This window comes from Aplidium turbinatum, chromosome 6 (genome assembly GCF_918807975.1).
Source record: "Aplidium turbinatum chromosome 6, kaAplTurb1.1, whole genome shotgun sequence".
NCBI classification, from domain to species: Eukaryota; Metazoa; Chordata; class Ascidiacea; order Aplousobranchia; family Polyclinidae; genus Aplidium; species Aplidium turbinatum.
Window position 1 is genome coordinate 30089237 of NC_137477.1, and position 60199 is coordinate 30149435.

The 60199-nt window shown below is 37.7% G+C and overlaps 1 protein-coding gene across 1 annotated transcript; it reads left to right on the plus strand.

The window, feature by feature from the left end:
* Positions 1 to 4388: 4388 nt before the first annotated feature.
* Positions 4389 to 57041, plus strand: LOC145772576 (A disintegrin and metalloproteinase with thrombospondin motifs 12-like). The gene is made up of 27 exons (XM_082584438.1): positions 4389 to 4558; positions 8612 to 9060; positions 15332 to 15551; positions 17292 to 17405; positions 17895 to 18130; positions 18537 to 18620; positions 19868 to 19992; positions 21678 to 21827; positions 22267 to 22410; positions 22546 to 22696; positions 23185 to 23277; positions 23747 to 23956; positions 24342 to 24453; positions 26052 to 26185; positions 26630 to 26750; positions 27216 to 27355; positions 28180 to 28293; positions 30955 to 31096; positions 31482 to 31608; positions 31975 to 32194; positions 46835 to 47172; positions 47963 to 48308; positions 48668 to 48817; positions 49119 to 49292; positions 49562 to 49708; positions 50338 to 50488; positions 56471 to 57041. The coding sequence occupies exons 2-27, from the start codon at positions 8650 to 8652 to the stop codon at positions 56620 to 56622; spliced, it is 4506 nt and encodes a 1501-aa protein (XP_082440564.1). The 5' UTR covers positions 4389 to 4558; positions 8612 to 8649; the 3' UTR covers positions 56623 to 57041.
* Positions 57042 to 60199: the final 3158 nt, after the last annotated feature.

The window sequence follows — 60199 nt, forward strand, 5'->3', positions numbered from 1 at the left end:
GATAAACTATGTCACGATGCATTCCAAAGTGAAATGTTTCAATACTTACCAACAATGATCACTTTGAATGAAACAATTTTGCAAACAGTTGTGACAAAATGTAGTGATAATAATCGTTTAGTCAAATCGTGTTGGTAGGCTATAGAACAGGTCGTTTGCCAAATGGAACTCCCGTTCTGCGTGACAAACTCAAAGTCGTGGCATAACGATACGAAAAATAGAAAAAAAATCTTTTTCAGGCCGAGTGCTATAGTCGTAAAAAAACAAAAAATCACTAAAGTGTTGACTTTTTCCTTGGGCAAAATTGAAGGTTATTGATATTTTAAAAATGCACGTTTGTGTCAAAATGATTGAAGTGTTTTTTTTCATGTTGTTAACTAGATTTGCAAAATAACGTTTTCTACATTTTTTTTCTGATTTGTTGGACATGCATTTTGTGTCAAGTTATTTATTACGCATTAGAAGATTTCTTTCTGTTCAAATTTTGAAATAGCATTTTAGATGCAGTTTGCGGTTGATGGCGTTACTGCAAAAGCCATCTTTTGTAATTGACACACATCCAAAAACAAAAGACGCATAAACTACTGCTGGCTGATAGACCACGTCACAATACATCATAATGATGTTTTTCCGAACCAAAGAACCAGAAAACCATTTTTGTCGTATATTAGATTAGACGTCTGCAGACGTTGAACCAATGACAAAAAGTGATTTGCTGATTTGAAACAAAGTGATTGCTGTTTCCAATGTGCAAACATTTTGATAAAAAGTAATCAAGTTTTGGCCACAGCTTTTTGGTCCATTTAGGCTACTATGGTCAATCAACTCACGTTGCAAATAACTTGTTTTGTGTAAAGTCTTGCTTGTGAAAAAATCGAAGTAAAAACGCAAAAATGAAGTAAGCTATATTTACAAAGTATTATATTCTTGAATGAACCATAGTTTTAAAAAATAGTTTGAACAGGTTTCATCTGATAGAAACTATAATTGATATCATCGCGAAGGATCAAATAGCTGCAAAAATCACTTCAAGCAGTTCTTTGGGGTGATTTTCATTATGCAAACCAAGGTGAACCTCAATATACATATTTTTACGCCAAACGATAAAAATCGTTCTTTCTTTTTTTCAAGGACAAGGAAAACGATCCGTATAAAATATAATTCAATTCAACATATTTCCCTTCTTTTGTCAGATTTGCATTTTGTGTAACAATGCTTTAGAAAAATTGCTGAGTATGGCATAGCGTTTGAGATGCAGTCAGAGAATACAACTCTATGGTTGATGGCGTTATTACAAAAGCCAATCTTTTGTCACGGAAATGTATTCGAAAACAAAAAGGCACAAAAGCGCTGACTGATAGATTACGTTACGATACGTTACACACAAACGAGGCATTGATTTCATATTCTTTCAACCCAACAAACAACTTTGCTCCAAATGACACAAACGTCTAAATTTATTGAGAAAAAGATGTAGGCCTACACCGTTTTGTGAAAATAAGCTTTTGAAGACCAACATTTCAATGAAAAGTTTGAAATTATTGAGTTGGTCCTAATAGTGTTTCTGCTGAGATATATCAAAACTTTTCAATCCTCGTATTAAAAAATAATTTTGTAATCTCTCAAGCAACTGCAAAATTACCATTTAGGTAAAGATTCAGTGATGATACAATATGCACAATGCTTGTCAAAGCACAGTAATTTAGCTGCGCGTGTTTTTCCACAAAAGCCAAGCAGTTTAGATAGTCTGTGTCAAGTTCTTTTCAGTATCCATCAATCTCTCGTTTTCATAAAACATTTTCACAACACCCATAAATATTCATGTGAATATAAGTGTACAGGTACATGCAAAAGTTTATTGGCGGGTCAAGAACGCACTCCTTGCTTTCCGACAAGAAATCAAGAAACTTACGACATCAGTCTGTTTGTTTTATGAGATAAACAGAGTTTTGGCAAGAATTTTCCTACTGCTTCTTGTTATAAGTTAGAAACAAAATGTATTCGCCATAGAAAACAACATAAAATTACATTTTTTTCTGTATAGCTTATCGGATGCTCTCTGATAATTTCAAAGCAACTCAGATGTAATTAAAAGATTTATCAAAGCAACTCAAAACTCGAGTTTGCAAACAAAAGGCGGAATCATTACGGTTGAATGCTTTACAACAAAGCCAACTCATGAGATATCTGCGTCGCAGTTCCACGCACGGCGGCGCTCAGTAATCCTATTAATCCGTATAATTTGAAAACAAAAGGGCTAGCTAGTAGCTAGCTAAAATATCAGAGTATGTTATGAAAATCATGCCATATCTCTAAAACTATAGACAATAGCAACGTCATTTAAAGCGGAAAAAATACTTGAATAGTTTTTAGGAAAAGTCAAGAAATTTTAAAGCTGTGGATCGCGTAGTTCTTTAATGATATTGCTTTGAAAAGTACCAAGTCCCCACCGACCCCCCCCCCCACAGGAAATAGGGTTAAAATAGATCTCCCCAGTTTCAGCTGGAATGTTAGGTTGATGTTGTTGTCTCGGTGCTCTCCGGGGCATTCGGATTTCTTCGCCAAAAACTGAGCAAGCCTTGCCAAAAAGTTGGTGAAAAAGCCTATTATCGCCCCTTAGGTCTTGCAACACAGTTACGTAGCTTCTAACATTCACCATTGCAGAATTCAACATAGCCTAGCCTATGTGTAGGTCCTTGCAGGAGCTTATTTGTGGTGCTGCAATACCATTAGACGAGCCGCCACTGTATGCAGTGTATACTAGTGATTGCTTGCTTAATTAAATATTTTTAACTTACTGTAATCAAGATTAAACTAGAAGTTGATTTGGAAACTCAGAATCTTATTGGCAAATTGCATCGCAAAAAGTAGGCTAGCCTATACCCCCCCCCCCTCGCGCTAGGATGAATCATCCAAGCAATTATGTCTTCTGCTACAACTTTTTTTGCAAAATTTGTAACTTATATATATATATATATATATTTTTTTTTACCTGATCATTAGGGGGGGGGGGGCCATCGCCCCTTATCCTCCCCCCTAAATACGCTACTGCCTGTCGACCACATGTCTTGTCGTCTGTCGACCAAATGCCTGTCGACCAAATGACTGTCGACCAAATGTCTGTCGACCAAATGATTGTCGACCAAATGTCTGTCGAGTGTGTCGACCAAACGACCGGACACCCACAGGCACACAGCTACTTTTTGTGCAATGCCAATACTTTGTTAAGCTATTAATTATGCTAATAGGCTAACAACCGTAACAACACATTTTAAAACTTGCTTTTTTTAGATAAACGTAAAGAAAATAAATCGTTTTCAGACTGAATCAATAATTTTACAAAGTTGACAACTTTCTTGAGATTGGAACAATGCGGGCTGCGGCAAGAACAATAGAACCAGAAAGTAAATAAAACTTCCGAGTTTACCTTTTTCTCATTCAAAAAGTATTGAAAAAAGATGTGTTACATGCATTGCAAGACCGGTCTCAGACCTCGTGAGTTAAACGGATTAGCTCAGAAGGTTACTTATGCAATGTCACAGTTTCAGGACAATATTTGCACCCGACACAGTGCGTTGTCAGTTGTGTTTACAACAAAAAATTTTCATTCACGAAATAGAGCTTTTGATGGTTCATCAAGAAAAGTCATTTTCAAGCACTTTTGCAAAGTCATTTAGGCCTACAAATGCAAAGTCATTTTGCAAGCACTTGTATGAAAATAACGCGTTTGCTATAGTTTGTCCTAATAATCTCTGAGGTTTAACACTAATAATTTCTCGAAAATAGATTACTTTAGTTCTTTCTTGTTTGCAATTGAAACTTTTGTCCATTTTTTTTCAAAGTTGCCTACATCTTTGATGTTTCGGAAAGTTAATAAAATAAAGTTTTCCAAAGTACAATTGAGCAGTTAAGTGGCTTGATGTTTATTACTGGTAAAGCTACTTCAGACTCACGAGGACTTATTTCTAGGGCCTTAGATAGGTCTACTTTGCATAGCAAGGCAGACTATTGTTAGACCAGTGCTAGGGGTAATGTGTCAGACAGACAGACTTCTACTTTGTGATATTATGAACCAATAAAAGCCGGGTAAGGAAGTGACAGAGATATGAAGTAATTCAAGACTAAGTTTTGACAAATAGTCAAAGGAAGCAACTTTTACCAAACTAGCCTGTGACGCTATTCGTATGATTAATCGCCCGGCGTGTCTTTGCCTTCTGAAGTCAGGTAGATATTTGCTTAAAACAACATGCAGCTTTGTACAGTAAGGAAAGCTTATCTTTGCTTCGATGTAATTGCAGTATGTGAACAATGTGTGTCAGGCTTGTGTGGTTTGAGATATCAAATCGCAACCACTATGCTGGGAACTGTAGAAGGCTGCGGTTTCATGTGCAGCACCATTGCCAAGCTATTGTGTGTTTGCTACCGGTGTTATTTTGCCTCAGTAATGTTGCTCTGACTGCGAAGCTGTCTCATGTCAAGGAAAATGTACGTGAAAATATTCTCGTTCCAACACCGCGAGACTTTCAATTGAAAAAAGTTGCTTATCGTTCAAAAACAGGTAAAGGCTCAAGATACTCCTAACGTTTTTCAAACGTAGCTAAATGTAAATACTATTTTTAATGGCCTTTGAAAAGCGGTTGATCGCTTTGCGTCTGCCAAGTGCCAAGGAGTGTGCAACTGTGCAATCGACAGGGAGCATTTGAAGAACGGTTAGTAGCATGTGGCTCTTGAAGAAAAGATTTGACACTTGCTACTTCCTCTTTCCGCTCATGAACTTCAAATCTTTTATTGGCTGTCAATTCTTGCTACAAATCGGCTGCCCAGAAACTTATCGTTTATTGGAGGTCTGAATAGCTGGCGTGGAAGCTACACCGTTATGGTTAGCGAAACGCAACTGCTGCAGTGTTGCCAACCACACTTAATGAATGGGTACCAATTTTTTTCTAAATGGGTACCAAATTGATAAACAGAGTACCAATTTTTTTTTTCACCTTTAAAAATAGCAAAACTTTTATCAACTTTATTAGCGCAGAACAAAATTATGATCATTATCAAATTATGATCTTTTTTTGTGCAATTTGCTTTTATCGTGTCAAACCACGTTAGATCGATGTGGATTGACAAGAAAGTTACAAACTTTACAGTACCGGTAGCTGAAATCTTTTTATCTTTGTTATTTACCAGGCTAGATTCAGGTGGGCTGCACGACCAAGTGACTTCAACTTCCCATGTTTCAAATGCTATTTTTATGATAGCATTTGGTTGCTTTTGTCATATAGCCTACCATGCAGCAAATCAAATTAGAAGTAACACTGCAATGGTCGCAGAGTCACCCATTGGTGCACAGAAATAAGCAGTTTAATACAATTAGACTATTAATCGTTAATATAGCAGCTCTAGCCAATGTTTTCTGAAAAAGGCTATTACTGCAACTACGTTAAAATTATTTCTGTTTTAAGCTAGTTGGCTACACTATTTATTTAGATACTGGCGCAGTAGGTCTACAAATTAGTGGTGTACCGATACTCAGGTATCGATGTTATCGGTTCAAAACAGTCAGTTTTAAAGTTTGCAACTGCCATGGCCCAAGTTTTAAACATGTAGGCATACCGTACAGTTTATTTAAAATCATAGATTATAATTAATCAGAACAAATGTGTGATGTGACAAAAATGTGATAAATAAATAAACTGATGGATTGATTGAACTAAGAAAATTAGGCTACTTTAAAGTTCAGTTCTTTCAGCCGGCTTTCTTTTATTCAGCTGAATCTAACTTCACCTGCAGTTCATTCTATTAATCTGCTGCAAAGCTCTTCTTCAGCGGAAACCTTCAACCGTCACAGCCAATCCAGTCACCTACTTCAACAGGCTACCAACACGTCAATAGGTACCCCTTTCACCTTCTCCACAGCAAAAACCTTCCACTCTTACCAACTTCAGTATTAACATGTAGGCCTACCTTCTCTTCAGCAAATCCGTGCTTCCCTGCAAACTTCGCTGTCAAATTACCAATCAGCACCCATTCTTTCCTTTAAAACCCTCATCTGGCAGCTATTTTTTACAAAAATTTTTTTTTACGAGACGAAATAAAAACACGTCCGCCCTTACCATTACCAGGCAATACCAAAGGCAAAATAAAGACCAAAGACAAACAAAAGACCCAATGTCAACCTAGCGCTTTGCTCATTGTCAGGTAGTCAAACTTTTCCGATATTGAAAAAAAGTACAATACGAATAATAAAAACTAAAAATTACAAATGGTACCAAATAGTACCAAATTTTTGCAGAGTACCAAATCATTTTTTAGGGTACCAATGCAACCAAAATAGTACCAAATTTTTAACTTTTTGGTACTCCAGAGTACCAAACGGCAACACTGAACTGCTGCTCGCTGTACTAGTGAGTGCTCAGCCTTGTGCTGAAGGTCGGGAAGAACGCTTCTTCTTCACATTACATTAAAGTTATGTATTCAGGGGCGCCGGAACAATTTTTGATTGAGGGGGGCAAGATTATAAAAAAGGGCACTTTTGTTGCTGAAAGGCCAATTTTTTTTAAAGTTTTAAGATTTTTTAAAGTTTTAAGATATAGCGATAATGCTCATCCATCAGCTCATCATGACACAAGTGTCCGGTATATAATGAACAATGGCACGGAAGAGCATCATGCTATATAATGATTTAAGCTAAGCTACCCTACTGTGACACAGAATTTGTGTCGTGAATATTATTTTGAGGCAGAAATGAAAGATTATAATTGGGCTAAAAGCGAATAGCTGAAATTGTTATATCGTATTGCAAAATGTGCAACCTTAAAAGGGCACCATTACCCCTCCTGCCCTCTAGCCACAGAACAATTGAGGGCAGGGGGGCATCCGCCCCCCTCCTCTCCCCCGTTTCCGGCGCCCCTGAATGTATTGCATTGGTTCGCTTTTATTCAAGATAATGAAAAAACAACGAAAAATGAACGGAGTAAATGTTAGAGTGGTTCAAGACGAAATTGTTTAATCGAAATAAAACGGAGTTTTTCACAAAGAATCAATTCAAAATGAAACAAAGTAGCCTTCAATCATCAATCAAAACCACGAATTTTGAGTCGAAATGCATGAAAAATCTCAAAATATTTCTGTACCAAATATTTTAAAGACTGAATAATCAACGGCTTGTTTCGTTTCGTTTGTTTCTTTCACAATAAAACGAAACAGCTTTTCGAAACAAAATGAGACCAGGACAAAAAAGATTCCCCTTGCATTGAAGCGAAATATTACTCACAGCACTAATCAATATGATGACTGAGCATTTCAATTTTAATAAAATTTACCGAGCACGACCCATTCACAGACCCCACTCATTCAAACCTGACGCCGACACCCGTCCCACTGGCCTGGCCCTACAAAGACAGGCATGGGTGCACCTCAACCCTCTCCCTGCGGGCGTCGAACTTTTCCGCTCAACATGCAACAATAGGGAATGGCTTCTTTCTCTACTTGTGAATGTGGTGCTGAGGAATAGAGTGCAGACCATATCATCAATGATTGCAACATCTTCAAGCCAGCTAAGGGGGTGGTGGAAGGTCTGCTTGTCTTTGATAATAAAACCAACGGCTGGCTGCTTTCTAGCAGCCCTTAATAGATAGACCCTCGGTCCCAGAATACCACGACGAGAAATATGAGAGACTCTTTTAACAATCGATAGCCTATTTCGTTATGATTTCTTCCCATGATAAAATCCTGCTTTGCTTATAATACAGTACGAAAAAAGAAAGCATATCGGTAGGCCTATATAAATTGTGTTACATAACTACTTTTTTGCTGGGTTGGCCGAGTCACCGTTTATTGCAACTTCTGTAGCTTTGATTATTTGTCGGTAAAAGCAATTTATAACTTATATAATGACTTGTTATAACATAATGACTTGTTATAATTATAAACGACTTGTTTTATTATATCCAGACTTATCATAATCATCATGCTTTTATTTGCGCCCATTGCGATAACATACAGTACACTCACACACTGCCATCACAGATGCAATACAACAGACAACAGGAAGCAGCAAAGTGACATATGGTCTTTGAGTCAGCAGCTCCCAATATTTTGGCATGCCATTCAGTGTCTTTGCCGAGACACAGCCGCGTGCTCTGAAGCGGTGTTGAACCCACGTCCTTTTGAACGTCGCGCAGACGTTCTCATCCCTCGGCTACGCAGCCGACTTATGCCTGGGCTTGAAGATTTAATTAACTTATTGTATACTGTAGTAACTTATTGTTTAATTAAAATATAGTAGCCTACTATATTTTAATTAATTGATTGTATGACGTAGTCGTAGAGGGAAAGACAAAGAGACCAAATGTTGTGGAATGCATTGTGTGTTTTTACCAAAGAATTCAGTTGATCACCGAGTCAAAGCTGTAAGAACGTTTAGGAGTGTCTATTATTTTGAACACCAAACTATTGTGCGACTTTCTTATAAATTTCAGACGACACAGCTTGGAAACCGTCGCGATAACCGAAAGCATGTTTTTAAGTTCTTCAATGAATTGCAGCAAATTTATACATATAACAAGAACTAAAAACAGTTTTAATGTAAGCTGATACTACACTTTGTTTGTAGATCTTCATTCAACTCTTTTGCCATTGAGTTCCTATCCCATGTCATATGATGATTACGTCATCACCCATCCTGCTCGAGTCGATCACGACGGAACATTTTTGTCTCATGACGTCAAGTATTTTAGCAGAGATGAAGATCCAAAAAACAACTCGACCAAAAACAATGGAAATTTGAAAGCCGAAAAAAAACATGTTGAACTCTACTTTTCAATAAACATAGCAGACCAGGACTTGATCTTGGCTCTTAGCAAAAGCAAACCTGTTGTCCACTCCAGTTTCGTTGTGGAGCGTTTCCGCGATAGAAAAAAAGAAAAATTAAAGAAATTGCAAAAAACTTTTCTTCATCAGAAATCTTTCATTACACGAGGTTCAAATCGGTCTTGCCATTTTCGTGGTCACGTGATTGGTCATTCGGGCTCGGCTGTTGCCATATCAACATGCAATGGATTGGTAAGTACTAGTAGCCTACAAGTCAATAAGAAATATGCTTTTAACTACGGTATTGCTAAAGTTTTAGTATTGAAACCAAGAAACTCGTTGTGATAAACTCGAATCTTTTAAATAATAATTTCATATGGAACGTATACATGATGTAGCTAAGCTGTAAAAATCTGTCTGTCAAACTGATGTTGTATAGTTTAATAAAACAAAGATGAATTTTAGTAGGCTAAGTTGTAAAATATAATCAAAATAAAAAGTAGTTTTGACGTGAATAGTGAAATTCTCCCACGGAAAGCTACTTTTAGGAAAGTGTAGGGCGGGTGTAGATTTTCGCGCAAAGGTCAAACTACGCAGGAAAGTTAAATTTACGTTGAAACGAAATGTCACATATTTCACATCTTGCTTGTCCCAAAGAATTCTCCATTCGGTTTTTGCTTTGTGCTGCAACCTTTTATCTGAAACACATTTTGACTGTTCTTGCTGGTAAACGCATCTTAGTTTGCATAAGTGGTTATTTCAAATGGATATAGTATGCCATTAACCCCAACGAAGTTAGTAATTGTCTCATATCAAAACCATATATTGCCACCACGCTGCTATACAAAATAATATAACTGTGTGTTACCGGGGGTTTAACAGCATGTTATCCTTTTTGATATCACCAATTCGCACTATTTGCAGACCATACAGTTTTTTATAAGTCTCTTTGCTATAAGAATAGTGTGGTAATATAGCAGTCGCGCAGTCGCATTCCTAGCTTTGTTAATAGTTTTGTTAAGTCACTCACAATTCAATGCTTTATGAAATGACTAGTAATTTGCAGCAACCGATCTAGAGTTATATATCATCATCAGTCGTCATCTCCGCTTGTAGCAGATTGCGCATCAACATGGGTTATTTGCTTCCAAGAGTGGCGATTTTGATCCAACTCGCCCAGTGTCGCCAAGTTGAGTCTGGTCCATGATTGGATGTTGTCTTGCCATCGTTTTGGTTCTCTGCCGCGTTTTCTTTTTCCTTCTACTTTGCCTTCTGTGCAAACTTTGCTGATTCCGAATTGTGATTTTTTAGTGTGGCCGAACAGTTTTAAAACTTTTGATTTTATTATTGCTGCAATAGGATTGGATGTAAGTTAGAGTTATATATGCACTGCAACAAATCCACATGTTTTTTTATTAGGCTATCTAGGAAATTTTTAATATATATTTGTTGGAGTGTTTCACAATATGCAAAGTGTAATAAATTAGGTTTTGTATTGACACTCATTTAAAAAATATCATTCCTCAGTTTATTGACCTAAAGTTTGGAATCCAACAGATTTATCAAGGGTTTGCGACCTTTAGTTGAATAAGATCTGGCTAGAATATTGATCAGGTTTTCCAAAAAAAAAATGGCAAGATCGAGCAACAGTAGTTCAATCCTTGGCGTGTGCAGTTCAATACAACGCAACGTGGATAAATTCTCCATACTGCGGCAGTAATAAAATAGTTTATAGACAACTGCAACTGTCGGTTTAATAGCTTGACCTGCTTCAATGACTCAATTTCCCTGCAGAGTTAACTGGATGAAACTACAAAAAAAGGCTAGAAAGCCCTTTTTGTAGTTTTTGTAGTTTAAAGAATGGTAATTTACTTAACTGCAAGGGTAAATTACCATTCTTTAAATGAAAAGTTACGTGTGGAAAGATACTACAAACTTTTTTTTCCTGTTTTCTTCTTTCACAAATCATAATATATCATCATTTTATTTTTCGTTGGGTAAGCTCGGTTTAGATTGATCTAAAATATAATTGCAAAGTTTACACATTGCAGTAAAAATAGATTCCTGACAACAATATGTGTTGCATGATAGGACAACAGTAAAATCACACTCCTATCAAAACAGTGTGTTGAAGTGGCACGTGCTTACTGCTTCACCTCTCTCCTGAGGATAGCCCAAATCAGACGTTTGTTATGGAAGGAAACGTGCATTTCACGTAGGTCATTGCACAATCAGTGCCCAACTTGACAAAATAAAAAGTGACTTTTACTGAGTGTTTGGCTATGGCGGCCGGCAAATATTTACAATTAGTCAAATCGTGGAACCTGAATATTTGCAAACACTCGCCATAGTTTTCTCAATGCACAAACAAAACCAAGGTCTGTAAAAGCGTTTGCTTTCCATACAACTTGATCACTCGCGATAACTCGCTTCACTCGAACGTCCAACGCAAATTGAAAATTTTTTATTGCGATATTTTTATTTCATACACTATTGGAGTCAGCGCAAAGTTGTCACCATCATACATTGCATGAGCGGAAAAGCTAATCGCGATATCACCTCAATAATGTAAAATCGTTGTTACCAACAAGTATAGAATACTTCATTCCCATTTTGTTGTAAGCTAGCATGTGCATGGGTTTCATGCAGTTCTGGATTAAGCAGATACATAACTAGGTTTAGCTGGGGGCTCATGTACTTGCAGGTCCGGATTTAGGGGGACAGAGGGTGCAGGTGTCCCGGGCCCCCTTTTGAAGACCCCCCGACGTGGAAAAAATGTGATTTTGTGTTATTATTCTTTTTTTTCTTGCAGCCTTTAAAGTTTCTGCAAAATGCTGTGCAGTGCTGGATTAATACTACTGAAGCCGTAGAGGTGGTTTTTCGCGCCGTTGGCGCAAAAGAATTTTTTGCACGGGGAACCCCCGATCTAAAAGTGCCCCGAGCCCCCCACCAGTTAAATCCTCCCCTGTATACTTGCTGTAACTAAAATTTTGAGAAAGCGTGGATACCGTACAGAGGAAGCTAGCTTTGGGTTAGTCTTGGACTTGGTATCACTGAAAGTGTAGAAGCGCTTGTCGCTAATTTGGAATCATCTTTGGTAACGTTTGCCGGATTACTTGAGATATGTTTAAACTTTTGAGGCATAACATTGCGCCATTCCGTAACTAATTACCTTCTTTATTAACCAATTACAATGTATCTCTCTTCCAGTCTGCGGAATTGTTGGAATTTTTACATACGTTGTGCGTAGCCTTTGGTAAAAAAATGATATAATATTTGCAATATGACAAAGTGAAAACATCAAGCCGTTTCAAAAACTTTATTTGTATGCCTATCTTTAATGCGATTTTGGCATTCAATGCGCATAGAACTGTGTTGTGATTTTTGCGCGGTATTGGCAGCAAGCAAAATTTAAACTCCATTTTACAACTTGTTTCTCTACCGGCGGCTTGAGAGTTTTCATTTTATGTAAACAGTGGTAAACATGAGGCGTACAAATAGGTATCATATGCACTTCAGCGCCGCATTTAAGCTATTAATTATGATGAACGCAGCCTGAGCCTTAAATATCGACGTCAGGTGCTGTGCGGCTGTTTGCACTTAATCTTATGCTTGCAGGTGCCTCTGACCGGGCATGTTTATTTTCCTCATCTTACCTCAATAATGCAAGTGATAAATGATGTATGAGTTTACTTTATATTTGCTGTGGGCTTCCGGCTTGTGAATTATAGGCTTGCATACCTCAGGTACAGGTCGACTCTGCAGGCTGACGCACATTGTTTAGTCTAGCAGAGAGCACAGATATGTTTTAGGTTGAGGGGCAAATCCTGCACGTGGAAAGGTTGCTTCGGGTATCTTCGCATTTAAAACATTTTCCTGATTTTGTTTCTTCTGATTCACAGTCAAAAAGTAAAAATAGAAAATTTTTAATTTTTTTGAAATGAAGAAATGTTTGAACTCGCTGAAAGGTTTTTTCATAGACTCAACAAAAAGTTGCGCAGTTACACTGGGCGACTAGTATACAAATAATTTGTCTACTCCTCATGTTTTGCTGTTCCACTATTGGTCACTTATTGTTTTAGTTGTCCGTTTTTGTGAACGAGAGCAAACGTCACACTTCACTTTCAAATAACGTGATGTTTTTCTGTAAACTTTTGAGTTTCTTTACCCTCACTAGGGCTGAAGGTCTTTTTGCATCTTCAAACAGTTTAACTAGAATAGGTGTCATACAACGGAACTGCGTAGCAAAGCTGATGCTACTGACTATCAAACATTGATTTGTAAACTACAAAATACATGGCTACCACAAAATGCCTGGTTAGAGGGAAAGACGTTGAATATTGTTTTTCGTTAAACAAAATTTACAGGAAACCCTTCATCTGACTAAGTTTCCCGCCATTTATAGGTTAAACAAATTAACTGATAGTTATGGTTGCGTTATCCAGTCTCGCTGATTGCGTCTTTTTAACGTTACTACTTGTCCACTAAGTGTAACTCCGTTGTTGCAGACTACAACGTGCTGCTATTTTATTTCAAGGTTGAAATAAAAACAGCTTCGCGACAACACAGAACTTGTCTACAAAATGAAACAAAATTTGTTTGAAATTTTTGAAACGCTTTAGCTCTTTCGTGAGTGCGAATCGAAAACTTGATTGAAGCATTTCGAATTACTTCAAACAAAGCAAGCAATTAATCAAGCCCTTTGGCGCAAACACGTCAAATTGTTCTCATGTCATTACCTTTTTGGAAAAATAAACGATATTCTAACTCTCTTTCGAAACTGTTTGCATTTTTGCAACTATTGGAGTGCCATATACGAACTAATTACTTTTTAATGGTTGACATTTCAGCCGCATATGACAAAGTGATCTCTTTTTCAAGATAAGCGCTCATGAGGTTGGGCGAAGTACGATTCGTCATATAAGTTCTACAGGAAATATGTGCGAAAACCACGAGCGTTGCCGCATAAAGCACATGCCTTATTAGGCTTTGAAGCTAATACAAAAATTTTCTATGAATCGTTCAGGTTTGAAATGACAAAGCTGATGCGTTTACTACAACCAAGTCAAGACCGACTATAAAGTTAAAGACGGTCTTGCTACAGCACGATGTTGGAAGCAATAGCGTTTTCCGCAACATATCTGCAAAGAACTTTTATAAATAATATAGCCTATTTTTTCTCAGAAGGGAAATAGTTTCTGTACAAGTTTACTGAACTTGCTGGAATTAATCTCCACTCTGTAGGAACTGTTTGTGCAAGCGGTGATGTACGTCTGCATATTTGTTGCGGTTTAGTGTTGCTTGTTTCTCAAAACTGTATTTTTTGGGTCTTGCAATGTCCACTGGATTGCCACCCGCATACCAGACAGGTTTTTTCATGCTTGTCTGCTCAACATGCTAGACTGTGATGCGTCTGATAAAATATTGCGAAAAACTTCAAACGAATTTGTTGTGATTCCGTTCATCTTACGTTGACTAACGTTTTCCACAAAAAAAACTTTAAAAATAGAAAAAATTCTCGTTAAGCGTCTTCTTTTTGTACAGTAACAAACAGAACACGATTTCTGATATCAACGTCCTGGTGATGACTTTGAACCAGGTTATTTACTGGATGTGAATTGAGTGAACTACAGATATGGTTTTCCTACGACATAAAATTGTAGCTTATAAGGTCAAGGTAAACGGGGCTCTTACGTGTGTTCATTCTTACCAATGAACGACAAATCTCTCGTCAACCATTCAATGTGATCGATCGCAGACAATGAGTAGAAGGCTACAAGTGAAATGTAAAATACAAGAATTATAGAAATCTTTTTTCAATTCTCCGCAAAATCTGCAAAATTTTAAAGTCAACATATCACTCTTTTAAAGCGTTTCATAGGCTACACCGCTACATGAGTTTTTATAAATAATGCAACAAACATTGCGATATCGAATTTTTGGATAGTTTGTTGCCGGAATGCTTTAAACACAAAAAAAAAATTCACATCTGATGCTGACCTCATTTCTCTTTACCGCAGCGATTCCAAAATACTTTAACTGCCATAAAACCACAGAAATGCCATTTAACCAGAATAGATGTTTGAAGATACGGACAATTTAACGCAATTGCCTTCATGCGTTTGTGCACACAAGTAGATACAATCCTTGTTGTACAACCCAAGCTTAGCATAAGCTTATTTAAGATAACAATTTTTTTTTATTTGTTATCGTGCTAAAGCTGAACTGAAATTTTGAAATACGGTACTTTGCGGATATTCCGACTTATGTTTTTATGACTTATATTTTCGACTTACCGGTATGTTGTTATGATGTTCCGACAATAGAAGCACGGCCACATGCAGGCTAAGTTCCCTAGCAAAATTTAGCAAAAAAAAACTTTTGATTGCACACTGTCATGCTCTAGTGAACATTGAACAGCGTATACCAACGTACTGCAAATGTGAAGTTCTGAGATTCCAATGACATGCTTGGCTTATACACGCAGTATGTTTAGATGCTTTATTCAATGGTGTTTTTACAGACTGGTCTTATAAGGCTCGAAGAGAGTGACTATTTGATTGAACCGCTTTCGACATCCTCATCCCACGACAAGAACACTGTGAGGCAGCAGCCACATAAAATCTATAAAAGGAGTGTGCCAACATCAATCCGTTCGGATGGAGATGACATGACGTTATCTTTGCGTACTATTGCAAAACAACACTCACCCAGGTATAGGAAAAAGTCCAGAAAAAAAGCAGGTAACATTTAGATGATTGGCATACGCATATATCTAATCATAAAGTGAGCAAGGTAGCCTACTACTCCACTAAATCGTCAACAGTACAGTTGACAAGGGAGGTCGGATCATGAAGTGAGCAAGGTAGCCTACTACTCCACTAAATCGTCAACAGTACAGTTGACAAGGGAGGTCGGATCATGAAGTGAGCAAGGTAGCCTACTACTTCACTAAATCGTCAACAGTACAGTTGACAAGGGAGGTCGGATCATAAAGTGAGCAAGGTAACCTACTACTCCACTAAATCGTCAACAGTACAGTTGACAAGGGAGGTCGGGGCACTTTTGGACCTGAGTTCGGGATGATATTAAGTCCCGCAATCTTTCCAAATGGCACTCGAAGATACTTCCGCATATTCTTTGGATATGGCACGTATTTTAGAAGTATCTTGATTTGGGTCATGATAATCTCATGGGTACCTGGCCCAAATTATCTTCTCAATGTAATTTTTTATTGTCGAATCAAGGCAATTTTATACAAAACTTTTTCGAAAAGTAAATGATTGAAATTCTTGTGTCTGCATGAAAAGAGTTTGGGACTTAACTTCAATTTCAAAGCGAACCTTGTGACTCTAATTTTTATGGAAATTTAGTTTTTAATTAGATGATTTTAGTTAAGTTAGTCGCGAAGCTATTTCAGATGGGCCGCAAAACTTTTTTAAATGATATTATACAGTTTCTATTAGATCGAAAAATGATTGCATCATGATTACGTAACAATTATGCAACAATGTAAGAAATGCGTAACAATTAGAACTACGTGTTGTGTCGCATTAACTATTTCAGTAGCCTCGACTTGATCTGATAATATCCAAGATGCAAGCTCAAGTTTCGCATTAATGGATACATTGTTTCTTTTCTCATTCATTTATTTTTCATTCGTTTGGTCATATCTCATTGTGGGTCGCGAACTTAAAAAGGTTGGGAAGCACTGTTTCAGAGCTCCTCGTATAGTCACCGGTGATTAATATCGAAGTTTTTTAGTGGTTGGTTGGTTCTTAACTCTTTATCCTCGGACCGACAAAGTCTTTGGTAGCTTATTCCTAACAGTTTCACATACTTGCGAAGACTTGGAACCACTGATGCAAGCCGGGTACCTTATTCCGTCTACTAGATGCCGCAATGCGTTCAAGTAGGCACTTAGCATGGTAACCTGATTTAGGTTGAGAAGGAGCGATCTTCCTGGCGTCAGCGCTACCTTACTACTCACTATAGAACAGCGAGCATTGTGTTTCGCTAACCATACTGGTGTAGCCTCCACACTATATAGCCTGCTGCTGCGGTTGAGGGCTATGTGGCAAGAACTAGTGGTGCGGTACTGATGAGCCCAGCCTCATGGGCAAAACACGTGTCTATTGCTGAGTTCTTGCTACAATCGACTGCCGAGAAACACCTGATTTAGATTGTCACCACAAGATGTGTGAGAGCGGGAAAGGTTTTTTATTAGAGTGGTTTCGAATACTACAAAAATATTTTATATCTGTCAGCAAACTTTTAGTCTGGATTGACCTCAGTACGAAGAAACGTTTTTGCTGGATTTTAAAATGTATAATTGCAGTATAATGCTTGAGCGCTCTGATTGCTCAACCAAGTTATTTATGTTTCTATACTTGGATTTGAAATAATCTAAATTGGATGAAGCCCACACCTAGCTAACTTTTTATAACCGTAATTTTTGAAACACAGTATTTTCAAACTAACAGGTAAAAGACGTAAACACAAAAATGCAGAACAAATATCCAATAATCATAAAATTAAAGAGTGGAAAGAACTTTCACCAATTCCTGGTAATGAACAGCAATTTTGCGGTGTGAAAGGTAAGTCACAGTGGGTGTAGTTCATGTATGAGTGAACCTCCTCCTAGTTTTTGTTTTAACTTATTATGGCAAAGTTAAATTGTCACCATAAAACCAATACAAAAATGTACTTTTCAACAATTTGTCTACATTGGGTTATTAGCTAAAATAGGCCTTCAAAGGGCAAAATATCACCAGCTTAATATGAACCTGACTGACCAAAAAAACGCTTCCATTGAAGTCATATGCCGTCATAAACATACGTCAAAAACATGTGCATCCTATTTATGTTAAAAATCAGTCTTAGAAATCTGGTAAAAGTTAAAAACGTTTGTTTTAATTTACTTACCATTGTTATGGTAACTACCCCAAGTAGTAGTAGTAAGTAGTACTTGTGCTTATCATTGTTACGCTAAGTATTGATTATAACGCTAATCACCGATACCTTTTTAATAATTCAATAGGTAGGCTATTGCAGACTGCAGTGAAACGCATTGCAATTATTTATAGACACAAAGTTGAATTACCACCAAGATTTGCATGGCCGAGCATTGTGGGAAGCCCGTCGAACAACGTCACAAAAGAGTCTATCATCGTCGGTTCAGTCTTCAACTCGCCATCGACGCTCTTTGAGCCTAGAGCACTGGGTTGAGATGATGGTCGTTGTGGACAAAAAGATGGCGGACCACTACGAAGCTATTCACGAGGGTGAAACGGAAAGATACGTTCTCACAATCATCAACATGGTTTGACATAAGCAAAATATTTGTGAATTCCTAATTTCCTTGCCTATTTTTTGGTGTAACCTACACGGTAAGCCAAGAGGATGGAAACCTGGGTTGGTTATTTTTTGGGTTGTAAATGAAAGCCACTCTAAAAAGCACGCTTAAAAGTGTTGGTAAAATCTTTCACTTTGTTAGAATATTTCATTTTCTGTTGCGAAATGTCCAGTTGTGCAATCCTCCTAATTGCAATTAAAAACTGAGAAATAGTTTAAACTTTGTCCTCTTTTGACAAAAAATGTTTTCGATATTTCACCATTTCTGCATTATATATAATTTTTACTCTTAAATGTGTCTTATTCCTAAACAGTTTCAATTGTCTCTAGATTTCTTGGCCTATGTGAAATAGTTCACTTAAATTCCTTTCCAGGTATCTGAACTGTTTCATGACGTCAGCATAGGAAATGCAATCCACATCACACTGGTTCGTATGGTGATACTGGATGATGATGAGGTGATTATTTTCTACTTTGCATCATGAGTGCATTAAGTTAAAAATGACCAAGTTTTTAGAAATTTTATTAAAGAAATAGGGAAATCTATTTAATATAAGTATGGTATCGTCGATTGCCAGTGCCAGACGAATAATTTGGAATGGTAGACTTAAAGTTACGATGATGATTGGTTGGAGTATGTACTATGTGTAGAAGTTGATTGATTGAATCTTTATCCTTGAACTGAGAAAGCTTCTTTGACAATGTAATCTGCAGGTTGCTGCAACAGATGAAGTTTATTAACCAACTAAAAGGCAAGATTTAAATCAGCTGATTGCAATCATGCGACTCATGCACGTTAGAAAGTAAATAAATTGAACGATTTGCAGTCGCCAGCGTGGCTTAGGGGGTTAGGGAAAAGTCATTGAAGGTCAAAGTCAACAAGCTTGTCAAGAAGCTTGATTGAAGTTTCTTCGTTCATAAAGTCAGGCGCTTAACCAATCGAACTACGCGGAAGCAAACAATTCACGTTACACCAAACACAAACATCACAGTACACCTTCATGAATATAAAGAGTTGGCCTACCAAATGAAGAACTTGCAAAATTTAGATGCTGGCACTGGATGAAAGAATTTTAACAATGAAATATCCAGCAGTGAGCAATATCACGTGACGATTTCAATAACGTTTGCAATCGTTTCTTATCAAGGTGTTCTGTACATACCTTTAATAAGCTATAAGGCAACGGCATCTCTGACAAACTAAAACAATTTTATGACGTGATCAAAAAGTTTTATCTTAAAAATTAGTTGAGTCTTTCTTACGTTGTGAAACGTTTATTAGCGTTCAATTATCGCCAAGACAACGTGCTCATTGTAACGCGTCGCTGTGCCTGTGAATATAATTTTTTACGACAAGACAATATTGTATGATAGAATCTTAGGAAGAATTCGAGACAAGAATGTAGCCCTACCTTAGACAAATAGTTTTACGAGTATGCTCAAACACGGTGGGTAGCCATAGGTGAAAATTCTTCAAGTATAGACTACCAAGCAATTTAGGAGGAAAATGATTGGAATGCTCAGCCGAATGAAAAGAATAGAGTCTGAAATATTGAAACTGCTTCACAGTTCAGGAAACATTAAAAAGAAAACACAAATCTGTTTTCATCTTTTGTGCAAAAATTCAATTGCGGAAATCTTTTTGTAGTGTTTTTATTCAACTCTATAATTCAAGTTTTATGTTGTATTTCACTAATTGTTTCAGGATAATGCAATGATTACCTCACATGCTGAAAAGACACTAGACAACTTCTGCAAATGGGCTAAGCGCATGAACCCTAGCAATGATGACCATCCTAATCACCATGACGTTGCTGTGTTGCTGACAAGGTAACTTTATTATAATCATAATATAAAAATCATTCGCTATCTCCGCTTGCAACAGATTGCGCATCAACATGGGTTACTTGACAGGGTTCCATGTGGCTCAAGGCAGATTGGAAGAGGGTGATATGTCACCAGATTATTACCCGATTTATCCTCATTGCGTTATGCAAGAATGGTTATGCAATCGGTACCCTTTTTAAAGTCTTTGATATGACTCGACCTGGAATCGAACCCAGGGCTACCAGCACCAGAGCCGAAAGCGATAACCACTGTGCCACGGGTATACAAAACCGGAAATATTCATTGTCGTAAATTGTAAATACTTTTGTCCGGAACTGATCGAAATTCGATCCGGAACTCATTTTTTGTGACTGAAACCTTTGACTCAAAAAAAGGTTTTGAAATTTTTGGTTTTGTTGGTTCTGACAATTGGATGGATGGTCATTTATTTTTGTTTGGACATGGCCACCTGTAGATGCGGCCTGATTTGTCACATTTTGCAGATTTTGATTACAGCTACTGCTAGTGCTTGACTGACATTTTTTGAAATGATTTCACTTTTGGGTGTTTCCTATAATGACATAAAACTTTTTTATTGTCTTGGGGAAGCAGTAGCAAATGAGAAAAAGTAAATTGAAAAACGCAAAATCAGACTGTTATTGAAAAATTAACAGTCTGACTAAAATCTTCGAAATCAAGTTTTCTTTGTTTTTCAACATGCGAGGATGTTAAAATCTATTGTGTCATCTGGGGAAAAGAGTAAAGCAAGCGTAGAAATCTAATTTTTAGAAAAATTTATTTAAACGTTCGCCCAAAGTTAGAAAAACCTGGAAATTTCTGCAAAATGTGACAAATCAGGCCGTATCTCTAGGTGGCCATGGTTTGGTTGCGAAACAAAACGCACATAAAACAAAAACATAAAGTGTGCATCCAATGAGAGAGTGCGAAAGACCGTAGCCCTAAAAAGGCGTAAGAGGTCGTCGAGTTTGCACTCTCTCATTCAAACAGTTATATGAGAACAAGTATTGCGTTTATAAATTGCAAATTATTTTAAAATTGTTACAAGTAGTTGGATTGATCCGGAACTTTTAAGCCATTAACAGTTATTGACTATAACCCTATTTTTGCACCAAAAATAGGAAACTTTTGAAAGGTAAATTGGCTGCACTACACTCGGTGTGCCGTTGATTGGCTTTACGTTTATCATACCTGCGTTTGAAAGATAGCGTATTGTGAAATAGGGGCAGGGCTAGGGCAAGACGGACAAACGGGACAAAACAGACGTTTTGTTTTGTTTCATCAAGCTATAGTTAACTATTTGATAAATTTGTATTTTTTCAGGCTTCAACCTCGTTGCTTTGAATTGCTTTAAATAGCTTTGAATTTCCTAACACTGTTATATACAATATAGGCTACATTGATCAATAAAAGTTGAGGGGTTTTGCCAAGTTTGAGATAAATTCACCAAACAAGCATTGGTAACTCCCTTTATTGTACGCACTCAAAGTGTCCGTTTTGGGGCAAAACGGCCATGCTATGCCCGTTTTGCCTCAAAATGAACACTCAGGATAAAAGTCTTTTTTGTAAATAATTAGGAGTGACGCTATCAGTGGTTTGCTGATTGCTGTTTTGCTCGTTTAGATTGAGTAGATTCAAATAAAGAAAATCATCTTTAATATCTATTCCAGGCGCAATATTTGCAGCAATTCCAACATCTCATGTGAAACTTTAGGGTTAGCTCATGTGGCTGGCATGTGTCAACCTCATCGGAGTTGCAGCGTCAACCAAGACACAGGGCTTTCTCTTGCTTACACAGTCGCTCACGAACTTGGTCATAAGTAGGTGAATTGTGTGTAAAATTTTACTGCTGAGGCTGTGAGATAAATGTCATGATGTTTATGCTTCTCCATCTCATTGCGATATGAGACTGGCTTAGAACTATATTGTAAACAGGATATCGATATCTTTTCTTGAATACCATTGTGACAGTTCTTTATTTGAAAATGTTGAATTACAAATTTAGTACATTCTCTCAGTCTAGGCAAGTTTGCAAAAAGAACTTGCTTAGCTGGGAATTTACTAGCCTATAACCTTGTTGCTTCATATATTTTACAAGTTATATCAAAATTTTATCATGTTAAGAGAATATATTATTGTTGGTTGAGCTATTGCATGATCAGAGATATTTTTAAAACTTTAAGCAACTTACAGTGACTGTATCTATTAGTGAGAATTATAAGTTGTTACTCTTCATCATTATTCTCCACCTTTATACAGTTTTGCAATGCATCATGATGGTTTATTGAACGATTGCAAATCAGATGAAAAAATCCCACACGTGATGGCGCCCCGGCTCACTTCCAACAAGTTCCCGCTGACATGGAGTCAGTGTAGTCGCCGTTACATTACAAGATTTCTTGAGTGAGTGTAAGAAAGGAAATAAAAAAGTAACTGCGTCAAGTATCAAATGAAATTTTGATTCGACCTTTATGTTGGAATTCGTTTAAAATGTCTCAATTTTTTAATGTTGAAAAAAACTTGATCAACCTTTCACAGTCGAAACTGGGGATATTGCTTGATGGATGTCCCATCATCTGAACATGAGCACTTCGACTTCTCAGATGAGCTTCCGGGGATTCTATACGACGCCAACCACCAATGCAGGCTGATGTTTGGTTCTGCATCAAAACAATGCAGTAGCTTAGAGGTATGGCGGTAAATAATTGGTTGGTTTGGTTTTTGAATCTTTATCCTCGGACTGACAAAGCCTGAGTAGGTTATTCCTGGTAGTTTCGCATACTTGTAGAGGCTCTTGACGCAGGGCCGGCTACCGAGATTGGCAGAGTGAAGTTTCCGATTGTTGTAGTGTTGTTACCGGGGAATTATTCCATTTACTCGGTGCCGCTGAATAGAGAGCAGTCCTGATATGCGTTGCTCAAGCGCACATCCCGAGAGTCGAACCAGCGCCGCGTGATCTTGAGTCAAGCGCGTAAACACTGAGCTAACGGGGCGGACAATTAATAAGCGTAGCAGGTAACGATGTCTTTATCACAGGAATCGTACTTTAGTCTCCACCTCTGAAGAAAAGCATGAACCATTAACCACTCCACCATCTCGCTACGTTCGTGAAGTCGTGTCCTAGTCTTAGGTTATTTAATAATATTAACCTCATGGCGAATTTGTCTTATTTGGTAGACAATATGCAGTCGTCTCTGGTGCACTTACAAGGGAAGCTGCAGGACAAAGCTGCATGCAGCAGTTCCTGGTACTCAGTGTGGGCCAGGAAAGGTAAGTTTTACTTAAGTTTTTACTTGTGCCTGAACAAGGAGGCAATGTACGCCTGGCATACCCAAAATATAAAACACAAGTCACTAGTCCAATATCAAGGCTAGAAAAGCCAGGCTTGCGTGGGTCAGGCTTAACCGCCTGCGAACTGGCGTCGGCCGCTTTCTTTCGGACATGCACAAGTGGGGCCTGGCTCCTTCATCAACATGTGAGTGTGGTGCCACTGAACAGACCGCAGACCATGTCATCCACCACTGCCTAACCCACCTGCCTCCACGCGGTGCACATGGTCTGAGGTTGTTGGACGACGAGACAGTTGAGTGGCTGATGATTTCTTGCCCTCCAATCTAGCCTGAAAATATCTGCTCCTATACTCCGATGATGAAGGCTAGAAACAAAACAAATATCCACTTGTTAGTTTATTTTAGCTTGTTCTGCTGGTGACAAACCTCAAGTAACATCATTTGTTCAGTGGTGTCATTCGGGTGTATGTGTTCTGGTTGGGAAACAACCTTCCGCAATTGATGGGTCGTGGAGTCCTTGGACCAAATGGACCCGATGCTCTCGAACATGTGGGGTAGGAATAACAGCTTCGGCACGCCATTGTAATCAACCTGCACCCCGCTATGGCGGGAAGTATTGCTTGGGCGAGCGGAAGAGATACAAGACTTGCAACGTGTGGGTGAGCGAAAAGACAGAGTTATTTTTATGACTGCTGTAAATTTTGATTGAACGTAGCGTTTATATTTACGAACAACATAACTAACTGACAGTAGACCGATTCTCCTTCCACCAAATGGAAGGGGTTTGCGTGTCTTTGACGGTGAAAGCAAAAATGAGTTGCTCTCCAGTAGGTTTTCGGTGTAGTCCGAGGAAACATTGCCAACATATACTAGTAGAAAGATAGATGCTCTGTCCCAGAAGTTCTAGCGACGACGATGATGCTCAAAAGATATCCGCTAATGTAGGTTAAAGCATTGTCGAATTCGTTATGTTAACGTCTTTGCAATTTTATGCTGTATCCAAAATTCAAATTTTTGCATCTTTGTGTTTCGCTCTTGTGACAGAGTTGCCCGAAGACCAACAAAACAAAATCATTCCGTTCCGAACAATGTGCAGCGTTTAACAATGTTCCATACAAAAACCGCACCTTTTTCTGGCTTCCTGTTGACAGTCCTGGTAAGCGGAAGCTGGCTCTTTTTAGTTTATCTTGTTTGTTTGTTTGTTTGTATCTACAGTTTAGAAAGTTTGTCTTCGTTTGTTTAGAACAATTACCGTAATCATCCTCCGAAGACCTGCAAAAATGAAGTTAGCAAAAAATGCAATGTTCAATTTTTGGAACAGCTGGTTGCTTTCAGTGGTATTTTACTAGCAGTAGCTTTTATCGTAACGTTGTCATCTTTTAGTGTTCTTAACAAAGCAAAAGTTAGCAAGATCTCGCTACCAGTGGCCGTTTTGTCTATGAGTGAACTACAGTATAACGTCATCACTGAGCATACCGTGTGACGTGTCACATTATAAGCTTAAAAGTTAGGAGAAACTGAAAAGAAATCTCTTCGCCATTTGCATTCGATAACCGCTTCTCTAAACCTTAGCTTAGAAAAAGGCCACTAACCGTACATAAATACTAGAACCACCTGATTTTCGACGGAATTAGTCTGCAGAACAGAAAGATTACATTATATACTGCAATACTTCCTTGTTCTTCAAGAAAGGAGCCCAAATAATCTTTCAATTGGCAATAGAATCACTAATGCAGATTTTAGGAGTGCTATGTTTAGACTAGGCCTAGAGCAGTGGTTCTCAACCTTTTTGTCTTGGTGGACCCCTTTTGGTGCCTTCGAAGCGGTCGCGGACCCCTAAAAATTCTACTTGAAAGTTTGGTATATTGCGTCTCCTTATGGAATCATAATATTATGTTACATAATTTTTGAAGCAACATAGCCTACTTAGAAGTATTTGCTGAATTCGCAACGCACTTGACGATTGATGAGATGGACTGATGAGATGGACTTATGTTATGAGCTATATGTTGACACACAGGATCAAACATCAGTAATCTATATGCTGATTTAATGTTTTGTCTACATTTTATCAAAAGTTAATAAAATATTTGCGACCGTTACAAAGATTTTTTTCATTTGTAATCAATATTAATTCGTGATAATCGCAGTCATTGCAAAACTGTGAGTGGTTATTGACTGCTGACTAACTGTGAGTGGTGATAGAAATGTAAACGTTAGTCAGCAGTCTAAGTTAATCATATCAACAACCTGTTGTCTCAAAAGAATTAAGTTGAACATAGCCAACGTAGCCTTATTAAAAGGTTTAAGTCATTTATATGATATTTTTAGTTCTAACCAAACCAAACCTTTGTGCCATGTCCTTTGCAATTTCAAACGACGCACCAGTGCGTTGCGACTTACAATTTGAGAATCACTGTAGGCTAGTACATAAACAAACCACCAACAATTTTTAACTTTCATAATTTCTCACTCATGCTGAAAACTCGAAAACTTTCGCGGACCCCCTGAAATTGCTTCACGGACCCCTTGGGGTCCGCGGACACCCGGTTGAGAACTACTGGCCTAGAGGATCAATCATCATTCTTAATTTACAATGGCAGGTTTCAAGTCAATGCTTTTGTCTTGTGCACAGTTGCGATTCTATTGAACAAATCTTGCTTCGATTGCGTCTGTGAAACTATACCTGCTTTGTACAAGGCGGAGTATATACTGTGACGTAATAACACGAATCACCAATCACCATTGTTTCAGTATATCCTTGTGAGCTCCACTGTTACGCTCAGGACAACGATCACCTGTTTGCTGATCGACTGCGCGATAAAGTAGTAGACGGCACCAAGTGTTTTTCTACAGGCAGGGATATTTGTGTGGACGGAATTTGCAAGGTAGGTCCGGCATTCAAGTTTTAGCAAAAATACGGAAGCATTATTTTTGTTAAGTTTTCTTGTTTATTCTCTTTATTTAACATCTGAAGCACGATAATATTTGTTTTTATAAACTTAGGTATAGCTTACATTAAACAAATCAAAAAACTTTCTTCAAATTGTTTGGACTTCAAGAATCGATTTGTGGTAATTTCAGTGAGCTGAATCCGAATATAAGCTCGGATCAGCTTTTCAAGATATGACAACAAAGTTTTGTCACATAGTTGCTTCTTGCACTTACCGCCTGCATATTGCTAACTGATGGCGGACAATTGCTCCGCCAGGCTTCGTCCATGACTAAAATCCAAATCCAACATTTCAAAATTACCATGAATCAATTTTCAAAGTATGTGCAAGAAAATTGTGCTGACCAGTGTTATATGGATTTAATAAGCTATATTTTAGCCCCTTGGATGTGATTTTAAAATCAACTCTTTGGCGGAAGAAGATAAATGCGGACAATGTCGAGGAAATGGATTATCCTGCTCTTCAGTCAACTCCACCTACAACATAATGATGGGAGAAGGTTAATTTATTCGCTTGCTTCATCAATATTTTTGTTAGTTGTAAACGATTCTATTCATCCTGAACGAAGGACTGATCACGACTTAACCGCCCATACCGAGGGTTGAACCTACTTACCTTACCACTTCTTTGTTTGCAGACCTGTGGGCTCATCGTTCGAGCTATTGGTTTGCCACATTAAACAATACATTTACAGTAAAAAGAAAAGTCATTTGCGTTTATCTGCTTCTTACTTGCAGTGATGTGTATTGAACTTGTTTATAATAACGTTCACGTTTTATCGCTTCTGCCTTTTTCTAAACCTCTGCTAGGTTTGGCATAGGCGGCTGTCTACTGTTTTTCGTTTGATGGTCAGAAATAAAACCAAAACGAACAGAGCTTTCATTCACATTAGGCTTGATAATAAAAGCAAAATGATTACAAATAACTTTACATATTACTGTACGTTGATCACTTTATTTTACAGATTACGTTGTAGTGGGACTGCTGCCCCAAGGTGCAAGAAACATTAGAATCAACGAAGCGAGTTCTTCGGGCAATTTCCTCGCTCTGCGGCATCCTTTTAATGAAAACGAGTTTTACTTGAACGGCGACTATAAAGTCCAGGTAAACTTTTGTAAGACCTAAATCTTTGCAACTTCAGGTACTCATTGCTCAAATCAAAAGTCATCAACACTTTGCATGAGGCACCAGATAACCCTCGTGATCTACATCAGTCATCCCCTTTTTAGTGTGCACTGCAAACGTCGTAACTTGCCAATGAGATGAGTTCAAAACTTGCATGCTGTTCTGTTGCTCTTTTATAATCAAATAAACAAAGCAATGATACATTTATTGCAACACCGAAGATTCATATCAATGCTTGATGGTGAATCCATGGCGAGTCTAATCAACTGGTTTGACATTATTACTTATCGTATGTACTTGCGAGAAGCAGTCCGCAGATCACATCATCAATGACTGTTCCGTTTTCAAGCCACCAAACGAAGCGGAAGGTCTGCGTGTCTTGAATGATGAAACCAAAGACTGGCTGGCTGCTCTCTAGTAGTCTTCTAGCTTAGTCCGGGAGCATCGTGAATCTGGGGTGGTAAAGGGATAAACCCTCGGCCCCAGAGGCTCACACGACGAAGATTGCTAAGACATTTAATAAATCGATTAAACAAAACGTGAAATATATGGGTAAGATTCAACGTGCAGGACTACTACTGTTCCGCTAATCTAATTAATATCAAGTGAGGATGGCAATATTATTGTTAGCTAGGCTTTTCTGAAGCTATCTACTGTACAGTCGGTTGTTGAAAATTTGATATTTTTTTATTTAATGCCTGTACCGTACGTAATTTATATATTTCCTCACATAGGCTACTAATATTGAAGGTAATATCAGTAGTTTAAAAAGAATTGAAAGAATATGGGATCTTTTTTTGCAGTGGGATTTTCACTTTGATTTGGCTGGCACCATCTTTCATTATCAAAGAATGAATAATAATACATTGGATAACATCACTGCAGACGGGCCAATAACACATGATATCGCTGTGATGGTAAGCTTTGAAAATTTTTAATAGCCTGTGAGCCTAAACAACCTGATGGCAACAAAGCTACGAAAATTGACGGTAAAGTTGTGCTCTCAAACGAATTCTAACGCGATAGTTCTTTGGTTAATCTCTTTTCTGACACCCCCCTCTTTAGCATGCGTCCTTCCCTCCCAACTTGTAACACCAAAAGCAACTTTGCTTATTTGCTGATCATGATAGCATGGCAGCCTACATTTTTGTGATAATTGTAGTTGAAATTGCTTTTCAGCAACTACATAACTATTATTATTACGAGGTTTAACTCCAGAAATTGAGATTGAGTAACGAATGGTAGCTTGTCTTATGTCTGAATGGTAACTCAGAGCCAGTAGGCTTACTTGCTCTTATAACGAAACAGTAAATACTAACTTATTTATACTACAAAAAGTGCTCAATGCCAAGCAAAAAATCCAAGCAGAGCAAATTACATCAAATATAGTTATTACTTTTTAAAACCTCTATAGTCTATAGGCTGTTTCAACCTAAAAAGGGGATCATCAGAAGGTTCTAAAATATATGCAAAAGCAATAAATCGGTAATACCTGAAAAGATATTAAACATTATAACCTTAATTTAATCTACAAAAAAACCTTCAGAATTACAAAGAACATCGGATGCCACAAAAGCCTCAATTAAGACTTCCAAATTAAACCAATCAGATTTAATAGCAATATTTGTGACGCCTTGGAGAAGCAAAATGCGATAAACTTGTGAAGGTAACCTGTAGAAATCAAATTTATGTTATTTTGAAATAGGCTATTTGAATTTAAATTTGTTGCCATGACGACATTTACCCACCAGTTCAGAATGTAGGTACAATCGGCTTTAGAATGGTCAGCTTTTCAGTAAGACAAAGGCCACAATTATTGCGGCCACCGCCACTGTAAGGCCGACCACAGCTATGAATGGACCATGATATTTTAGGATCAACACCCTTGTCCTTTAGGTCCCAAACCGCAGATAGTTCTGTGCTATTTCGTTTAGACCTATCCATGGAAGAACATTTGTGGTGGAGAAACGTTTTTTTAAAGTCTTTTCGCAACTACCAATGTAATTAAGAACCTTTGAACCGTTATCAATGGTGGCTTTGCAAATAACGGCTTCTGCAAGCATTGCCCATTCAAAAGGCAATCTGATTTCACCCTACAATTGCAACCTGACTGAGATGGTTCATTTGTAGCCTGCAATATTGATTTATTGTGAGTGGATATGATGCTTGCAACATTCCGAGTACAACTATAGCTTAGCTTAATAATATTACGGTTGAATATCTTGTATTACCGATTTATTGTTTTTGCGTATTTTTCAGGACCTTCTGATGATACCCCTTTTAGGGTGAAACAGGCTGTAAAGGTTTTAGAAAGTAATAACTATATTTAACGTCAAGGTATAACAATATGGGGTGGGAAGACGGTGCGGATAAGGCTTTCGCTTTCCAATCATGCAATCCTGGTTCGACTCCCGGCTTCAGCTGGTTGTTCCAAAACACCGCTCACCTCTACCCAGGGTATAATAAAGTGGGTTAGCGTAGTTGCTGAAAGGTGGCCGAGAGAAAGAAGCTGGCCACTCTACTCTCGTTAGCCGAAAGCTTAGTACAGGGGTGGGGAACCTGCGGCCCGCGGGCCAAATGCGGCCCGCGTGACTGTTCCATGTGGCCCGCGTCAATATTTCTTTACCCAAAATATATTGAAACAACAGCTCAAAAAAGAGTAGGCTAGGCTCTGCATTCTCGGTATATTGCGAATGGCTTTCTATGACTAGTTAATCCATCATAGAAGGCAATTTGTAACAACAATGTGACCAGTTATTGTTAATCGGTCAGTTATGCCATTCGTGAAAAGTGTTTTGCAGAGTAGCCTACTTCTCAAATTAGCAAAATTTTACGTTGTATAATGGCTTCTGCAAAGAAAAGAAAGATTAGTGATGAAGGCAGAATGTTCCAGAAAGATTGGACAAACTTGTATTTTGTTGAAGTAGCCTAAGTGGCAAACCTGTGTGCATTGTTTGTGGTAAATCTGTAGCAGCAAAGAAAAAATCACATTTAGAGCGTCATTATGACTCCTGCTATTTGAAACAGCTAACAGGGCAGGCGAGGCAGGATAAGATTAGTGTCCTTAGAAGAGAGTTACAAGCGCAGCAAAGCACTTTGTCAAGGTAGGCTACTGCAAACAGGGTGAAGATATTGTCAGAACGAGTTATGAAGTTACCATACTGAACTGATAACAAAGAAGCTGAAACCACATGCAGATGGAGAATTCGTGAAAGAATGCATTGTCACCGTTGTCAAGCTACTAGCTAAAATTTCGAAATTTTTAGTGGCCCGCCTTTGTTATTTCTCATTTTATGTGGCCCGCAATACTAAAAAGGTTCCCCACCCCTGGCCTTAGTATAATAAGAACCTGATGCTTGGATCAAGCGTGAGACTCACCTTTACTTTTATAACAATATATAACAAGCTATAATTGTTGGCCCTAAATGTAGCCACTAGCCAGCTATTGCCATGCAGGCTTTTTTGTAAAATCTAAAAAACCGAGGCGTTTCATTCGAATGTCCTAATCTTTATCGTCGACTCGCGCTCTAACAAGCTTTTACTGTAATGTCTTAATTTTCACTTCCATTTTATTTCAGTTGCTCTTTGTGGAGACAAATCCTGGAGTTGAGATTTCCTACATCATGCCTCACAATGTAACTGCTGTGTTTGTGGAAAACCTTCCTCAGTTTCAATGGATGATGCAGCCATGGGGAGCCTGTTCAAGAACATGTGGAAGAGGTTAATAAAAAGACGTTTTTTATGTACTTTCCTGAATTAAACAATTTCTTCCCTTAAATTACAACAAGATGCACAAAAAGATGCCGATGCAAAGATAGATCCTGACAGAATTGTAACCATTTACCATTCATTATTATAATTTTATTAAACGCATAAAGTTCGAAATGTGCAAGGTTGTTTGCCTTACGATAGTTACATATAAATAATAATGACAAAAATGTTTTATTTTATATAGGCTAGCTTTGTATTCAAAGCAAACATGCATTGATCTCAGCACTTATAGCTTACAAAGCAGACAAGGCCATAGCACAGTGGTATAAAGGCGCAGTCAGGTGCATTACGTTCTTTTGGGGCTACAAACGGTTTTTACTTTTTTTTACTCCAGGGCTTCAAATGTCTTCTGCAATTTGCGTCGAAAGAAAATCTGGTGTTGTGGAAGAAGATTTTTGTGACATTGCAACTAGACCGGATGATAGAAGGAGGATATGCTTGTACCCGAAGTGCCAACCTGAGTAAATATAATTAATTTTTGAATGACAAACTGATTAATTGATTTGAAGGTTATGTTATTGCAATGCAATGGGCGCAAATAAAAACACGATTATTATCTATTATTATTACTAATTTCAAGGTTTTGGAAATTTTGGTGTTTTTGCATTATTTGTAGCAGTTTCTCGGTACACATTTTACTTTAAAACAAAACACTCACTAATCTAAAGTTTGATTGCATTTAAAGTATTATTGCAGAAGGTCACAGCATTTTCGTGATGCAGCAAAGTTTATCTTGTATAGCCACACAGTTGGAGTTGTCAATTTTTGGCTCCGAGCGTAATCTTTTTTTTCGCTTGACGTTGCGATAATGTTAAACTACTGTTCAGATGGTTTTACACGCCTTGGGAACCTTGCTCTGTGACATGTGGTAAGAAGATGGGACACCAAAAGCGAAAAGTTATATGTGTTCGAAACGTAAAAGACGACGAGCAGGTGGTTCTCAACAAGGCTCGGTGCAAACTTTCTATGCAGCCAGAAACGACGCGCTCTTGTTTGGTGAAAAGTCAAACACCATGTCCGATGTGGAGAACTAGCGATTGGGAAAATGTACGCAATTGTCATTACTGCTTTGTTGTTTATAAAATCAAACCAGGTATTTTGTTTTACAAATTTTGACATTGCCTTCTAAAAGAATCGTCATCATTTGCATTGTCAAGAAAAATTACTGAAAAGAAGCCTACACTGTTAAAAATTTTCGTAATTTTACTGTCAAAAGAGCAGTAGAATATTACTATCTTGTTACAGTACTTGAAATTACTGGCCATTTTGTGGTATATTTACTAGACAAAGACGTTTTTTTACTCCAAATATAGTAGAATCACTGATTGAGCAGTTTTAAATTTTACTTCTTTTTGTAGTAGATGATTTCACTTCTTTTTTGGAAGTGAATTTACTGGTCTGTGAAAGTGTTTTGCAATTTTACTGACAAAAATAGTAAAATTTCACTGACTTTTTATAGTTTTTTTTTAACTTGCATTGGCAGTAATTGTACTATAGGTACGGTAGGCTATTTGGGCAGTAACATTTTATTAACACCGTTATTTTAGTCCGATTAGGCTACTATACTCCTGTGCAGCAATATATTTAGCACTTCTACGAAACGTCAACCTTTTTTCCGGTCAACATATTTACGGTCACACCAGCACATTCTCGAAACAGTGGGATGCTACGTTATGTCATGCCTTTCTGTTTTGATATCTGATATAGGTTACCTTGGCCAGCAATATAGAGTTTGTGGGTTAATTGAAACAATCATGACTGGAAGGAAAGTTTGCTAGAGATCCGAACTCACGGGCTTCCAACAAAAATGTTTTAATTGTTTGTAATATTGGTTCCTTAAAAATGCACTGAAAGTACTAGAGAGTCGAACCGAACCCGAGTTTTATAGTCAAACGGTTCGACTCTCTGACTAAAACCCGAGAATTATTATCACTTATCAGTCGTCAGCCAATGGGCTGGCGAATGTTATCCTGGTCCGCGCTCAATTTCCCGCCTTCCCGCTCAGAATTTGCAGAGTCTGATTAGCGTTGCCAGATGGGGAAATAGGATAACAAATTTAAAAAAATTCTGGTGAAATTCAATTTTAGAGGCCTTTGATGCCTAATTTTTTGACTTTGGGACCAGAAAACTTTTTGGTGAAATCTAGTGAAATTTTCCCCCAATCTATTTTTTTCAAGAAAGTTTTTTTAAACTTTTAAGCAAAAAATCCCCGCTCGTATAGAAAACGTTTTGCAAGAGGTTTGCGCATGCGTGACGGCAGTGTCTTATGTCTTAAAAACTATTTGTATTTTTAGGCGAAATTGTTTTATTTAGGGTGTTTTAAATATCTGGTGAAGTTGCATGCAACCTGGTGAAATTTTATTTACTTTTTGATGCTAAGCATCTGGCAACACTGAGTCTGACAACTGAGCATGTGCAAAAATGCAAGCATCAAGCATGGTTGCAGGAATAGTGCAGTAACTTAGTTACAGCTGGTTTTGTTGAAGTCATAAGTTTCAGATAGACAGAGGAAGCGTGTCAATAGCAAAAGTAGCATCGTTAAACCTGTATCACTGAACAGGTAACAAGTTTAATCCTACAAATGGTATCTTTGCTGATTTTTTTTATGTTTACCATGGACAAATGAGAACAATAGCGTACCATTGAAATTAATTTATTTCGATGCTTTTAGTAAGTTAACTGCATTAAACTGCTACGAAATTACATAGTTAAGCAATATGCACTGAACAACAATGACTTAGATCAGGCAGGTCGGTCTGTCAGTCAATGCAGTGAGGCTCTGCCCCCTCCCTACAATTTTCTAACCACTGCACCCCTGAGTCAATGTGAAGAACTACCTAACACATCTTCCCGGTATACCAGTATTGTAACCTACTGAACACACAATGTTGAAGTAGTCGAGCTCTGTTGTAGTATCGTAGCTTCTAGCATTCGGACTCTGGATTGGAAGATCCAGTGTTGGAATCGTACTATAAAAAGATTAGGCAGTGGCTATTTGACCGGCGCCGGTCTTTGAATCTGAAACACTATTTGACCGGTCATGACATCACTATACAGGCACCTTTTTCTCTTTCAAAGCAAAAGACGAGAAGCGCGTATATAAGTTGTAAATTCGACAAGTTTATTCAACTCGATACGTGGTGCTTGCGATACCGGTACTTCGCCGGCTTCTATTCTAGAGGGAATGAGTTTGATACCACCCGGAAGCGTTCTTTTTTCTTTAACTAAATTTTGACCCAAAGTGCATTTTTGTAGTCAATTTTTAATTTCAGTTGCCTACAGCCCAATTTCTTATGTCTTTTCAAATGTGAGTAATAAAGTTAGAGTTTTTTTAATTTGCTGGAATTTGAGAATTTCTCTGGGTAATTTTCCGTTTGTGGCCGTGCTAACTACTGATATATAGCCTACTACATAATTTTTCATTCAGGCACGTTTTAAACCTTTCAAGGTTTTGCCATCTTTTCTCGTTCATTAACGTGCTGGTAGGTTCTATATCAATTTTTGGGTGCTCTTCCACAAGACGCCCTGTTGGTCAACCAGACAAAATGATGACGTCACACATTGGAATGGACTATTATGAAGGAGGAAGTGCGGGGTGGAAATGGAACGAAATACACCAGAAGGAAATTGTCTCCCATTCATTCATTTCTTGTTCAATTTCAACAAATTTGCTATTGTTGGAAAGCACAAGCATAGATCTAACCAACCAAATTAGTACCAAGTCCCAAAATACTACTAGCTCCATCTGGTGGCCACCTAAACTTGACCAAATTCAAACCATCACCAAAACTTCATTTTAAATGATAAACAATCTAAATCAAATCTAATTAAAAGAACATGTTACTGTTTATTGAAGTGCTAACTTTCATTGTTATATCTTATTGAACATGCGCGCAATCGTTGTTCGAAGACAGCCCCCCAACGAAGCTTTTGCCCTATGCATTTCAATGGCGAATCGATCGTCTTCCAGTTCACGCCCTGCATGTTCACGATAATTAATTGTCTCCCATTTATTCATTTCTTGCTCAATTTCAACAGATTTAGTATCGTTGAAAAGCACAAGCATAGATCTAACCAACTAAATTAATACCAAGTCCCAAAATACTACTAGCTCCATCTGGTGGCCACCTAAACTTGACCAAATTCAAACCATTATCAAAAGTTTATTTGCAATGATAAAAACATTAAACGACAACCAATTAAAAGAACTTGTTACTGTTTATTGAAGTGATAACTTTCATTTTTATACCTTATTTAATATATGAGCAATCGTTGTTCGAAGACAGCCCCCCAACGAAGCTTTTGCCCAATGCATTTCAATGGCGAATCGATCCTCTTCCAGTTCACGCCCTGCGTGATCAATGGTGAATCGATCGTCTTCCAGTTCACGCCCTGCATGTTCACGATAATTAATTGTCTCCCATTTATTCATTTCTTGCTCAATTTCAACAGATTTAGTATCGTTGAAAAGCACAAGCATAGATCTAACCAACTAAATTAATACCAAGTCCCAAAATACTACTAGCTCCATCTGGTGGCCACCTAAACTTGACCAAATTCAAACCATCACCAAAACTTCATTTTAAATGATAAACAATCTAAATCAAATCTAATTAAAAGAACATGTTACTGTTTATTGAAGTGCTAACTTTCATTGTTATATCTTATTCAATATGCGCGCAATCGTTGTTCGAAGACAGCCCCCCAACGAAGCTTTTGCCCAATGCATTTCAATGGCGAATCGATCGTCTTCCAGTTCACGCCCTGCATGTTCACGATAATTAATTGTCTCCCATTTATTCATTTTTTGCTCAATTTCAACAGATTTGCTATCGTTAAAAAGCACAAGCATAGATCTAACCAACTAAATTAATACCAAGTCCCAAAATACTACTAGCTCCATCTGGTGGCCACCTAAACTTGACCAAATTCAAACCATTATCAAAAGTTTATTTGGAAGGATAGGAACATTAAACGACAGCCATTTAAAAGAACATGTTACTGTTTATTGAAGTGCTAACTTTCATTTTTGTATCTTATTCAATATGCGCGCAATCGTTGTTCGAAGACAGCCCCCCAACGAAGCTTTTGCCCAATGCATTTCAATAGCGAATCGATCCTCTTCCAGTTCACGCCCTGCATGTTCACGATAATTAATTGTCTCCCATTTATTCATTTTTTGCTCAATTTCAACAGATTTGCTATCGTTAAAAAGCACAAGCATAGATCTAACCAACTAAATTAATACCAAGTCCCAAAATACTACTAGCTCCATCTGGTGGCCACCTAAACTTGACCAAATTCAAACCATTATCAAAAGTTTATTTGCAATGATAGAAACATTAAACGACAGCCAATTAAAAGAACATGTTACTGTTTATTGAAGGGCTAACTTTATTGCTAACTAAATTTATTTAAAGTTGCTTTCGTATTTTTTAGATCTTGGATATCGCCACCAAACGGTCAACCATCACCATCATTATGTTTCGGCCACAGGGGTTCATACGAACCACATTGAAAACCTGTGGCTGAATTGTAAACGGAAATTTAAAAGAATGGGTGGCACCACAAGGCCCATGATACCTGGGTATCTTGATGAATTTATGTGGCGACATCAGTTTCCACGGGGACGACATTTTCCGGAAGTTCTCCGCGCCATAAGGGAGTCCTACCCCTTACTGTAGCCGCCACATCGTCCATTTGCCAAAAAAAAAAAAAACAGCCCTTTTCAGGGCTACCTAATGATAAAAAAGAGTTGCTGCCCACATAGCCTACTTTGTGATATTTATTCTATAACAAACAAACTAGGCTAAAAAAAGTGCAATGTCACATGAAACAAAATAATTTTTTTAACTTACGTTTGTAACATGATTTTTGTGTGTTAACGTTTAAGGTTTGGACCTATGAATCATTTTGTTTACACACACGGATGCCTTTGGGAAAAAGACTTCGTGTGGTAATGAAAGAACACGAGAATGCAAGCCCAAGTCATTTCATTACGGTTTCGTTACTTACCTTTGATCCATATTTAAGCCTAGGTTTATTAGGCTTAGCCTATGTGTTGCGAAAAAATTTCTTGGCTAAGCATTGAACAAAACATAAGTATCCGCACCCACTGTCTCGCTGGTTGTTGTTGCTTTTTATTATTTGCAGAGGTTTCTCCATCCAAATAGGAACAATTTTCTGGCTCCTGCACTTGGAGCTGACATCACTTGCTTCCTCAACCGAGCTTTTCCAATAGATGTCGACTGAGGGCCGAGTGACAAGAATTCTTCCACGACCTCCCAAAGGATCAAAGTTCTACACCGCTCTAGAGCACACATCGCTTTCCTATTGATCAGTGTTTGTTACATTACTTGATTCGGACAAGCCATCACACCACCAACTAGGCTATTTGTGTGCCTGATCCTAATACTTTCTATGACTTTAGCATTTTTTCAATATAAATGGGACACAATTAATTATCGCGATCACGCAATGTGAATCCAGAAAGACGATCGATTCGTAATTGAAATGCATTGTGCAAAAGCTTCGTTGGGGGGCTGTCTTCGAACAACGATTGCTCATATATTAAATAAGGTGTCAAAATGAAAGTTAGCACTTCAATAAACAGTAACATGTTCTTTTAATTGTTTGTCGTTTAATGTTTTTATCATTGCAAATAAACTTTTGATAATGGTTTGAATTTGGTCAAGTTTAGGTGGCCACCAGATGGAGCTAGTAGTATTTTGGGACTTAGTATTAATTTAGTTGGTTAGATCTATTCTTGTGCTTTTTAACGATAGCAAATCTGTTGAAATTGAGCAAGAAATGAATAAGTGGGAGACAATTAATTATCGTGAACACGCAGGGCGTGAACTGGAAGAGGATCGATTCGCGATTGAAATGCATTGGGCAAAATCTTCGTTGGGGGGCTGTCTTCGAACAACGATTGCGCGCATATTAAATAAGATATAACAATGAAAGTTAGCACTTCAATAAACAGTAACATGTTCTTTTAATTGTTTGTCGTTTAATGTTTTTATCATTTAAAATGAAGTTTTGGTGATGGTTTGAATTTGGTCAAGTTTAGGTGGCCACCAGATAGAGCTAGTAGTATTTTGGGACTTGGTATTAATTTAGTTGGTTAGATCTATGCTTGTGCTTTTTAACGATAGCAAATCTGTTGAAATTGAGCAAAAAATGAATAAATGGGAGACAATTAATTATCGTGAACATGCAGGGCGTGAACTGGAAGACGATCGATTCGCCATTGAAATGCATTGGGCAAAAGCTTCGTTGGGGGGCTGTCTTCGAACAACGATTGCGCGCATATTGAATAAGATACAAAAATGAAAGTTAGCCCTTCAATAAACAGTAACATGTTCTTTTAATTGGATTTAATTTAGATTGTTTATCATTTAAAATGAAGTTTTGGTGATGGTTTGCATGTGGTCAAGTTTAGGTGGCCACTAGATGGAGCTATTAGCATTTTGGGACGTGGTATTAACTTAGTTGGTTAGATCTATGCTTGTGCTTTTCAACGATAGCAAATCTGTTGAAATTGAGCAAGAAATGAATGAATGGGAGACAATTAATTATCGTGAACATGCAGGGCTTGAACTGGAAGACGATCGATTCGCTATTGATCACGCAGGGCGTGAACTGGAAGACGAACGATTCGCCATTGAAATGCATTGGGCAAAAGCTTCGTTGGGGGACTGTCTTCGAACAACGATTGCTCATTTATTAATTAAGGTATAAAAATGAAAGTTAGCACTTCAATAAACAGTAACATGTTCTTTTAATTGGTTGTCGTTTAATGTTTTTATCATTGCAAATAAACTTTTGATAATGGTTTGATTTTGGTCAAGTTTAGGTGGCCACCAGATGGAGCTAGTAGTATTTTGGGACTTGGTTATAACTTAGTTGGTTAGATCCCTGCTTGTGCTTTTCAACGATAGCAAATCTGTTGAAATTGAGCTAGAAATGAATAAATGGGAGACAATTAATTATCGTGAACATGCAGGGCGTGAACTGGAAGACGATCGATTCACCATTGAACACGCAGGGCGTGAACTGGAAGAGGATCGATTCGCCATTGAAATGCATTGGGCAAAAGCTTCGTTGGGGGGCTGTCTTCGAACAACGATTGCTCATATATTAAATAAGGTATAAAAATGAAAGTTAGCACTTCAATAAACAGTAACATGTTCTTTTAATTGTTTGTCGTTTAATGTTTTTATCATTGCAAATAAACTTTTGATAATGGTTTGAATTTGGTCAAGTTTAGGTGGCCACCAGATGGAGCTAGTAGTATTTTGGGACTTAGTATTAATTTAGTTGGTTAGATCTATTCTTGTGCTTTTTAACGATAGCAAATCTGTTGAAATTGAGCAAGAAATGAATAAGTGGGAGACAATTAATTATCGTGAACACGCAGGGCGTGAACTGGAAGAGGATCGATTCGCCATTGAAATGCATTGGGCAAAATCTTCGTTGGGGGGCTGTCTTCGAACAACGATTGCGCGCATATTAAATAAGATATAACAATGAAAGTTAGCACTTCAATCAACAGTAACATGTTCTTTTAATTGGATTTAATTTAGATTGTTTATCATTTAAAATGAAGTTTTGGTGATGGTTTGAATTTGGTCAAGTTTAGGTGGCCACCAGATGGAGCTAGTAGTATTTTGGGACTTGGTATTAATTTAGTTGGTTAGATCTATGCTTGTGCTTTTCAACGATAGCAAATCTGTTGAAATTGAGCTAGAAATGAATAAATGGGAGACAATTAATTATCGTGAACATGCAGGGCGTGAACTGGAAGAGGATCGATTCGCCATTGAAATGCATTGGGCAAAAGCTTCGTTGGGGGGCTGTCTTCGAACAACGATTGCGCGCATATTAAATAAGATATAACAATGAAAGTTACCACTTTAATAAACAGTAACATGTTCTTTTAATTGGATTTGATTTAGATTGTTTATCATTTAAAATGAAGTTTTGGTGATGGTTTGAATTTGGTCAAGTTTAGGTGGCCACCAGATGGAGCTAGTAGTATTTTGGGACTTGGTATTAATTTAGTTGGTTAGATCTATGCTTGTGCTTTTTAACGATAGCAAATCTGTTGAAATTGAGCAAAAAATGAATAAATGGGAGACAATTAATTATCGTGAACATGCAGGGCGTGAACTGGAAGAGGATCGATTCGCTATTGAAATGCATTGGGCAAAAGCTTCGTTGGGGGGCTGTCTTCGAACAACGATTGCGCGCATATTGAATAAGATACAAAAATGAAAGTTAGCACTTCAATAAACAGTAACATGTTCTTTTAAATGGCTGTCGTTTAATGTTCCTATCCTTCCAAATAAACTTTTGATAATGGTTTGAATTTGGTCAAGTTTAGGTGGCCACCAGATGGAGCTAGTAGTATTTTGGGACTTGGTATTAATTTAGTTGGTTAGATCTATGCTTGTGCTTTTTAACGATAGCAAATCTGTTAAAATTGAGCTAGAAATGAATAAATGGGAGACAATTAATTATCGTGATCACGCAGGGCGTGAACTGGAAGACGATCGATTCGCCATTGAAATGCATTGGGCAAAAGCTTCGTTAGGGGGCTGTCTTCGAACAACGATTGCGCGCATATTGAATAAGATATAACAATGAAAGTTAGCACTTCAATAAACAGTAACATGTTCTTTTAATTGGATTTGATTTAGATTGTTTATCATTTAAAATGAAGTTTTGGTGATGGTTTGAATTTGGTCAAGTTTAGGTGGCCACCAGATGGAGCTAGTAGTATTTTGGGACTTGGTATTAATTTAGTTGGTTAGATCTATGCTTGTGCTTTTCAACGATAGCAAATCTGTTTAAATTGAGCAAGAAATGAATAAATGGGAGACAATTAATTATCGTGAACATGCAGGGCGTGAACTGGAAGACGATCGATTCGCCATTGAAATGCATTGGGCAAAAGCTTCGTTGGGGGGCTGTCTTCGAACAACGATTGCGCGCATATTGAATAAGATATAACAATGAAAGTTAGCACTTCAATAAACAGTAACATGTTCTTTTAATTGGTTGTCGTTTAATGTTTTTATCATTGCAAATAAACTTTTGATAATGGTTTGATTTTGGTCAAGTTTAGGTGGCCACCAGATGGAGCTAGTAGTATTTTGGGACTTGGTTATAACTTAGTTGGTTAGATCCCTGCTTGTGCTTTTCAACGATAGCAAATCTGTTGAAATTGAGCAAGAAATGAATAAATGGGAGACAATTAATTATCGTGAACATGCAGGGCGTGAACTGGAAGACGATCGATTCACCATTGATCACGCAGGGCGTGAACTGGAAGAGGATCGATTCGCCATTGAAATGCATTGGGCAAAAGCTTCGTTTGCTCATATATTAAATAAGGTATAAAAATGAAAGTTATCACTTCAATAAACAGTAACAAGTTCTTTTAATTGGTTGTCGTTTAATGTTTTTATCATTGCAAATAAACTTTTGATAATGGTTTGAATTTGGTCAAGTTTAGGTGGCCACCAGATGGAGCTAGTAGTATTTTGGGACTTGGTATTAATTTAGTTGGTTAGATCTATGCTTGTGCTTTTTAACGATAGCAAATCTGTTAAAATTGAGCAAGAAATGAATAAATGGGAGACAATTAATTATCGTGATCATGCAGGGCGTGAATTGGAAGACGATCGATTCGCCATTGAAATGCATTGGGCAAAAGCTTCGTTAGGGGGCTGTCTTCGAACAACGATTGCGCGCATATTGAATAAGATATAACAATGAAAGTTAGCACTTCAATAAACAGTAACATGTTCTTTTAATTAGATTTGATTTAGATTGTTTATCATTTAAAATGAAGTTTTGGTGATGGTTTGAATTTGGTCAAGTTTAGGTGGCCACCAGATGGAGCTAGTAGTATTTTGGGACTTGGTATTAATTTAGTTGGTTAGATCTATGCTTGTGCTTTCCAACAATAGCAAATTTGTTGAAATTGAACAAGAAATGAATGAATGGGAGACAATTTCCTTCTGGTGTATTTCGTTCCATTTCCACCCCGCACTTCCTCCTTCATAATAGTCCATTCCAATGTGTGACGTCATCATTTTGTCTGGTTGACCAACAGGGCGTCTTGTGGAAGAGCACCAATTTTTGTAGTTAGTATCTTTTTCGTCCCGGACGCGTTAATGACAAAAATAAAATGATTGATTGATGTGACCGTGTGTGCCGAACGAAGCATTACACTTTTGCTCTCAACAAGTTAGATATATACAATGCTTCTTTTAAAAAAATGGTAATAGTATGTAAATGTAATGCAACTCAAATTAAAAATTGACTACAAAATGCACTTTGGGTCAAAATTTAGATAAAAAAAAAAAGAATGCTTCCGGGTAGTATCGAACTCATTCCCTCTAGAATAGGAGTCGGCGAAGTACCGGTATCGCAAGCACCACGTATCAAGTTGAATAAAATTGTCGAATTTAGAACTTATATACGCGCTTTTCGTCTTTTGCTTTAAAAGAGAAAAAGAAAAAGGTACCTGTATAGTGATGTCATGACCGGTCAAATAGTGTTTCAGATTCAAAGACCGGCGCCGGTCAAATAGCCACTGCCAAAAGATTACTAGGCATGGCTGCTGCAACTGTCTTCAAAATGAGAAAATATTAGGTAGCCTACACAGTTTTAAAAAAACAAGCTGTGACCCTAGCTAGAGAGTATATCTGCCATATCTGGTGCTACGCCTTGCCCATGAGTAGCCAGGGAGTAACGACATTTGAGATGCAACTCCATTTTACCTCAGAGTGAAACCTCTGCCGTCAGTTGCAGTTTATAGGCCTAGTCAATGCCCAGGACTGTTAAAAAGTGAGAACTAAATAATTGAGTGGTTTATCCAGCTGTGGTGATAAAACTTGTGGTAGGCTGATCTTTCGTGTGTGACCAGCGTGAATAATTTGAGCAGCAGGTCCAGGGTGGTAAACGATAGACCCTCAGCCCTGGCCAAAGATCAAGAAGGAAAAATCCCCATTAGGCTACAGGAAGAGGACCAGTACTTATTACCGGTATTATTCGTGACAACGTCTCATAATACATGTTTTAAACCAATTTAGGTTTTTTCATGCTTTCCTGAGCATGTGTTGTATTTCATTTCATTGAATAACTTGATACTTGGATATTATCCTTGTGCATTTATGATGTGCTGGGAGACAACTGGCGGCTGGGAGACAACTTGCCCATCTCAGTGGGATTAGTGGAACTGATTACAACATATTTTAAAGAAGATTGCTCAGCGATTTATCAATGCTTTGAGGTAACGTACATCTATTATTATTTACTTGCAAACACAGATTTTTTAACACCCAACCTTCCCATTCCCGGAAGAACATCCGACACATACTTTGCAAATTTATATATAGCTTATATATAACTTGTGTGATATGAACACCATGCTACTACCGGTACTGCTAATAAATTCTATTTCATTGCCTTCTTAGCGATAAGAGTGCGGCTATATCAGTGTTTGACAATGTTTGTATTATTTTCAATATCTTAAAAATGTTGAATTCAATTTGTAGGATTCAGCTATCTCCCAGTTTGAAGAAACTCGTGTACCAGCATCCAATAATTGTGTGTTTTGGTAAGTTGTGAATGAGCGTTTGTACAATTTTGACTGATGTACAAGTAGTGTTGGGCGATATATCGAATTTTCGATACGATACGATATCTTTTCAATATCGATATTTATTTCAATATCGTTCGATATTTTGACTATTACAGCCCTAACTCGTAACTGCAAACTCCTACAAAAACGTTGCCAAGGCCAAACGGCAAAAGTTGAAATTGCCTCGGCAATAGCTGTGAACGTTTATTACGAAAAAAAAAACTGTACCAAAACATGTAAAACGAGAAGCGAAAAATATACTAGAGTAGTCTATCACGACCGCACTGTTGGATTTGTTGTGATGTAATAATACCAAAAGTAGCGATAAAGCGAACAACGCGATACGCACGCTGTTACGGTGATTCACGTTGAATAAAAGTAAGTTAATTTTTGGTTGATTCAACGTTCGAGTCAGCACAAATCGATTTAATTTTCCCGGCGGCTTATATTGGTTATATTGCGTAACAACAATGCCCAATGAGAAATTTACGTTTGTTTTACATTAATTCGACATCTAGCGACGTTGAATTATCATAAAATAACGTTAATTGCTCAACCAAGTACCGGTAACAAATTAACAGCTCCCTGCGAGAAGATTGCCTCGATTTACGTATGCACTAACACTGTTTTTTTTTTTCGGTCATTTATCGGTCATTGATCGATTATTAGCAAAATGTCCGAAAAAAATAGTCAATTCGGTCAAAAGTCCGAAAAAAAGTTTGGTTGAAGTTTCGCTGATGAACGTTGAAGAAACGTTTGTCTGCTCCAACTTTTCTCAGATAAAACACGACAACGTTTCTTAGCGAAACTTAATGTTGTAGCTAGTCAGGAAGTGCAAATTTTGGTTTGTATCAGCTACTTGAAAGAAAATATATCAGAAAAAATGACCGAAATAAATAAAAAATGACCGAATTTTTTCAAGTTATTTCGGACAAATGACCGAAAAGTCTCGACGAAAAAAAAACCCAGCACTAACATAATTTCGGCACAATTGGGATACTGCGAGCAACACAAAGTCTGTTTGATGAAGAACTAGTCAGAATCGGAAGCATCAGATGCTGTATCGGAGGATGAGGTTGTCGCGTCATCACTGGAATCGGACACATCAAGAGGCTCATCGCTTGGCTGTAAATCTACACTGTCTTCGCAATGAAGCGTCCACGTTTTGCTGCTTTCGTTCTTTGATACCCATCCACACGCCTCTTTCGCAGAGCTCCATCAGGGTGTTGACTAAGGAGCAAATCTATGGCTGTGGCATAACGACCGGGAGGAATGTCTAACCCTAACCTTACAAATGCTCATTTGGCCTCGGCATTTTCATTGCCGACGCTAATGCGCCATTCATGCATCTGCGTCGGCAATCACCTCGGCAATTGCCGGCACTAATTTCGAAGACTGAGAAACTCTTTTCTTAATTAGAACAAAAATATCGAAAAGTATCGAAATATCGAGTATTTTTTCAAATATCGTATCGTTTTGTTTTTTTCAATATCGCCCAACACTATGTACAAGTGAACTTTTGAATTGCTCACCTAAATATGAAGTTGGTAAATGTAAATATGCACTAATTTCAGTCTTTGTAGTTTCATTTGTGCCTCATTGCATCTGCAGGGCCCACTCTTGCCAGTGCAGTGAAGTTTCTCGTATTCATCGAAGGCAACCTTGCAATGGAAACCAAGTCGTTTTTTTGTAGCGCTGGCTTACTTCTTCTGCTCATATTACGTCTTTGCAATGTCATATCCAGATAGTGCAGCTGCAAGTCTGGAGTTTATACAGAGGTATGTAAACCTGTAATGTGTTTAATTGTTTATGTATGAGCTAAGGAATAACAATAATGGAACTCCCTCCTTCACAAAGTCATTCATACCAGTGACAAGCTGGTCTGGAATGGGATTCAAATCCACGAAGTTCTTGACAGTGTCTCTCTACTGCAGCTAGTAAGAACTGCACCCATTACCGGAGGGATTGCGTCTTAGACCACTCGGCCATCCAGACTGATTATTAGAGGTGTTAAACTGTTAATACTAGTTATGTACGCAAGTTCCAAGCCACAACTCCAGAGGATGACGATTATTCTAAGGTTTGTGGAAGTGACAACGCATTCTGATCAATTTGAAGGTTTCACTACACGATGGTATTGTGGTGTAGTTACAAACATTGCTAAATATCACGGTCAAATTTGAAAAGATCCACTGATATAACTTGTGTTGTTTCCTCAGATACTTTGCTCGCATTGGGGTCATCCGTCATGACAAGAAAAAGTGGGATGTGCACCCTAAAGTACTCCGACTGTGCAACGAGGTCATGCTTCGGCAGGGATGTTTGTTATGAAGATTGAAGCAAGTCAAGAAATTCACTGTTCAGTCGCTGCTGCTTCATGCTTCGCCGAAATATAGCCTCGGCTGAACTCTGCAGTTAAAAAAGCGAATTCACGTGTTCGTGAAACATCAAACAAATAGCTATACTTGTAACATCTTGAGAAATATATTGTGAAACATTGTCGCCAGTGAGGTCTGCTGTACACAATAAATTTATATCTGCAAATGCACGTGTGTAATATTTACTTGTAGAGAAAGTCATTTTACTCTCATAATGCCGTTTGTCACAAAAACTATTCGGGAAGTTATTTTGCTGCCTGTCCAGAGCAGTAATTTTACTGATCAGAAACATTTAAAAAATGACTATCCGGAGCAGTAATTCTACTGATCAGAAACATTTAAAAATGACTATCCAGACCAGTAATTTTACTGATCAGAAACATTTAAAAAATGACTATCCAGAGCAGTAATTTTACTGATCAGAAACATTTAAAAAATGACTATCCAGAGCAGTATTTTTACTGATCAGAAACATTAAAAATATGACTGTCAACGGAAGTAAAAATACTTCCATTACAGTAAATAAAATTACTACTTAGGAAGTTATTTTGCTGCCTGTCCAAAGGACAGTAAAATTTTTTAACAGTGTAGCCAGTTAATTGATGTCAAGCAGTTGGATTAATCTCTCATCACAGCGATATCTCTTTGTAGTGCTCCCGGTCTTGCGGCGGAGGGAACCAGACTCGCTCAGTTAAGTGCGTTTCTTACGTCGGTCGTGACGTCATCACAATCGATGATGACAAGCTGCATTCAGATGATGAATATTCAGATTTACCTTACGTCCAAGAAAATGAAGCCTTGCACAAAGATGACAGTGCAATCGGACGGGGATCATCTTCAATCCTGAACAAAGAAGCGAATACACAGCAGATTGATAACCAGAAAAACATCGAATATATCTTTGAAGAAGACACAAACTGTGACATCCAAACACGGCCGATACCTTTGCAATCTTGCAATACTGGGATATGCAACGCTGTTGAAGCGAAGTAATTTTGTCCGCTGACATTATTTCAAACAACTAACACTAACTAATTTACACATTAATTTTTTCTTAAAGGAAGTTATACTTTTTTAGTTTTTGCACAGGCAACTTGTTGACGTATAACATTCCAAAAAATTGCTATTTAATGCCGTTCAGGCTTTAGATTGGATGTAGGCAGAGATGTACGTATACGCCGCAAATTTTACGCCGCATACTCGCGGCGTAGACTTTTTGTTTACGCTAACGCTTGCGGCCACATTTTTTTGGATAGTTTGCGCTTGAGGCTACGCCGTAAAGTTTTCGCGGTTTTTTAGCGCATAGCGTCAACGCATACTTTTTAATGTATTTTTTTCGCTACAACACGCCAATACCTTCCAGCGCTGCAGTTGAAAGAATGTTTTCACTGGGCAAAGACATATTGGAACCAAAACACAGCAAAATGTCAAATGAACACTTTCAGATGCTTGTGTTTCTTCGTGGAAATTCAAAATAAAACTTGTTTGTCTCGAGTGGTTTATACCGTGTGAATGTTTGGCACCTAGCAAACAAAATGAGTTTACGCTAGTGTATGCGCTGACGCCGCCAACTTTTTTTACAAGTTACGTTAACGCATACGGCGTGTATTTTTTCGAACGTTTGCGTTTACGCTAACGGCGTCAATATTTTTTGTATGCGCGTACATCACTGGATGTAGGCTACATTGTATATATTGTTAGCAAAGAAACAGTCTAGTGTAGGTTACATTCTCAGCACAAGACGAAAGTTTATATTGGCATACTGTAATTTGTTTTTAGAGCTCCCTTATTTGGATTTCGGTCAAGGGCGGCCATATCTGACAACCGCTCGCCATTGCAAGATCCGATTGCTGACACAAAAACAAATTCTCCTCAGTTTGACAAAGATTTTGATGTCAATGAAGACCTGATTGTCAATGAATACCCTACAATAGAAAGCAGAGATTCGACAGAGTATGAAGATCTTCTCGACATTGTTCACCCTATGACCGAAAAAGATGATGCCACTTTAGATGTTTTAGAAAATAATCAAAACTTTGTCACAAGTGTTGCTACAACCACGACTACTTCTACAGTAGCAACATTTTCTTTGGAGCCAAGATGGCTGACCGGGCTTTGGGGCCAAGTAAGTCGATAATTTTATCTCAAGTGTGCTGACAAATTGGCAAAATTAGGTTACACGTAAAACGCTATCCGGTATGATGCACCATATTTGCTTTCTATACTTCAGAACAGTAGGAAATGCTCATGACTCGAAATGATCATATTAATATTGTAGGCTACTGTAGGCCTACTGTGTTTTAATATCTGCAGGCTAACCGAAAATTCACGAAGGTCGAAAATGAGAGGCAATAAAAACTGTTGAAAACATTTAAAAGCTCTTGCACTAAATGAAATGTATTGATTTCCTTTTAAAGTCTGTTAAATGTTGCAACATTTTCATAGAAAACATAAATTACAAATATCGTACACCAATGCTTTCAGTGCTCTACCACATGTGGTGTGGGAGCAAAGATACGCAATGTGATATGCAGCCCGAATGCTGATGGCTGCGATGCCTTAGTGAAGCCCGCTCCTGCTCAAAGATGTAACCTGAAACCATGCGTCAAGTGGCAATATGGCAGTTGGTCTAAGGTAAAATCTCAATTTTATCATATGATTAAGATTCATTGTTGCAAGGTCATTGCTGTTATCGTTATCTAAATCGATAACACTTAGTCGCAACGTCAATGCGCGGTATCTCCTGCTTCTGCACATCAGCATCAAACCTTTGAGGTAATAAGGGCCATATCTTTTCTACTTTACTGACAAAGTACTAAGCAGAACAGATCCTTGTACTCATAGACCTACCTAAGTGAAAAATTGCATGGTGGACCATCATTTTTATGTGCTGTTAGGTTTATACCTTTCATCCTGCGCTATGGTTTCTTGACAGTGTTCACGAATGTGCGGAAAAGGTCGAAAAAACCGCAAAATCTTGTGCAGGGAAGTGCATAAAAACACACTGATGAAGCCCTTGTACTGTAGCTCCATTCCAAAACTGCCTGAGATCAACGTAACTTGCGACACGCACAGATGCCAGCCCTGGAAAACGTCACGATGGAGTGTGGTGAGTTGTGACATCACTGTCAGTCAGAACAGCATTTCGCAAGGGATAAAACAATTTTCTCACGAACGCTTTATAAATCAAACTATAAAAATAATAGTTACACTAATTAGTTTGTCAGCTCAAAATGTGCAGAACGTGCAACTAAACAGACTCGTCTCCTGATTTCAAACAAAATAACTTTTTGTGTTCTTTTGAGGCATAGATTTATGTCGCCTAAAAAGTAAATAAACTATTAATTCATACTTTCTATTAATCACAACAATCTTCAGTGCAACGCAACCTGTGGGAAAGGAATACAGCGCAGGCGCGTCGTGTGCTCTAAGTTCGGGATGTGTGACGTTGCAAGAAAGCCTGTAGCCAGAAAAAAATGCATGGAAAAAATTTGTGTAAAATGGAGTGTTTCCCACTGGGGAAGGGTAAAAAAGAGTTTGCTTGTGTTTGAAATGTAACTTTTTAACTGCAGTGGTAAAAAAGTATCAGCTAATCTTTAGTTTTTTGATATAGCCTACTAGTTGCGTAAACGTATTCAATATGTGTAAATTCCACCCTAAGGATAAACAAATTGTGTGCAATTGGTTTTTGTTTTTATTTGTAATATTTTTACACATTTCTTTATTAAAACTGCAGTTTTTTGTTTCAAAAAATTGCTACAGTACACGACAAGTATAGTGAATCTATGAACTGAGAATTTATAGGATCCCTGACGCGTTAATGACGAAAAATAAATCATTGATTGATTGGATGCTTTGATGAAACAAAATCTGGCTTAATTTATGAATATTATTAAATAGGCAAAATATTAAAGTGCAAATATTTTAAAAACCTGATGTGCTAGAGAAAAAACAAGCGCAGATTCGGAATCAGCGCACAAAAATCACCTAGAAAAGCTTACTTGTATCTCTGATTAAAAAAATTGATGACCAGTGATTAAATTGGCAATTCTCTAACTTTTGAGGAGTCCATTCGGTTATGGATTGAATTGTTCACTTATAGCCCTTTGTTTAAGTAACTGAAAATACTAACATGCAGCTTTTTCATGTATCAGTGTCCTGTGAAATGTGGCTTCGGAATAAAACACAGGCAGGTCAATTGTGTGGAGAAAGATAGCGGAAAATTAAGCACAACTTGTGATACGAGGTTGAAGCCTAACAGAGCAAAGAAATGTAACAAGGGTCCTTGCCGGGTCACTGATTATGGTAAGCTGGGAAGTCTACTTGGTTTCTTTTGGTAATCTTTATCATACTAATGCAGTGTGTGATGCAATAAATCAGTGTACTATAAACTGGTAGCTTACTATATACTCTGACATTGTGGTTTTAATACAAAGTAAGTAAATTAGAAAGTATTTTACCCTAGCCACGTGTAAAAATCAAAACTGAAATTGGCACACAAGAGCAGCAAAACAACGAGGGGGAGAAACAGTGAAACAACCACAGGCTACCATGTTTTATACACATCTCGAAAACTATTGTTTTGTTGCTCATAACATTTGACACCAAAATACTTAATCCTGAATCACAACATATTTACAATGTTCCAATAGCAACCCATACGCGTTTTGAAGCCTAATTTTGACGATTTGGTAATTATTTAAACTTACAAGGTAGGTATTTTAAAGCTATTTATTTCTAAATCCAAACTATTACACTTTTTATCTCAACACTTGGTTCGCTGGCGTTTTGAGCTATTCTTTAGAAATTCTTGAAATTTAAATTTTGATAAAAAAAGTCAAGTTTACTTATTTCGAGGTCAATGTGAAACTTAATATTAGCATGGTACCTGGAGATGCGGCCTGAATTTGTCGCATTTTGCAGATTTTGATTAGCCTACCCCTACTGCTACTGTCTGATTGAAATTTTCTAAGCTTTTTTACTTTTTGCTGACTCGTAATGATACAAAAGTTTTTTTTGTTTCCTTGGAGAAGCAGTAGAAAAAGAGAAAAAGTAACGTCTAATCAGACTTTTAGTGAGTGGTTATAATCTGACTGAAATTTTATTAATAAAATTTTCTTCGTTTTTCAACGCTTTCATATGATGTTAAAACCCATTTTGTAACTTGGGGAAGACAGCAAAGAAAATGTTAAAATACAACTTTTAAAAAATTTCATTCAGGTAGTCACCAAAACTTGGTAAAATCGGGAATGTGACTAATCAGGTCGAATCTTTAGGTAGCCTTGAGTTGACATTAGGTTACTGCTCTTCCCTGAGCAGGCAAGATGGGCAAACACCTGTTCATGCACACATTCACCTACTGAGCTGCAATAAACATTCCGAACAGCTTGTACAGACATTGACTGTGCCATCTCAAAGCCACACCAATAACATAGTGCCACACTGAGAGTTTGCGACTATGAAGCATCATACATGGTACCTTATGACAAAAAAAATGCATTTAAATGATATCACAAAAGCAATCGTGCATGAAAGTTTATCAGCAGCAATGATCCTAGTAACCTTTTGAAAACAGATGAAAACGAATATGAGAAATAGCTCAGGGCACCTCAGAGTTTTGTAAATGCAGGGCCTGATTAAGGCCCATGGGGGCCCGAGGCACAACTAAGTTTAGTGGCCCCTATTGGCAATCGCCTTCGATGCAATGCCATGTAGTCTCTGCGAATGATGAAATATGGGCTAACAAATAGTTCAAGCAAAACTATAACTTCATAAATATTAATTTAACCAATTTACCTACAGTATGAACACTCTTATACTTGTTACTTATATGAATATATCCAACCTAGGCTACGGTATGCAGACGATACTGTTTTGTTGGCAGAATCAGCAGAAGCTCTCCAAACAATAATAGAAAAAGTGAACAATACTGGAAAGGAATATAACATGAAAATCAACACAAACAAGACGAAAACGATAATTATTACAAGAAAAGAAAATGTACCAAGTTTAAATGTTACTATTGACGGAATGCTGGTCGAACAAGTTAAAGGCTATACCTATCTAGGACACACAATAACTGAAAATGGCAGATGCGATACGGAACTATTGAGACGAATAGAAATAGCAAGAAACAACCTCATAAAAATGAAAAAGACATTAATAACACGCAAAATTAATATCAATACTCGAAAACGAATTATGAAATCCTTTATATGGACTACTTTACTTTACAATGCAGAAACATGGACACTATATCATCACAAATGGTTAAACGACTTGAGGCATTTGAAATGTGAATTTATAGAAGAATTCTTAAAATTTCATGGAAGGATAAAATCACAAACAAAGATGTACGATCCAGAATACAAACCAACATGGAAATTTTACAAACAATTAAATCAAGAAAATTAAAATAGTTTAGCCACATGATTTGCAATAATTCTATTCAAAGACAACTATTAGAAGCAAAAATGAACGGCAAGCGAAATAGGGGCAGATCACCAAGAGTTTGGACTAATGATATCGAAGACTGGACAGAACTTGACTACAAAACTGCAGTAGAAAAATCTCACAACTAAGAAACTTGGCGTCTCATTGCCTCCAACCCTCGACGAAAGGAAGGAACTTAAGGATGATGATGATAGCTACTTGTTACAAAAATTATTGGATGAAAAATCTAACAGATTGGAAATTGAGCGCAATTCACACTAAAAACACTAGCAAAATATACACTTGAATTTGAACTAGCAGAGTTTATTAATGGTTTCTTGAAACCTATGAAAGTATTGACTTTTTTACATACGATGGAAGATTGGCATAAAATGCTGTAGCAAGTATAGTCTATATATTAATTATGATTATCGGGTTTGGTATTAAACAACACTTAAATTACTAACACCAGTAATATCTAATAGTAATACAGTCAACCCCGCTTAATCGGACCACATCGGGACCAAGCCAAATTGGTCCGATTAAGCGGGTGGTCCCATTAAACGGGGAGAACGAATTTCGTTATTTTTTTCATCGTTTTTGAAAATAGTTTAAGGATTTTACAATTGCGGCTATAAGAGAGAGAGAGAGAGAAACCTTTTATTTCGTCTGTTGCGACAATAGTACGGTACAATTATAAACAATACGAATAAAATAGTACCATAGCTATCTAAATACCACAACAGACAGGAAGCAGCGAAAGACTATATCAGTCATCGAGTCAGCTGCTTCCCAGTTTTTAATGTGACAAATGTCAAGCATCGGCAAATTACGTTGAAACAAGATAGGCTGATGTTCAGTAATATTAATGAAAGAAAAAAAAATCATGTGCTGCTGCGATCCTTAAGTGAAGTCCTGTGGTTTTATTCAAATATTCAAATATAAACACAACTAAAACACCATCAACAATCAAAACAAAATACAATCTCGGCTAACTTCCTCTCTGACGTTCCCGAAGGCTGGTTTTTGATTTTGTTAAGAATCTCTATTTTTTTCTTTAAGTGTTCGATCTACGCGAGTTATTGCTGCCATTTTTATTCAAGCACTAAAAGCATTCATTCAGTCTTCTGTACAGTACAGTATTCGGTGCTGCATCACAATTACTGCAATTCTGATAGATGACAATTGACCTTATGACGTGACAACAAGCGTTTGTTTATCTGTAGCCTACTTCACTTTAAAATCAGGGTTGTCAGATTGGAATAATTGATTCCAGATCTGGAATCAAAACGAACTGTCTAGTAGGGAAAAAAAATGTCTGGAATCTGGAATAATTTTTAGAAGCAAATTGGGATTGTTTAGACAAGTCTAGATTGTTTCGGTAATTGTCTTTTTTTCATTGCATTTAGTAGCTGCAACGCGTGCGCGTAACTTTCTGCCCTAGTTCCGTCTCTTTGATTGAAACTGTGTTGCTGAATTGCACGCTCTCTGGCACGAAAGCCTGTCTGTGAGAAGTGTGACGCAACCTAGTTAGCTGACAGGACTTTCCGCTCACTTAACACTGGGTTGTATTTCCATGTATGTTAAGTTTACTTTTAATCTGTTATGTTTTTAGGTTGTTACAGAATGCAGTACCGTAGTTATTGTTAAGTACCGGTACGATATTTATTGATTTTCATATTTTGTTGCATCGAAGCAGTTAGATAAGAAGTTCAAAAATCCAAGTGTATGTGAAGTTTATTGTAGGAAGAATATGGCTATACGCAGTGGCGTATCCTGGTGGGTTGAGCAAGGGATTGAAGGGAAGCAATGAAACTCGTGGGGGGTAAGAACGTTCCGAAGGCACGCGTATTCTAGGGGGTCCGAGGGCATGCCCCCTGGAAAAATTTTGCAAAATTACACTCAAATAATAGATTATATGTAGTGCTTTCTGGAAACACTTTTAGGGTAGGCTAATATTTGTATGTACAGTACGTACGGTATGAAATTTTTTAGCAGATATACAGCGATTAACGTATTAAAAGTAGCTTTTACACAAACGGGCAAAAACTGGGCAAGGCTTCTCAGCAGGAAGCAACCCTACGTACATTTTTCAAGAATTCTAATGATATAAAGAAAAAACAGTTGCTCTTTCGCTTGCTGTGTTCATTTGTCAGCATACATCGTTTACACTGCCAATCATTTGACAAACTTTTTCAACAAGCACGCAGGCACAGACATAAAATTGGGGTGAACAAAGGCTACAAAACTTGATAAAAAATGTGCTGGCATCATCTTATCTTAGGGATATTTTCATTTCAACATGAAGATTCTCACCACTACTTATTGTAAGTTATATCATATTTACAATATACACTGCGTATTTAATGGTATTTTGTTTTAGACTTGAAATGAAATGTCTAGAATAAATTTAGAATAATTTAGAATCAAACTGGCATGCAATCTGGAAGGGAAGGCTACAACTAATCTGACAACCCTGTTTAAAATGGCTTAGCGAGAATGTAACACGTTGCCCATCAACAACTCTTGACGCGTCACCTCGCAGAAAAATGTACAAAAAGTAAAAAACGTTAACCATAAAGGCCTATTTTGGGGCGGAGGGTGGTCCGTTTAAGCGGGGAAAATTGTACAGAAAAATGGATTTGGATTCGGGACCAGTGCAAAATGGTCCGAATAAGCGGGTGGTCCTATTAAACGTGGGCCGATTAAGTGGGGTTGACTGTATAAACAAGCTAACAAATTAAAAAGTAAAAGCGGTAGTCATTAGAGAAATAAAAAACAATTGTTTTCACAAAACATTATACCAGGCCCTATTACGTAAACTGTTCAGTCATAATAACTCTTGTTGACATTATTACAATTTACTGTTTTTGAAATGTGAGCTGGTTGACAGCAGGATTCCAGGATAGTACAAGAAAAAATACAAAGTAGCCTATTCATAAAAATATTATGGCAGGCTATTCCAGAAATTATTAATAGCCTATGTAACTAAAACTAGTTCCATTTCATTGTGGTATCAGTAATAGAATGTTAAAACAAACCCACCTCTGTGCAACGTTTTACATGTTTTACTGGCACAACAACTTTCACTAGCTACGCCTACGGTACTAATGTAAAAAAAAATTGGGGGCCCCCAAAACCAGGGGGCCTAAGGCCTGTGCTTCATGTGCCTCATGGTTAATTGGGCCCTGTGTAAATGACACCCCGGTTGAGAACTGTAACGTTACTGGGATTGCCGGTTGAATGCTTCTGACTAAGAGTGGCTGACAACGACACTAGATTGTTGGTATCAGAAAGTACATCTTGTATTACGCCACGTGTGAAGCGATCAAGGCGGATTCAGAAACGTCACTGACTTCCCGTGATGAGAGCGTAGATCGAAAAGGAAGAAGATTTCCACATCAGTCTGTTTTATAGGCGAAATCAGTGGTAGGCACTTTAACAAGCAGATTTCTAATAATCCACGCGCGTATCCAATCCAACCACGAACCAATGAGATGCTACGTTATCTGTACGTTATCTGCTATTGTGACCATTCCAGCATTCAGCCAGAGAATTAATAATTACTTTGAACTTTGTTTGGTAATTACAGAAGACAAAAGAGCTATAGCAATTGAATTAAGATAACTGCACTGCAGAATATAGGTTGATGACGAATGCGAGACAGCAGTCGGTACAGAACCACTGTTTTCAAATAAGCGTTATATCTCATGGAAACTAAATTTATGTTCACCGTTCTTATTTATGATTAACTAGATGATAATATAAACTTTTGATGATGATAATATAGATGATAATATAAAATGATAAACTAGATGATTATGCGTATTTCTATGTGTTTTTATTTTACCTTAGACTTCAGCTCTTGCACCGGCGACAGGTTGAAGTCAAGATTTTGCAAAGTTTTGAGGGAGTGGGGAAAATGCGTGCAACCGTCTCTCGCTATCCAGTGTTGCCAAACGTGCAAGACATTTGTCAGTGCCCGTAGAAAAAATAAAATGTCATAATCAGTACAAAACTCATAAAGTATTTATACAACTTGCTTTCTAAAAGCGGTACATTATACTGTAGATCAGTTTTCTGTTGCTACATTAACATGGTTGTCATTATGTGACAACTGTAACTAGCCTACTACTCCAAATACATTTACGTGACTACTTTAGATTTTTTACTGCATGCGTTGAATTGTAACCTATCCATTGCTTTATGCACTGTATTGCAAGCTTGTTGTATTTTTCATGTACCGTAGTCATTTTATCATCATATTCAGCATATGCGTTATCGTCTTTAGCTTTTCACCAAAAGATGTAGATTAGCTTAAATTATTTGTTTTAGGGTATAATTCTTGAGCAGAGCCATGATGACGTCACGACTTACCCAGTAGGGTGGAGTGAAACATAGGTTAAAAATGAAAGTTGATAGAATCAATCTGTAATAGTTACTAAAAGTTGTGATGTGGTAAATGTATTCACATGCTGAAATATTTTTGATTTTGATCAACGTTTACGTCTGCCGCAAGTCCATTGAAGTTTTCACTGGTATTTTGGAGCTATGACGTCATCACAATTAGCAGATCGTCACTTTTATCTAACTTCTACCTTCGGTACTTCTATCTAACAATATCAGAGTTGTAAATTACACATAAATCGTTGCAATGCAGTGGAAAATACGTCTTTTAGAACGCTTGTTGCATGTATATGATCAACTGATAAGAAAAAACACGGATTTTAAGCTATTTTCTTCAAATTTCTGTTCCTTTCACAAGTTCATCACCACAGTTTAAGCAAGTATGTGCAATGAAGGTAAAGCAAACTACAGTAGAAAAGTGTTTTTCTTAATATGACAATATTGAGATTTCGGTTGCCTGTTTACTTTTGATCCCATATAAATATTGTAAACGCTTTTTAAATCATCAGCTTATACAGTACATGGGCGTTGGCAGAAATATTGCAGGGAGAGGGGGCAAACATCTTTTAAGCCAAATTTCATCTTGTGAGCTACAACGAGTGCAACGTAGCTAAGTGTATTGATGAAATGTAACGTAAATTTGGACGGCACGAGCGAAAACGTTACAATTAAAGATATTTCCAAGGCATACTTAGCGATAGTTTCCGAAAGCGCGAAAAAATAGTCCTGGAAAAATGTTGGTTTACTTCGAAGAAAATTGGATGAAAAAGATATTATCGCCCAAAGGTAAGAAACATTTTTGAAAGTATCGTTTTCATAAGGAAAGAAACGTTTATAAAACCCAAATCCAGGGGGACAAGTGCCCCTCTCTGCCGACTCCCATGAGTTTAAATCTCATTAAGCACTCCATTTGCCAAAAACTCTCGTTTTGTATTGAATACAGGCATTTCTAATTTTGACTGTAGTCTACTTCGAATGAATCCGTCCCGTTGTTTCTGACCACACTCCGCAGATGCTGCTTCAATAACGAGGCGCACGGCCCCTTCCATGGCTTGCGTGTGACACGGATAGCTAGGAAATTCAAGCTCTGGAGCTGCAGCATCTTGAATGAAGGACATTAACTGACTCTCCCGTATGTCTCGAGTTAGCGGTAGTTCATATCTCTCTGTATGCTGCCAATCAATCAGTTCAAAGTATTCGTTTGCTTCAAAGATCAAGAGTGGAACTTTAAAGAGACGAATGGAATCTCCATGACCTTGTTTTCTGGAAAGTATCCTTCTCAGTGCTAATTTTCTGTTGTACAGACGTTCATCTACCAACATCCACAGCAATAGGTTCTCTTGGTGAGCAAAAAAGGCATTTCGGTTGATAGCCTACCAGGGACAACTATTGCTTTTAGTTCAGCGCTAAGACAGCGCGACTTTTTAACTACGTGAAACAAAGTGTTTAGCTCCTTTACAGTAAGTAGTACAGGAAGGTTGCGTTTTCACTGCAAACCACGTTGGAGCGTATAACTTGGCAATGTAGGCTACTCCACCAAAAGTTTCCTTGCTTCAGTTGTCCCATTAGGTCATGACGATGTCGCCGCCAATGTGCGGGTTCAACTATGGCAGGAGAGACTGGCAGCCGGACCGACATTGGCCAATAAGGAGCTCACACCCATGGAGAGCCTTCCTCCCAGAAAACGTGAACCGTGGAAGTATTGGCGATGCCTCAACCGCTTAAGAACTGGTATTGGCAGGTGTAAAACCTTGATGAGACACTGGGGGTATTCCATGGGGAGCACAAGTTGCAAATGCGGACAGGAGCAAACGATGCAACATCTACTCGAATGCCCTGACCTAAAAGCAAGGTGCTCTGCACAGGATTTGGCCGAGTTCAACGATAGAGCAAGAGCCTGCGTGATGCTCTGGGCTACGGCCGTGTGATACACGATGAAGAAGACCAACGCTCTCAGATTTTACAGGGATTGTTTCGTGAAACATAAAGCTTCAAAATGCGATCGGTTGTTGTCAGCCATCTGGAGTGATTCATCTTTCTTGGATTACAATAGGCAAGCTTGGCATCACAACGCCCTGAGCTAATTGCTTTACAGATGCCATACAAGTACAGTAGGCTACTGCTGGTCTGTGCTTAAGCTCACGTCAATTGAAGGCAGTTGAATATCAACAGCCTCAAACTCTGTGACTGGTAAACTGTCACAGTCTTCAAGTTTTTTACCAATGGAGCCAGAAAAACTTAGTGGACCAGATGTAACTCCATCAAGATAATGCATCAAGTGTCTCAGTGGTAATTCATTAAAATGCAACAGACATACAAACCGCTGCAATGGCTTTTTCAGGCCCTTTTTAAGAATTGCATATTTCCGATTATGTTGCTTAAATGGACTAATTGAATCGTAAGAAATATCCTCTATGACGTCACATGCGATGGTTTTGTTGCGGAAAAAAATCTGAAGCAAATTGTGATATTTAATCAGCACATCCCTTGTAATCTTGAACTTGCTTGCGGCAGACGAAAACTTTATTTTAAAACGCTGAAATTTTCAAAGCTTAATAGTCAAGCCACACTACAACTTTTAATCGCTATTACAGAGCAAAAATCAAAATTTTCTTTTTTCACTCCACCCTATTACCCAGCCTAGCCTACTGCTTGTGGTAGCCGTTGACATGTTGGTGTTTGACCAAGAAATAAAAAAAAAAAAATTTTTGTTTGTGGCAACATGCGGTCTTACGCCTTTGTTGAAGATTAGATTATCGCCAAATGCATTCCAAATAGCGGTACCTTAAAATTTTTAAGATGTTAATTTCTACTGGGAGGATTTAGCATTTACTGTAGTTTAGTGATATTATTTTATTCATTTTTCAATGTTAACATACTGTAGCTGTAGCCTACAAGGTTACAAATGACAATAGTTTTCACGATTTCATTTATTATTTCAATCGAAAAACGGATAATAAATAAAATTGCGAAAACTATTGTCATTTGTAACCTTGTATACCATAAAAGTTATCAGTTTTTTGATTGAAATAACTTTTATTTTAGGAGGCTAGCCTAGGTCAAAAATTGGTTTGCACGATTTTGTTGTTTCATGCAAAAATGTTTGATTGCGGATCCAACAGTAATTCTGCCTACTTTAAATCCGCGTTTCTAACTGCAAAGCTGGCGATGAGTCGT

What these genes read in the sequence shown, in the direction of transcription:
- LOC145772576 (XM_082584438.1), top strand. Translation starts at nt 8,650, where the DNA reads ATGTCATATGATGATTACGTCATCACCCATCCTGCTCGAGTCGATCAC. An exon ending in ACGGCGACTATAAAGTCCAG is followed by an intron (nt 27,356 to 28,179) that starts GTAAACTTTTGT and finishes CTTTTTTTGCAG; the next exon opens with TGGGATTTTCACTTTGATTT. An exon ending in AAACGTCACGATGGAGTGTG is followed by an intron (nt 49,293 to 49,561) that starts GTGAGTTGTGAC and finishes AACAATCTTCAG; the next exon opens with TGCAACGCAACCTGTGGGAA.